The sequence below is a fragment of the Nicotiana tabacum genome, chromosome 14 (genome assembly GCF_000715075.1).
Source record: "Nicotiana tabacum cultivar K326 chromosome 14, ASM71507v2, whole genome shotgun sequence".
NCBI lineage: Eukaryota > Viridiplantae > Streptophyta > Magnoliopsida > Solanales > Solanaceae > Nicotiana > Nicotiana tabacum.
In genome coordinates this window covers 11,137,910-11,209,998 of record NC_134093.1, presented here as the reverse complement: position 1 = coordinate 11,209,998, position 72,089 = coordinate 11,137,910, and the positions used below count along the sequence as shown (strand labels likewise).

At 35.2% G+C, this 72,089-nt stretch overlaps 4 protein-coding genes and 1 non-coding gene across 14 annotated transcripts; 3 read left to right on the top strand and 2 right to left on the bottom strand.

The window, feature by feature from the left end:
* Positions 1-14,934: 14,934 nt before the first annotated feature.
* On the bottom strand, positions 14,935-20,622 carry LOC107808391 (F-box/FBD/LRR-repeat protein At1g13570). 6 transcript variants are annotated; one of them, XM_016632909.2, is made up of 8 exons: positions 20,493-20,618; positions 17,040-17,109; positions 16,915-16,947; positions 16,413-16,730; positions 16,220-16,326; positions 15,940-16,110; positions 15,372-15,673; positions 14,935-15,156 (listed from the first exon to the last, which is right to left on the bottom strand). In XM_016632909.2, the coding sequence occupies exons 4-7, from the start codon at positions 16,654-16,656 to the stop codon at positions 15,392-15,394; spliced, it is 804 nt and encodes a 267-aa protein (XP_016488395.1). In that variant the 5' UTR covers positions 16,657-16,730; positions 16,915-16,947; positions 17,040-17,109; positions 20,493-20,618; the 3' UTR covers positions 14,935-15,156; positions 15,372-15,391. The 6 variants fall into 6 exon arrangements, with proteins under 6 accessions (XP_016488395.1, XP_075085409.1, XP_075085412.1 ...); XM_075229308.1 differs by having other exon boundaries at positions 16,413-16,949; positions 17,041-17,109; XM_075229311.1 differs by lacking the exon at positions 17,040-17,109 and having other exon boundaries at positions 20,493-20,615.
* A 7,405-nt stretch (positions 20,623-28,027) lies between these two features.
* Positions 28,028-38,808, top strand: LOC107808390 (26S proteasome non-ATPase regulatory subunit 1 homolog A). Its single transcript, XM_075229312.1, has 13 exons — positions 28,028-28,410; positions 31,993-32,056; positions 32,172-32,277; positions 32,703-32,814; positions 32,932-33,100; positions 33,802-34,277; positions 34,359-34,494; positions 34,595-34,843; positions 34,934-35,154; positions 36,630-36,888; positions 37,128-37,360; positions 37,442-37,931; positions 38,104-38,808. The coding sequence occupies exons 1-13, from the start codon at positions 28,259-28,261 to the stop codon at positions 38,425-38,427; spliced, it is 2,991 nt and encodes a 996-aa protein (XP_075085413.1). The 5' UTR covers positions 28,028-28,258; the 3' UTR covers positions 38,428-38,808.
* A 739-nt stretch (positions 38,809-39,547) lies between these two features.
* LOC107808389 (transcription factor FAMA) lies at positions 39,548-41,837 on the top strand. Of its 4 annotated transcripts, none has more exons than XM_016632905.2 (5): positions 39,548-39,638; positions 39,901-40,033; positions 40,171-40,506; positions 40,874-41,275; positions 41,575-41,837. In XM_016632905.2, exons 2-5 carry the CDS (start codon positions 40,010-40,012, stop codon positions 41,662-41,664), a joined length of 852 nt encoding a protein of 283 aa, XP_016488391.1. In that variant the 5' UTR covers positions 39,548-39,638; positions 39,901-40,009; the 3' UTR covers positions 41,665-41,837. The 4 variants fall into 4 exon arrangements, with proteins under 4 accessions (XP_016488391.1, XP_016488390.1, XP_016488393.1 ...); XM_016632907.2 differs by lacking the exon at positions 39,548-39,638 and adding an exon at positions 39,680-39,827; XM_016632904.2 differs by lacking the exon at positions 39,548-39,638 and having other exon boundaries at positions 39,667-40,033.
* A 5,861-nt stretch (positions 41,838-47,698) lies between these two features.
* LOC142169235 (small nucleolar RNA R71) lies at positions 47,699-47,805 on the top strand. Its single transcript, XR_012698947.1, has one exon. It is a non-coding gene; the product is annotated as a small nucleolar RNA R71 (small nucleolar RNA).
* A 12,951-nt stretch (positions 47,806-60,756) lies between these two features.
* On the bottom strand, positions 60,757-64,695 carry LOC107775132 (cyclin-dependent kinase inhibitor 4). 2 transcript variants are annotated; one of them, XM_016594817.2, is made up of 3 exons: positions 64,137-64,695; positions 61,354-61,551; positions 60,757-61,267 (listed from the first exon to the last, which is right to left on the bottom strand). In XM_016594817.2, the coding sequence occupies exons 1-3, from the start codon at positions 64,505-64,507 to the stop codon at positions 61,198-61,200; spliced, it is 639 nt and encodes a 212-aa protein (XP_016450303.2). In that variant the 5' UTR covers positions 64,508-64,695; the 3' UTR covers positions 60,757-61,197. The 2 variants fall into 2 exon arrangements, with proteins under 2 accessions (XP_016450303.2, XP_016450304.2); XM_016594818.2 differs by having other exon boundaries at positions 61,354-61,548.
* Positions 64,696-72,089: the final 7,394 nt, after the last annotated feature.

Sequence of the window (72,089 nt, the reverse complement as noted above, 5' to 3'; positions counted from 1 at the left end):
TACGATCCTGAACCTGTGAGTAATACCAACATTGGCGTCGTAGTCAAAGCGGTCTTAAGCTTCTGAAAGCTCATCTCACACTCGTCTGATGATTAGAATGGGACACCTTTCTGGGTCAATGGGCTTGCTATAAATGAAAACCCTTCCACGAACCGACGATAATAACCTGCTAAACCTAGGAAACTCTGGATCTCTGTAACTGAAGTAGGTCTAGGCCAATTCTGAACAACCTCAATCTTCTTAGGATCCACCTTTATGCCTTCTGCCGATACAACATGCCCCAAAAAGGCAACTGAGTCTAACTAAAACTCACATTTTGAAAACTTGACATATAACTGATTATTCTTCAAGGTGTGAAGAACACTTCGAAGATGTTGCTCATGTCCTCTTGACTGCTGGAGTAAATCAAGATATCATCAATGAATACAACCACAAAAGAATCCAAATAAGGCTTGAACACCCGATTCAACAAATCCATAAATGTTGCTGGGGCATTTGTCAACCCAAATGACATCACTAGGAATTCGTAATGCCCATACCGAGTTCGAAAAGTTGTTTTAGGGACATCAGATGCCCTAATCTTCAACTGATGGTAACCAGACCTCAAATCGATCTTCGAAAATACCTTGACACCCAGAAGCTGATCAAATAAGTCATCAATTCTTGGCAGCAGATATTTATTTTTGATAATGGCCTTATTCAACTGCCGATAGTCTATACACATACACATAGAGCCATCTTTCTTCTTTTCAAATAATACTGGTGCACCCCAGGGCGAGACACTGGGTCTAATGAATTCCTGATCAAGCAAGTCTTGTACTGCTCTTTCAATTCTTTCAACTCTAGCGGGGCCATACGGTATGGTGGAATAGAAATGGGTTGAGTGCCCGGAGCCAAATCAATACAGAAGTCAATATCTCTGTTGGGTGGCATCCCCGGCAAATCTACAGGAAATACTTCTGGAAATTCATGAACAACTGGTACTGAGTCCATAGAAGGAACATCCGCACTGGGATTGCGAATAGAAGCCAAATAGGCTAGACACCCTTTCTCTACCATACGCCGAGCTTTCATATAAGAAATAACCCTGCATTGTCGACCGTAAAGTTTGTGATATTGCATTCATGGTTAGAGAAATAATATTGCTCCGAGTTTCACCTATGAAAGGTGTAATGAGGTTTGGAAAGAAGGGCAAGTTGAGCCCTAGGTATATCGGACCCTTTGAAATTCTTTAAAGGGTGGGTGAAGTAGCCTACAGGCTTGCATTACTACCTAGTTTATTATAGGTTCATCCGGTGTTCCATGTGTCTATGCTCCGGAAATATCATGGTGATCCGTCCCATGTGTTAGATTTCAGCTTAGTCCAATTGGATAGAGATTTGACTTACGAGGAGGAGCCAATGGCTATTCTAGCCCGGCAGATACGACATTTAAGGTCTAAGAGTTATCCTTCAGTTCGAGTGCAATGGAGAGGTCAGCCGGTAGAGGCATCTACCTGGCAGTCCGAGTCAGACATGCGGAGTAAATATCCACACTTATTCACCAGCTCATGTACTTTTTCTAACTCCGTTCGAGGACGAACGTTAGTTTTAGAGGTGGAGAATGTGATGACCCAAAATATCATTTTTAAATTTAATAAGTAATTTTGTGTTCTAAGTCCTCAAAAAGTACCATTTATCATTCCTCAACTGGCGTGCGCAGTCCATACAATTTTTTGAAAAGGTTTTACGTGAAAATGGATTAAAATTTGAAATAGAGCTTTAAAAACTCAACTGAGTTGACTTTAGTCAACATTTTGAGCAAACAGACTCGGATCAGTATTTTGACAATTCCGGTAGGTCTGTATCGTGATTTGGGACTTGGGCGTATGCCCGAAATCGAATTCCGAGGTCCCTAGCTCGAAATATGGAATTTTGATGAAACATTAAAAGCTTGAAAGCTTAATGATTTTTAAGAAATTACTGATGTTGAATTTATTGACCTCGGGTTCGTATTTTGGTTCCGGAGCCCGGAGTAGGTCCACTATAATATTTATGACTTGTCTGCCTAATTTGGTGAGAATCGGAGTTGATTTGACGTGATTCGGATGTCCGGTTGTAAAAATATAAGTTTTAAAGTTTTCTTGGAAATTTCCTTTGATTTGGTGTCCGATTCGTAGTTCTTTGTGTTATTTTGGTGATTTGATCGCGCGAGCAAGTTCGTATGATATTTTAGGACTTGGGTGCAAGTTTGGTTTGGATCCCCGAGGGCTCGGGTGAATTTCGGATGGGCTACGGGATGATTTCGGACTTAGGAAATCTGGTTTTCTGCAGACTTTAGGCTTCTAGTGTGTTCTTCTTCACGTTCGTGAAGGTACTCTCGCGAACACGAAGAGCAAATTGGGGCTGGCACATTTTGTACTTCGCGTTTGCGACAGAGTGACCGCGTTCGCAAAGGCTTGAGGTTCAAAGCTTCGCGTTCGCGATCAAAGCCTCGCGTTCCCAAAGGGAAAGGGACTGGCCAGGTTAATTGCCTTCGTGTTCGCGAAGGGCATCTCGCGTTCGCAAAGGCCAAGCTAGACAAGCTTCGCGTTCGCGAAGTAGCCCTCGCGTTCGCGAAGTATAAAATGGGACAGCACAAATTTGTGTTTCGCGAACGCGAGGCACTGACCGAGTTCGCGAAGGGTAAAAGTCCTAGAAACAGAACTTAAGTTCTAGAAAATGAGATTTGTCCCATTTTCAACCCTTTTCCATTTTTGAGCTCGGGTAAGGCGATTCTTGGGCGATTTTTACGGGAAAACATTGGGGGTAAGTATTCCTTATCCTATATTAATTATATTTCATGTTTCCATACTCATTTATATCATGAATCCGTGAAAGTTTGGAAGAAAAATCAGATTTTTATAAAATCTTCCAAAAACGTAAATTTAAGATTTGAAGGTCCATTTGACATCGGAATTGGATAATTTTTGAATGGTTGGACTCGTCTCATAATGGGTGTTTGGATTTCGTAATTTTTTTCGGGATTTGAGACGTGGGTCCCACTACCGAAATATTTTAATGAATTTCGGATTTTTGTCCGAAAAATTTATAAATTCATATGGAATTAATTCTTATGATTCGTATTGAGTATATCGAAATATTTGTGAATAGATTTGAAGTTTTTGGCGACAAATTTAAAAGGAAAAGTTATGGTGGAGTAATTGATTGGAATTTGCAAGCAAGGTAAGTGTCGTGGTTAACCTTGACTTGAGGGAATAGAATCCTTAAATTATTTGTTATGTCAATTGCATGTGAACGACGTATAGGCGAGGTGACGAGTGTCTATACATCGTCAAATTAATTATTTGCCTGCTTACTTGAAAAATCATAAATTATTTTAAATTATGAATTAATTATTATAATAATTATTTGTCAAATATTAATTCTTGAATTCCTGCTTTAATTGTTACATGTTATTTGAATTATGTGCCTTAATTGTTATTTGACATTTAGCATATTAAATATTAAACTGTATATTTTCTCTCTGATTTTCATAATAATTTGGTATTTGCCTTTGTTTATTTCATAATTAAATCATAATTATTGTATGCTTGTAATCTTATAATTTTATATTAATTGTTACATTTATTGGGAAAATTTCTTCTATAAGAATTGGTAAATGAATATGTTGGAGGAGCGGGTTGCACGCCGCAACAGAATTGATTATAATGAATATATTGGAGGATCGGGTTGTACGCCGCAACAGACTTATTAAAAGTCCATATTGGAGGATCGGGTTGCACGCCGCAACAAACTTATTTAAAAGTCGACATACATATATATATATTGGTGGATCGGGTTGCACGCCACAACAAACTTGATTAAAAATGAATATATTATATTGGTGGATCGGGTTGCACGCCGCAACAGACTTGATTAAAATGAATATATTGGAGGAGCGGGTTGCACGCCGCAACAGAATTGAATGTGAATATATTGTGAGAGCGGGTTGCACGCTACAACAGAATTGAATGTGAATATATTGTGAGAGCGGGTTGCACGCTGCAACAGAATTGATGGAAATGACAATTGGTTATGACTGCTGAGTTGGCTTCAATTATTATAAATGAATTACCAGATTTATTTCTATTATTGTTGTTGTTACTAATATTGCGTACAGGTAATGTAAGTGAACCGCCTTAGCCTCGTCACTGCTTCGTCGAGGTTAGGCTCAACACTTACCAGTACATGGGGTCGGTTGTACTAATACTACACTCTGCACTTCTTGTGCAGATTTTGGAGTTCGTCCCATCGGCGTACCATAGACTTGCTCGGATTTCAGCTACTCAGAGGAGACTTGAGGTATAACTGCACGGCGTTCGCAGTTCTGAAGTCCCCGTCTATTTTACTTTAGCTTTGTGTTTATTTCCAGACAGCTTTATTTTATTTTCGACCTTTATTTGTATAATTCTAGAAGCTCGTGCACTTGTGACACCAATTCTGGGATGGTATTTAGACACTGTTACTTTTATGCAGACGTTACTTCCGTAATTGTTCTCTGTTATTAATTAATTTAAAAATTATTTTAAAAATAGATAATATTATTCTAACATTGGCTTGCCTAGCAAGTGAAATGTTAGGCGCCATCACGGTCCGAAGGTGGGAATTTCGGGTCGTGACAATAAAATAATTTAAGATGCTTTAAATAATTAAGCAACCAATTAATTTGACAAAGTATAGGCATTCGTCACCTTGCCTATACATCGTTACACATGAAATTCATGTAGTAAATAATTCAAGGGTTCTATTCCCTCAAGTCAAGGCAAACCACGACACTTACCTCGCTTTGCAACCAAATTTCAAGAATCCAATAAACCTTTGCCTCGCGAATTCATGTCCGAAATCCTCAAATCTAGTCATAAATAATTCAATATACTCAATACAAATCGTAGGAATTAATTTCATATGAATTTATAAATTTTATAGATAAAAATCTGAAATTCATTTTAAAAATCAACAGTGGGACCCATATCTCGAATCCGGGAAGAACTCGCAAAATCCGAACACCTGTTCCGATACGAGTATAACCATACAAATATTATCGAATTCCGACATCGGATTGGCTTTCTAATCTTCATTTTACATTTTTGGAAGATTTTATAAAAAAATCTGATTTTTCTTCCATAAATTCACGGATTCATGATATAAATGAGTATGGAATCATGAAATATAATCAATATAGGATAAGGAACACTTACCCCAATGTTTTTCCGTGAAAATCGCCCAAAATTCGTCTTACCCGAGCATAAAATCGAAAATGGTGGAAAATGGGTCGAAATCCCATTTCCAGAACTTAAGTTATGTTTGCCCAGATTTTTACTCATCGCGATCGCGAAACTTCATTCGCGATCGCGTAGAACAACTTCTGCCCAGGTCCATTTTACTCTTCGTAATCGCGGGAATGGCTTCGCGATTGCGAAGCACAATTTGCACAGGCTGCCAATTTACATTACGCGAATGCGACATCCCATACGCAAATGCGAAGCACACAACCCCCTAGGCCTACGCGATTGCAGGCCGTTTCATGCGAACGCAAAGAACAAATTTGAGTGCCTCATTTCCTATTCACGAACGCGAGGCTTCGATTGCGAACGCAAAGCTTTGCACCTCGACCCTTCACGATAGCATGCCCTCGGTCGCAAACGCGAAGCAAAAAATGTGCCAGTCCAACTTTCTCTTCGCGATCGCGAAGCACAATGCACCAGATGACAGCAGAAGCTAAAAAACCAGATTTTTCTCAAAGTTCAAATGGTCTGTAGGCTATCCGAAACTCACCCGAGCCCTCGGGCTCCAAACCAAACATTCACACAAGTCCTAGAATATCATACGAACTCGCTCGCGCAAACAAAACACCAAAATAATACCTAGAACTACAAATCGGACGCCAAATCAAATGAAATTTTTAAGAAAACTTTAAAACTTCTATTTTCACAACAAAACGTCCGAATTATGTCAAATCAACTTCGTTTCTCACCAAATTCGACTGATAAGTCATAAATGACATAACAGGCCTATAAAAATTTTCAGAACTCGAATCCGACCCCGATATAAATAAAAGTCAATTTGTGGTCAAACTTTAAAATCTTTAAGCCTTTAGGCTTCTAGTTTTCGCCAAGTGGAGATAAGTCAAGCTAGGGACCTCCAAATTAAATTTCGAGTATACGCCCAAGTCCCAAATCATGATACGGAACTACGGAAACTATCAAAACACTAATCCGAGTCTGTTTGCTCAAAATGTTGACCAAAGTCAACTTAGTTGAGTTTTAAGGCTCTATTTTTACATTTTAATTAATTTTTCATATAAAAACTTTACAAAAAATTATACGGACTGCGCATGCAAGTCGGGGAATGATAAATAGTGCTTTTCGAGGTCTTAGAATACAAAATAAATTATTAAATTTAAAGATAACTTTTTGGGTCATCACATTCTCCACCTCTAAAACAAACGTTCGTCCTCGAACGGAATTAGAAAAAGTATCTGAGCTGGTGAAAAGGTGTGCATACTTACTCTGCATGTCCGACTCGAACTCCCAGGTAGATGCTTCTACCGGCTGACCTTTCCATTATACCTGAACTGAAGGATAACTTTTAGACCTCAATTGCCGGACCTGTCGTATTAGAATAGCTACGGGCTCCTCTTCGTAAGTCAAATTCTTGTCCAATTGGTCTGAGCTGAAATCTAACACATAGGACGGATCACCATGATATTTCCAGAGCATAGACACATGGAACACCGGATGAACCGCTGATAAACTAGGTGGTAATCCAAGCTTGTAGGCTACTTCGCCCACCCTTTCAAGAATTTCGAAGGGTCCTATATACCTAGGGATTAACTTGACCTTCTTTACGAACCTCATTACACCTTTCATAGGTGAAACCCGGAGCAATACTATTTCTCCAACCATGAATGCAATATCACGAACTTTATGGTCGGCATAACCCTTTTGCCTAGACTGAGCTGTGCAAAGTCGATCCTGAATAACCTTGACCTTATCCAAGTCATCCTGTACAAAATCGGTACCCAGCAACCAAGCCTCTCTCGGTTCAAACCAGCCAACTGGCAATCGGCATCGCCTTCCGTATAATGCCTCATATGGAGCCATCTGAATGCTCGATTGGTAGCTATTATTATAAGCAAACTCCGCAAGTGGCAAGAACTGATCCCAAGAACATCCAAGTCTATAACATAAGTGCAAAGCATATATTCCAATATCTGAATGGTGCGCTCTGACTGTCCGTCTGTCTGTGGATGAAATGATGTGCTCAACTCAACCTGCATGCCTAACTTACATTGTACAGCCCTCCAGAAGTGTGAGGTAAACTGCGTACCTTGATCTGAAATAATAAACACGGGCACACCGTGAAGGAGGACAATCTCACGAATGTAAATTTCAGCTAACCGCTCTAAAGAATAGGTAACTACCACTGGAATGAAATGTGCTGACTTGGTCAACTTGTCCACAATGACCCAAACTGCGTCAAATTTTCTCTGAGTCCGTGGGAGCCCAACAACAAAATCCATAGTGATACGCTCCCACTTCCACTCAGGAATTTCTAACTTCTGAAGCAAACCACCAGGTCTCTGATGCTCGTACTTAACTTGCTGATAATTCAGACACCGAGCTACATATGCAACTATATCAATCTTCATTCTCCTCCACAAATAATATTGCCACAAATCTTGATACATTTTGGCGGCAACTGGATGAATAGAATACCTGGAACTGTGGGCCTCTTCCAGAATTAATTCACGAAGTCCATCCATATTAGAAACACAAATACGACCCTGCATACGCAGAACTCCATCTTCCCACACAACAACCTGCTTGGCATCATCGTGTCACACCGTGTCCTTGAGGACAAGTAAATGAGGATCATTATACTACCGCCCACTGATGTGCTCATATAAAGAAGACCGAGCGAATGTGCAAGCTAAAACCCGACTGGGCTCCGAAACATCTAACCTCACGAACTGATTAGCCAAAGTTTGGACATCTACAGCTAACAGTCTCTCACCAATCGGAATATAAGCAAGGCTGCCCATACTCACATCCTTTCTACTCAAAGCATCGGCCACCACATTAGCCTTTCCGGGGTGATACAAAATGGTGATATCATAGTCTTTCAACAACTCCAACCATCTTCTCTGCCTCAAATTGAGATCCTTTTGTTTGAACATATACTGAAGGCTACGATGTTCAGTAAATACCTCACACGAGACACCATAGAGGTAATGCCTCCAAATCTTCAGCGCGTGAACAATGGCTGCCAATTCTAAGTCATGAACAGGATAATTCTTCTCGTGAACTTTCAACTGCCGTGACGCATATGCAATCACCTTGCCATCTTGCATCAATACTGTACCAAGCTCAACGTAAGATGCATCACAATACACCGTATAAGATCCTGAACCTGTGGGTAATACCAACACTGGCGCCGTAGTCAAAGCAGACTTGAGCTTCTGAAAGCTCAACACACACTCGTCTGACCATCTGAATGGGACACCTTTCTGGGTCAGTCTGGTTAATGGGCTTGATATAGATGAAAACTCTTCCACGAACCGATGATAATAACCTGCTAAACCCAGTAAACTCTGGATCTCTATAACTGAAGAAGGTCTAGGCCAATTCTGAATAGCCTCAATCTTCTTAAGATATACCTTTATGCCTTCTGCCGATACAACATGCCCCAAAAAGGCAACTGAGTTTAACCAAAACTCCCATTTTGAAAATTTAGCATATAACTAATTATTCTTCAAAGTCTGAAGCACACTCTCAAGATGCCGCTCATGCTCCTCTCGACTGCTGGAGTAAATCAAGATATCATCAATGAATACAACCACAAAAGAATCCAAATAGGGTTTGAACACCCGATTCATCAAATCCATAAATGTTGATGGGACATTTGTTAACCCAAATGACATCACTAGGAATTCGTAATATGCATACCGAGTTCGAAAAATTATCTTAGGGACATCAGATGCCCTAATCTTCAACTGATGGTAACCAGACCTCAAGTCAATCTTTGAACCTTGGCACCCTGAAGTTGATCGAATAAGTCATCAATTCTTGGCAGTGGATACTTGTTCTTGATAGTAGCCTTGTTCAACTGCCGATAATCTATACATATTCACATTGAACCATCTTTCTTCTTTACAAATAATACTGGTACACCCCAGGGTGAGACACTAGGTCTAATGAATCCCTGATCAAGCAAGTCTTGTAACTGCTCTTTCAATTCTTTCAACTCTGGCGGGGGCATACAGTATGGTGGGATAGAAATGGGCTGAGTGCCCGGAGCTAAATCAATACATAAATCAATATCTCTGTCGGGTGGCATCCTCGACAAATCTGCATGGAATACTTCTGGAAATTCACGTACAACTGGCACTGAGTCCATAGAAGGAACATCCGCATTGGGATCGCGAATATAAGGAAAATAGGCTAGACACCCTTTCTCGACCATACGTCGAGCTTTTATATAAAAAATAACCATGTTGGTAGAATGACCAGGAGTTCCTTTCCACTCTAACCGAGGTAACCACGACATGGCTAGGGTCACCATCTTGGCATGACAATCCAATATAGCGTGATAAGGTGACAGCCAATCCATACCCAATGATGACATCAAAATCTACCATATCAAGAAGTAGAAGATCCACACTAGTCTCAAGACTACCAATAGTAACCATACACGAATGATATACATGATCTACTACAACAGAGTCTCCTACCGGTGTAGATACATACACAGAAGCACTCAGAGAATCATGAGGCACAACCAAATATGAAGAAAAATAGGAGGACGCATAGGAATAAGTAGATCATGTATCAAATAGAACTGAAGCATCTCTATGGCAAACTGGAATAATACTTGTGATCACGGCATCGGATGACTCGGCCTCAGGCCTAGCTGGAAAAGCATAAAATTGGGGTTGGGCCCCACCACTCTGAACTACGTCTCTGGGACGGCCTCTAGGCCTCCACCTCTAACGGTCTAACCTCAACCTCTAATAGCCTGACGTCCACCTCTAGATGCCTGACCCCTACCTCTAGTTGGCTGAGCAGGCAGTGAAGCAACCGGTGCTAGTATGATGGCACATGAATCCTGTCGAGATCTGTTACTCGACAACCTAGGGCAATACCTCATGATGTGGCCAATGTTCCCACACTCATAACACCTATCCTGATGTCGTGGCTGCTGAAGCTGAAGTTGACCCGAATTAGCCGGATAACCGTTGTAGTGTCTCTAGAGTGGCGGTGCACTGATAGGAGCTGAATTACTAAATGTTGGCTGCCCAGAGTAAGGCATAATAGGACCGTGACTCCCTGAAGCACCCGGAGATGCCTGAAGTGCTGAATAAAACGGTCTTGGAGGATGACCTCTACCAAAATTACCCCTGCCTCTAGACGAGACACCACTGAAACCACCGAACTTATGAGGCCTCTTATCAGACCTCTGCCCTTTCTCCTGTGCAAGAACAATCTCGATCCTCCTCGCGACATTAGCAGTCGCCTGAAAGGAAACCTCACTTCCGGTCTTCTTGGTCATCTGAAGCCTAATAGGGTGAGTAAGTCCCTCAATAAACCTCCTCACTCTCTCTCCCTAGGTAGGAAGTAAAAGGAGAGCATGACGGGCTAGATCCACAAAACGGGACTCATACTGAGTAACAGTCATACTGCCCTGCTACAGACGCTCAAATTGCCTACGGTAATCCTCTCTCAATGTGATAGGGAGAAACTTCTCTAGAAATAGCCGTGAGAACTGCTCCCAGGTCAATGCAGGCGATCCAACTGGTTTGGTCAATGTATAATCTCTCCACCACCTCTTGGCGGAACCCGTCATCTGAAATACAGCAAAATCGACCCCATTGGTCTCAACTATACCCATGTTCCGCAGCACCTCATGGCAACGGTCAAGATAATCTTGTGGGTCCTCAGAAGGTGTACCACTAATTTGAACTGGAAAGAGCTTAGTAAACTTATCCAGACTCAATAAGGCCTCAGAAAATATGGTGGGCCTATCACTGGCCTGTGCCGCAACAACTGACTGAACTACCCCAACTGGCAAGGCTGCTGGAGCTTGATTCTAGGGAGCCATCTGCTCCGGAGCGGGAGTAGTGGGAGTTTGTGCTCCTCCCCCAGCCTGTGAGATGACTGGTGCCACTAGAAATGTACCATTCTGGGCCACGCCCTCCATAAGACTTACCAAACGGACTAGAGCGTCCTGAAGCACTGGAGTAGCTATGAATCCTTCCGGGACCTGAACTGGTCCAACTGGTACAGTCTGAACTGGAACGTCCTTCTGAAGATCCACCTGAGGTTCTACAATAGGTGCGGCTGCTCGAGCTCTAGACTGAGCTCTACCTCTGCCCCGGCCTCTAGCACGACCTCGGCCTCGACCTCTACCCCTGGCCATAGTTTCCACCGGGGGCTCTGGTCCCTGTTCGTCAATAGATGTATTACGTGTTCTCGCCATCTGCGAGAGAATAAGAATAGAATGGTTCAATTATCGATGATAGAATAAAATCGCACGACAGGATAAGAAAGAAGTGATATTGTTCCTAAACTGCATAGCCTCTGAGAGATAAGTACACACGTCTCTGTACGGATTCCTCATACTCTACTAAGCTTGCTCGTGACTCGTGAGACCTATGTAACCTAGTGCTTTGATACCAACTGCCACGACCCAAAATTTCTACCTTCGGGGCCATGATGGCGCCTAACATTTTACTTGCTAGGCAAGCCAACACTAGAATAATATTAGCCATTTTAAATTAATTTTAAATTAATTAATAACAAAGAAACAAATGCAGAAGTAAAGTCTGAAATGTAATGAATAATCCATAATAATAGCGATGTCTAAATACCATCCCAGAACTGGAGTCACAAGTGCACGAGCTTCTAGAATGATACAAATAAGGGTCTGAATAAAATAAAGTTGTCTGAAAGCAAACACACAGCTAAAGTAAAGTAGACGGGGACTTTAGAACTGCGGACGCTGTGCAGTTATACCTCAAGTTTCCTCTGGGTAGCTGAAATCTGAACAAGTTTATGGTACGCCGCTGGGACCAACTCCGAAATCTGCACAAGAAGTGCAGAGTGTAGTATGAGTACAACCGACCCCATGTACTCTGTAAGTGCCGAGCCTAACCTCGACGAAGTAGTGACGAGGCTAAGGCAGGTCGCTTACATTAACCTGTACGCAATAATAATAATAATAATAATAATAATAATAATAATAATAATAATAATAATAATAATAATAATAATAATAATAATAATAATAATAATAATAATAATAATAATAATAATAATAATAATAATAGTAATAATAATAATAATAATAATAATAATAATAATAGTAATAATAATAATAATAATAATAATAATAATAATAATAATAATAATAATAATAATAATAATAATAATAATAATAATAATAATAATAATAATAATAATAATAATAATAATAATAACGGGAATAGTAGTAAGACCAGTAAATAATTTTAATAATTGAAATCAATTCAGCAGTCACAATCCCTCAACTTGTTTCCATTGCGGCGTGCAACCCATTGTGTGTGTGTGTGTGTGTGTGTGTGTATATATATATATATATATATATATATATATATATATATATATATATATATATATATATATATATATATACACACACACACAACTATTAAATGTAATAGAAATACTCCAATAAATACCACGTTCAATAAGAAACTATTAAGCATCAAGGCATACAATAATTATAATTTATTTATGAAACAAACAATGACAAGTAGCAATTAATTATGAAAATTATGGAGAAAATAGGCAGTTTAATATTTAATATGCTAAAGGTCAAGTAGCAATTAAGACACATAAATCAAATAAGCATGTAACAATAATTGCAGGAATTCAAGAATTAATATATGACAAGAAATATGAGAGAAACAGTTATTATAACAATTAATTCGTGTCTTAAATAATTTAAGATATTTTAAATAATTAAGCAACCAATTAATTTGATAAAGTATAGGCACTCGTCACATTGCCTATACATCGTTACACATAAAATTCACGTAGTAAATAATTTAAGGGTTTTATTCCCTCAAGTCAAGGTTAACCACGACACTTACCTCGCTTTGTAACCAAATTTCAAGAATCCAACAAACCTTTGCCTCGCGAATTCGTGTCCGAAATTCTCAAATCTAGTCATAAAGAATTAAATATACTCAATACAAATCGTAGAAATTAATTCCATATGAATTTCCAAATTTTTCAGATAAAAATCCGAAATTTATTTTAAAATTCAACAGTGGGACCTACATCTTGAATCCTGGAAGAACTCGCGAAATCCAAACACTTGTTCCGATACGAGTTCAACTATATAAAAATTACCGAATTCCGACATCGGATTGGCTTTCAAATCTTCATTTTACATTTTTGGAAGATTTTATAAAAAATCTAATTTTTCTTCCATAAATTCACGGATTCATGATATAAATGAGTATGAAATCATGAAATATAATCAATATAGGATAAGGAACACTTACTCCAATGTTTTTCCGTGAAAATCGCCCAAAACTCATCTTACCCGAGCTCAAAATCGAAAATGGTGAAAAATGAGTCGAAATCCCATTTCCAGAACTTAAGTTCTGTTTGCCCATATTTTTACTCATCGCGATCGCGGAACTTCGTTCGCGATCGCGTAGAACAACTTTTGCCCAGGTCCATTTTACTCTTCGCGATCGCGAACGCAAAGCTTTGCACAGGCTGCGAATTTGCACTACGCGAATGCGACATCCCATACGCGAAGCATAACCCCGTAGGCCTACACGATCGCGGGCCGTTTCATGCGCACGCGAAGAACAAATTTGAGTGCCCTAGCTTCTGCCTCATTTCCTCTTCACGAGCGCGAGGCCTTGATCGCGAACGCAAAGCTTTGCACTTCGACCATTCGCGAACGCGTGCTCTCGATCACGATCACGAAGCACAAAATGTGTCAGTCCAACTTTCCTCTTCGCGATCGCAGGAATGGCTTCGCGATCGCGAAGCACAATGCACCAGATGACAGCAGAAGCTAAAAAACAGATTTTTCTCAAAGTTTAAATGGTCCGTAGGCTATCCGAAACTCACTCGAGCCCTCGGAGCTCCAAACCAAACATGCACACAAGTCCTAGAACATCATACGAATTCGCTCGCGAGAACATAACACCAAAATAACGCCTAAAACTACGAATCAGATACCAAATCAAATGAAATTTTCAAGAAAATTTTAAAACTTCTATTTTCACAACCGAATGTCCGAATCATATCAAATCAACTCTGTTTCTCACCAAATTCGACAGACAAGTCATAAATGACATAACAGACCTATAAAAATTTTCAGAACTCGAATCCGACCCCCATAACAATAAAAGTCAATTTGTGGTCAAACTTTGAAATCTTTAAGCCTTTAGGCTTCTAGTTTTTGCCAACTGGCGATAATTCAAGTTAGAGACCTCCAAATTAAATTCCGAGCATATACTCAAGTTCTAAATCACGATACAGACCTACCGGAACTGTCAAAATACTAATCCGAGTCAGTTTGCTCAAAATGTTAACCAAAGTCAACTCAGTTGAGCTTTAAGGCTCCAATTCACATTTTAATCAATTTTTCATATAAAAACTTTACAAAAAATTATACGGACTACGCACGCAAGTCGAGGAATGATAAATAGTGCTTTTCGAGGTCTTAGAACACAAAATTAATTATTAAATTTAAAGATAACTTTTTGGGTCATCACAAAAAATTAACTAAACAATACTAAAAGCTAAAACCAAACTAACATATATTGTGAAAAAATAATGGCAATAATTCTTTAAATTGAAAGGATAAAAGCTCCTTAGACTATTAAACTTAGAGCAACATACAAAAACCACCAAAGAAATAACATGACTTAATTAGATAAACAACTAAAAAGCAATAATATTTTTCTCTAAAGCCTAATAAACAAAGCGATTACAAAAGTAGGAGGGGATGTGAAAATCTTTAAGCTCCCAAAAATATTCAAATTGCATCCTTCCTTTGCGTCCGCTACTCCGTTAGCTTCCCTACGACATGTTTCAGAAGTGAATCCCTGGCTTTAAGCATCAGTAAACTGCAATCGTCAATCAAATTTTAGTAACACTTTGATGCTATGTTGCTCGCACTCTCCAAAGATGTTGCCGGGTGCGTGTCGGATCCTTCAAAAGTAGTGTATTTTCAAAAAATCTGACACGGGTGCGGCAATATTTTGGAGAGTCCGTGCAACATAGCTTTGATGAATATTGTTTAGCATATTGATAACATTCAAATAACTGAACGTTGTTATACCTTGATTGAAGGGAATCAGACTATAAATACTTAATTACTGCTTTGGTTGACGCTCGAGGAAAGCTGATCAGTTCCTTCAGATGTTCAATACATTCACCAGAATTAAAGTTCTTGAACTGTTCAACGATCATCTTCTCTAGTTTTGGAGAATGAGCGAGGAGGAGTTTTATTAAGTACATTTCAGCTCTTGATCCCTTGAATTCCTTTACTCTCATCTTCTGAATCATACTCAAAGCTTCATTCACATGGCTTTCTGCCTTCGACAAGTAAGAAGACAGTTCCCTTATGTCACTCTCCTCAACCTAAAGAAGCATCATATTGCACCAAGCAAGTCAACCTTTGCAACATTCACAAAGTGTTGTATATGAACACAAACACAACATCAACAAACACAGTGTAATCCCACAAGTGGGGTCTGGGGAGGGCAGTGTGTACACAGACCTTGCCCCTACCTTGAGACAGAGGCGAATGCAAGATTTAAGCTCTATAGGTTCAACCCCGAAGGTTAAATGTCCGGACACACAGAAAGAAAAACTAATTGTCCGTAGTCAGGGTAATTAAGTCTTACCTGCACAGCTACACTCAAGTCAAGTTCATAAAGGTTAGATGAACCACGAAGCAGGATAAGTGCACAAGGAAACTGTTCAACAGAAATCTTCAAGTCACATATTTTCAGTGTTTGCAGGTTTTGTGGTAGAACAAGCCTATCTGCTGGCACATGAAACAACTCAGCTAAAGTCTGAAAAAAGCAATTCGAGTGAGAGATAAAACATTAGTTCTAGTTATAACTTTGTTTTGCAAAAATAACAACTGCAAATCATAGACTACAAAGCAAGGTATTTTCTGACCTTTAGGGATGACCCGTCCAAGCTGAGGTGCTTAATGCTTGTAACGATTGGGTTCAGGTTTTCAATATCGATGTCATCGATAGTTAAGTTCTCAAGTTTTGGAGCAACTAAACGCATACGAAAAAAACACGACAATATATCAACTTCAAAGTCTCGAGCATTGGCAAAATAAGAGTATCTTCTAATAGCTTACATTCAATTTGAGTGTCTTCTAACTCAAGGCTAACAAGATTGGGGAATTTGACACAATCGGACGGCTTAAAGACAGCGGACGCAAAAACCTCCAAATGTGTCAATGATGAGCAAGTCAGTATGCCATAAGGCAATTCATATTCACGACTATCGGGCAAATGTATGGTGAGCTTCTGTATACCATGCTTCGAGACAAAGATGATCCATGGATCCAAATACTTTCCCATATAATCATCATTTGACATAAGATGGAAACCGAGAATAGGTCCAGTATGCTGCAAGAGAATTTTATTGATTATCCTTGCAGCATTACCCACTCCTGCGTCAAATTCATAGTCAAATGAATAGTTAAATGCAAAGTCAAGAAATTGGCTATCAAACACAAGGTGTGGTAGTGTGGTGCTAGTTATTGCAGCATCTCGGATAGGCATGCGCTCTAGTATTTTATGTATTATCTCAGTTGGTAGGTCACAGATGAAAGACTTCCTCGCATCAGTAGATACCTTGCTTTTCACCAATCAAGTCATAGTTTTTCTCTGAAATAATTCACAAATATGTTAGCTTGAACACGAATTGAGGATCTATAAAATAACAGCGAGCAATGGATATTAGTGCAGATATTCTTAACTTGGAAAAAACCAAGACAATAGGCACTTCTCTTGGGTTCTCAAAAGGACTTTCTGTTGAACTTCAAATATCTGTTCATTCCCATAGGATTTATTTAACAAATCAAACTGGAGTTAATCGTTTTACACTTAAACCAAGCAGAGACAACTCGGGCATTGAAGGAAAAGGAAGAGAACAGATAGTGAAATTGTAAGTTAACGTAACAATCAGAAGAATATGAGGCTTCCAAGAATTAAAGCACGTGAACCATTGCTTATAGCCTTAAACACTCATCTAACTAACGTATTTATAAGAACTGCACTTTCACAATTGTCACATGGCACTCCATTTCTATATATGAACAGAAACTCTAAATTACAAAATTAAACTTAGCAAATTCTTTATAACATAACAAAATGGAGTTTCATCAAAGCAGGAAAAAGAAAAACACAAAAGATTCCTTTAAATAAAGAGAGAATCCTCCTCCTAATTATTCGTGCTACATATATCTATTAGTCTTTCCCAAAGTTGAAGTTTATTCAAATTGGGGGAACTCATAATTAGGTTAGAGCATAAGAAACTTGACCCAGCCCACCAAAAAGTCTACACTAAACATTAGGAATGTGATTCTTGTAGAAGTGGCAAAAAGGGGATATGGATGTGAATTTGAGGTTTCAAGCTTTCTGCTTTCAAGAAAATATTTTAAATTAAGATATGCTTATAAGAAACAAATATGTTAAACTTTCTACAGACTTAATAATTCTTATGGAATTGCGTCTTTGACCTCCCTAAACTTTTCTTCCCATGTTCCTCTAACCAGGGTAGAAAACAGTGAGTTCAGCTTCAGTAACTACCATTTGTCGCCAACATTTGATCAAGGTCAGAGAATTTCCAAATTCTGATTCTTATGTTCTTATTTAAATATTTAACTTACTACTCCTACTGGCTTATTTAAGGATATCGATTATTGTAGAACTGAAGCTCAATTTTTAGAAACCAAAGAGGACCAGTGAACCCCCTAGTACTAACCTAGCATTTAGTGTATAAACTTAAGTTGCAGCAAACCGAGCAAGAAAGCCAAAAATGACATTTGTCATTTGATCTTAGATGATTCCAGAACCGAGCAAGAAAGCCAAAAAATGACAGAGAAAATGAGAACTCTAGGTTTGAACTACAAAATCATAGGAGAAATTGAGGTTAACTTCTTTCTTACTATTTATACCACCAAGTATGTTCTTTTATCTTTCCTTTTCAACCTTTAAATTTTGTGATAATATTTTTGTTGTCTGAAAAGCAGAGAAAGGAGTAGTAAAGCTTTAAGATACAGTTCCGAGCTTTGACGTCATATCCGAAAAGAGGAATCCATGTGCTGGGAAGTGAGAAATATTATTGCCAGATGGAGAGGCTTCTCAAGTTAGATCCAGTCTCCTATTTTATTTAATCATCTTTGACAGAAAAGCTACTCCTCCGTAAAGAGAGCGGGACTCATCTTTATGTTTTTTTCTTTTTACGTTATTGATGGTTTTATCTCTTGTTTGAAGATTCAGATTCTACAATTGTTGCTTCCATCTCTTTTTACTTGTACTTAGATCCTCGTTTGGTGAAAGCATATATGACAGAATGTCAAATTACATTGAATGAAGTGGAAAGAAAGAGCTTTGAATCAAGAGAGAAAACTGAAGAGATCAAAACACATGATAGAATGACAGAGAAAAATTACATAAGAGTTGTGCAGCAAGGAAAGGAAGGGATTTTGCATATTTTTCACAAGCTAGCTGTTGAAAAAGATCATATTCTAACTACATAAGAACCCCTCTACTTTCAGCAGGAGTCAAAGCTATCATTTAGAATCCTACTTATTAACCATAGGAGGAGAAGTCCAACCTACCAAAACACATAATTTCTTAAAACGCACTTGATTCCACACCTAATTTTCTATCAAATCCCAGAAATACAGTAGAATGAACTTCTATTGTTATTACCATACTTCAAGTTTCGTAAGTTCTTATATATCACTCAATGTGCCTCTGAAAGGAAGACTCTACTCAAAAGTCCTCTATGATCTGTTAACCGGAATTTTCAGTGTGATGAAACCTGCTATCTTAAAAAAAGTTCAACTTCTACTCACCTCAATTGTCCTTTTTATTGATTTTTTGGTTTCATCATAGGAGCTAAGATTGACATGCAAACGAAACTACAAAATCAGTTTATTCTTTCAATCACAATCCAGTCCAAAGCCGAGGCATATGTAGCCTTTTGGCATGGGTTCATCTGAACACAACTTTTATCACGGAATATAAATATATATATGTAAAAGCCTACTATAATCTCAACAAATATTAGATCTTAACTCATAATTTTAATAGTACAATGAGTTCAATGCAAAGTTGAATCCATTAAGTTTAAATCCTGGATCCGCCTCCGGTCCCAAAGGCAAACGGTAAGTAAAAAAAAGAAACGGTAAACACATTCATTAAAATGGATCAATAACCCAGCATACTAACACTCTTTTGTTGGCTCCCAAAGCAACTAAAAGTTTAAATTAAAACCTAATGTGATTCTCTAAACCTAGAACCACCCAAAGAATCAATGTCTCGTCATTTGACTCTAGATTCTCTTATTATGCTCTTTAGTCTTTAGGGAGTTGGGGTTTCAGCCAAAAGAAAAAAAAACATCATGAACATTTACTGTCGTATAGCAACAGTAATAACAGAGAAAGGAAAACACACACACACACACACACACACACACACACACACACACAAAAAAAAAGAAAACAATTTTGATTTTTTTTTTATTTTTTATTTTTTGAGTTCCATTTCCACTTCCAATAGTCTCCTGGAAGGAGCTCAATTCACCTTTAAATTACTTATCTTAAGCAGTCAAAATCATGAAACATATATATATTCTAAACATGCACCTATTTATGTACGCTATTTTCATATATGCATATTCAATTTTAATAGCACATTTGGTCAAGCTTCTAAAATGTTTATTTTGCAAAATGCTTTTTGTGCTTTTAGGAAAAATACTCTTTAAAAGTAGAATTTAGTGTTTGGCTAATCAATTTGAAAAATATATTTGCCATTATTAGAACAATGATTTGTGCTTCTTTTCCTAAAGTTTGGCCAAATATCTCACTCTCTAAAATAAGTATTTTTTTAAAAAAAAATTAAAAAGGCCTTTTTGGCTTCCCAAGCTTGATCAAACATGTTAATAGACATGGATGTACAAAACCCAGCAAGAAAAACCATCCAAGCAACAGTAATAACCACAGGATACTCACCAAATTCCCATTACCAACAAACAGGTGGGAACAAACGAAGAAGGAATGAGCATTTCATAAAATTAAAAAACGAAAGAATGGAGAGAAAACTCACCAGAACTCAAAAATACAGCAACGAAAACTCACTAAAACTCAGAAATACAGCAAAGAAATTTCACTAAAACTCAGAATACAGCAAAGAAAACTCACCAGAACTCAGAAATACAGCAAAGAGTAGAGAAAACTGAAATCAAAATGGAGAGAAGCTTTGAAAGTTGAAACGTCAGTTTTGAGAGAGAATAGCATTATGGTTACCTCTTTGTTTTAAAAGGCAGAATATTAGTTCAGTGACAGGCCTACGCCTAATAAAATTTTATACAATTGTGTCTAACTAACATGTAAATTTTCAAATTTTCTTAATAAATCATGCTATTTAAAATTCTTTTTTTTAATTGTAAATTATTAAGTTAAAAGTATTTTATATCATAATTAAAATAAAAATTATTGTACGTTATCCACTAAGACTACTATAATAGTAAATTTTAAATAAATCTTTCATTTAAAAGTATTTATTTATTAACTTTTGTTATGTCTTTATTATATAATAGTCCGTAATTTTTTTTATAATTATTTTCCTAAATATTATTTTTTCACGTTTACGAGATACAATACTTATTAATTTAATAGCTCGGTATTAGCTAGTAACTACTTACAAATAATTAGTTATCATAGTATAGTATGGTAAATTATGTGTCGCTTTATTAACTTGTTGAAACTTAAAAATAAATGATGCTAGAGAATCATATTTATTTGTGAATAATATTTTTATATAAATTTTCTTTTAAATAGAAAGCATATTCAATAAAAGGAGTATTTTAAAAAAAGTTAAATTATAATATCAAAATTCTTTCAAGATTCATTACTGCTTAAGAGATATATATAAGATTTCGCATCGAATACATTACTTGTGATGTTTGAGTTGTAACGACGTTGCAGCTAATTTGCATACTATGATATATGTCATACTTTTCATATTATTCATAGTTAAATTATAATTTATAAATATTTTAAATAGATTATTTGTTATAATTTTGTGCTTTTAATGTAATTTTTGTAATATTTTTTATTTTATACTGTCTTAAAATTCTTGAAATTAGTAAAATTTAAAGATCTGTGGGACTTACGCCCCATGTCTCAGGCTTACGTCTCACCTCGTCATAGGTAAATCGTCGCCTTACGTCCCCGCATTTTAAAATACTAATATCTATGAACGTGCGTTGCACGTTAATAATGGCACGTGAGGATTTAAACATTTATTTATATGAAGAACAATAAAAATTAATTAATGAGAGAAATTTTATATATAATATTACAACAATCATCTAAATGCCGAAAATATTATTACATTAGCATAATATATGAATTTAAAATAAAAGGACGTCATCAAAACTTACACAAATGATCAATTTGTCATGTTAGTTAGATAATTATATATTATAGTTCAAAAGTATTTAATGTGATGGTATCTTAATGAACACTTCTTTGTTGACAATATTTTTTTTTGTATGTTTCCTCCTAATGCGTTGGTTGCTCTACTTTAACCAGAACTCTTGTTGTCGATCTTTATATCCCTCTTGAAAGTGCAACATACAGTTGTTCGTGCAAAAAAATATATTGTGGTAAATATAGTTCAATATTTAGAATGTTTGTCCTTATGCTATTTATTATATTTACAAAACATAAACATACTAAAAACTATTTTTCACACAAATTTAAAAGGATATTCCTTAGTTTCGGAAGATGAAAGTTGAATTCAGGGATAAGAATATACTTAGAAGCATATTAACCAGTATCATAATTTTTGCATGTATGACGTTATTGTCAAAACTTCTATATACCATATGTGTGCTATTACATAAGCTATTCGGTGTATCTAAGTTTTTCAGTAGCATGACAGACATATTTTTCTTCAAAATTAACCTATATACAATGGAAGATCAACTTTAACTTAGTCTACTATATATACGGTGACACTAACATAAGTAAGAAATAAGAAACTTGACAACAAAAATATATGGTAGAAGGCCATTTGGTATTAAAGTATTTAAGTATTCTTCTTGGTACTAATTATTAGTATCATTTTCTGCTGAGTCAAAAACTTGAAAATATTTTATTCTTACTATAAAAATTTGCAATCAACATTTTATTTCGTTGATCAACATATTCATTTTTGTTAGTTAATATATCTTTTTAATTCTATCATGCTATTTGCACAAATTGTGTTTTAATCTAATGATAGAAATATTTCTCTTATTAAATGCACTACTATTACCATTGGGATTGACAACCAAGTGTTCAGGGGGAACCAAATCATCTTTTATTGGATGCTCTTCTTCGTTTCCGACACGAAGCAAGAAGACACTGAATATTGGATCTGTTCTTACTTTATATTTTTTGTCAGTTGAATCTTTTTCGTTGAGGCCAGAAGTATAACTTTGGTAAGCTAGCTTTTATAGTCTCTGCTTTTGTCGATTTTGGAACTACTTGTAGTACTTGACAAAATCACCTCCCAAACTATTAATTTTTCACCAAACGGTTCATTAATATCCAAAAAATCTCTAGAACTCCAGACAATTATTTCGATCGTTTGACACTTAACTATAAATGCTTCATCCCATATTATCAATTTTGCTTTCCTTATAAATTTAGCACAATTGCGCTGCTTTGATATATTTGTGACGGTTATTTAAGTTGTTTGAAGAGGTATATCAACTCTAAAGTGGGTGGTCTCACAATAAAATCGTTATTTGTACACCATTTGTTATTATTGCTAACAATTTCATGCATGTTAATATGATATTTGCAAGTAATGCATGACATAGAAATATTATTTCGATTCCGCCGGAAGCATCTACAAAGAATAATCCCGTTATACCAGAATCGAATATTTATAAAATAGTCTTGAAAACTTGTTCTTGTTTAAGATTTAGCTTTGATTGTGCTTCCTCAGATACTTGTATAACATTTTGATTCTTAATAATATATTAACATTTTTACTTTGTGTTCTAGCGCTCTTTTTATGGAATAAATTTATGTACCCGGAGATTTTTTTTAACTTGAATAAGAATTTTACTCATATGATGAATTCAAAATAATTGAATTGGATTCTCTTGCTAAATAATTAATTCAACGATTTAATTATTTGAGTTTAACATAAAAAATAATTTATTATATGTTGATTCAGATCTTAATATTAGTTTCATCTCTTGTTTTGAATATTTAATCTTAATTATAATATTATCCACCATAAATTTTATTTTCAAGGAGTAAAAAATTGATATGATATTTCACTTTTAGATCTTTATGTTTATAGAATCATTAGTGGTATTGACTCTTACCAACCATTTTTTTCTTTTTCTCACAAATTTATATTCGTAAATATTTTCTTAATTGTTGTTTAATAATTGGGTATTTTTTAATATTACACAACAAATTGATAAAAAAAATATTATTTGAGTAGGAAAATAGTTCAAATATAATATAAAAATATATTATCGTGGGGGTCTTTTTTTTCCTCTCAATTTTAACTCTTTATATATTCAATTTAATATTACTTTTATTTTTTCTTCGTATTGGACATTATGTAGTGATAATGTATTGTCAATACGGGGGATTCTTATGAAATTGATTTTATTAAACCTACCTACATATTTTTAATAAGAATTTAATAGATAAATTTTTATTAATTTTAAATATTAAAAATTAGCATAGAAGATATTGTAGTCCAAAAAATAGGTTATTGCAGTTATGTCCTTTCCCTATGAGTTCTTCCGTTTAATATTTTAGGGCAATTTGATATATTAATATTGTATTTATGCTTTTATAATAATATATGCTCTCATTTTTCTTAATGAATTTGGACAATATAATACATTCTCAAATTAAATTAGTAATAGGACATTATAATACGTTTTTAAATTAAATTGGTAATAGGAATTTTATATAGATTAGACAACCCGAAAATAATTATACTAATACGATTCCTAAAGCTAGTCATGTAGGATTCCTAACATGTAGTATTATGTCCTAAAACTAATATGATTATAAGGCTAATATCTAGAATTTCGGTTATATCCTTTTATTATGAGTTATTATGTTTAAAATTATAAGGTTATTTTTGTAAACCGACATTGTATTCATACTTTTATAATAATATAGATATAGATTATTGGTTACTTAAGTAGCAACGCATTTTTCTATGGAACATTGATTAAGATCACTATAATTACCAATGTACCCCGCAATAGGCCACCTATTATATAAGAGAAAGAACATCATTTCTGTAATAAAGAGGGCACAAATGTCGAATTAGATGCTAAGCCTAGCATCTGATAAATTATCTGGTTACCTGCCACTACGGGTGTTCAACCGAAAAATCGAGCCAAACCGAAAATCGAATCAACCCGACCAAATTTTTATTTTTTTTTTTTGGTTTGGTTTGGTTATGATTTTGAATTGCAAAAATCGATCAAATTTGATTTGGTTTTGATTTTAATCAAAAAATAACCGAATACAATCGGACTATGGAAATAGCTACTTAAAAATATTATTACACACATATATATGTATCTTTTTATACAGAATTTTCAAAAATTTACGGTACATGTTAATTGTTTGCACTTTTAGTCTAGTTCTTTACTATTATAATAATCTAGTTCTTTGCCGTTACATTTCTAGTTTGATTGGTAGATTTTTTTTGCTAAGTACAAGATTCTATTTCATGTTAAAAATAATATATTTTTAATTGAGTCCTTAAATTATTGATCATTTGATTCAATTATCATCAATATATCTTCATCAATGATATATTTTCTCAATGAGCAATTGATTTGATAGTGTTACATTAAAAATATAGTCATCGAAAATATGTTTGGTAGTGTATATCTCATATTTAAGAAAAATCGATAAATAACAATAAAAATCGAAAATCAGACAAAAATCGAATCGATAAAAAAATCAACTTTTGGTTTGGTTTGGTTCCAATATTTGAAAAAATGACTTACTTGGTTTGATTTCTTTTTAGAAAAAACCCGATTCAAACCGAACCATGAACATCTCTACTTGCCAATACTGGTATGAATAATTACTGATATTCTTTTTTTATAGCTTGTTTGGATGATTGTTACCAATTTTATTGTATCGTATTATTACTTTAAATACAGTATTTGTTTTGATTGTTACTTGAATTTTAATGTATCGTATCGTTAAATCCATCGTTACGTAACGACGAAAAGTGCGACTTTGTGGAACGACGCATTTGGTGTGGTCGCATCGTTTACTTGCTTTTTCTCTCATATTGCCCTTCCTTATTATTAAGTAGTCGTATTTTATCTTTTACCCTACCTTTTCATATAGTAATTCTACTATGTATCCTATTTTTCTTAGTAATATTGCAAATTTATTCTTCATATGGTTGGCGCGTGACATCATAAAACGACGATAAACAATACAATCTATCCAAGCGTTGTATTCATCGAGCAATTCAATCCAAACAAGTTGTTAGTCGGCTAAAAAAACACATATATAATAATAATAATTTAATTTTAAATTTTGTTTTTACTTTTAATAAGATAATTTATAGCCACATAAATATATATGACTCATTTTAAATTACAAATTCATAATTTCTTTTTATTTTTATTTTTTTAATTTCGTACCAATCAAGCATTATCATATAATTGGGACGGAGGGAGTAACATTTCTTTTAAAAATATAAATTCCATCGATGAGAGCGGAGTAGCATATATTCTATCCCATATTAGACCAGAAGAGGAGTGCATTCATTAGTTATGTTCGAATTAGGGACGCAATTTAGTGATTTACAAGTTATTCTTTTCTCTCTAAAATATGGTCGGTGGAAAATAATATGTTAAAAAAATTGTTCTCAATCCTAGTACTACGATCGTAATGCGTAATAAACCTGACAAATGAGCTGGGTTGGCCGATTTGAACTCGGTGACGATTTTAAGCCCACAAACCGGCCCACCAATTATCGAAGCGGGCGTGACTAGTCAGGCCCGAGAGAAATGGGCAAATAGCCCCTTTTTACACCGCTAATAAAAAGGGCAAAATACTTTGCTAGCCAAATATATATATATATATAAGCTTTTATTATTAGGAGCGGCTAAAAATATATATTTCTCAATAAAAATTAAGTACCATCTCAAAACTAATCAATATTTAGTCAAAGTTATTATTAAATACCCCATCAAAAACACGAAAAACTTTAAATCTTTTACAAGTAAGATCAAAACTAATCAATATTTAGTCTGCAAAGAAAAAAGTTATTATTAAATACCCTACCAAAAACACAAAAAACTTTAAATCTTTTACAAGTGACATTTCAACAAATTCACTATAAGTGAAACTCCAACACAACATGTAAAAGATCAAACTTTCACAAGTAAAAGGCCAATGGAAAGTAATTTCTGTTTTTAATCATTTATTGTCCTTTTCCCCAATGTCTTCTTTACGTATTTAGTTTGCTTGGGTTGGGTGGGAGTATAAGATATGCTTGGATCAAAGCCATAGTAGTGATGAGGGAGTGTTCAGGAATTTGGAGAAGAAAAGAGATTGAAGAATACATGATAAAAAGGTCTTTTGAATATTTTCTTTAACATTAAGTTTTTTACACTAAATTTAAAAAATTGGCTAAACTTTAAATAGAATGATATAAAATGGCCACCCATGCCATTTCTACTTGAAAGTTGACATAATAATACCATTCTAAGTCAGAAGGAACACCAAGAGATTTTTCCAATTTGAATATTATCCTTCTATTTCAAATAACCAAGCTAGTTAACAAGCCAAAGTTTTTAACAAAAATATTTATGGACTTGTTATCTAATTGAAAGGAATTAATTTCCATAGCTTATAACTAAGATTTCCGTTAAAATTATCTAAACTAATGTTTTATTTTAATAACTAGGACATTATTTTAATTTTACTTAAATAAAATAAGATTTTATGGGTCGTTCGGTACAATGGTGGAATAAACTAGGATATCTCATCCCTTTAGATTAGCTATCTTACCTTTTATATGGGATAGCAATTTACCATTTTAGTGTAAACTTATCCGGGAGTTAGCTAATATTTGTGACCAACTATGAGATAATATAATTTCAACTTTTATCTTGTACGACGCCTTATAATTTAACTGAACATACACTACCACCAAAGATTGTGGTGGGTAAGCATCATTCTAATCTCAGTTTGAGCCATGAGAATTAAGTCACCTTTGACAATGAGCATTTTAAATCCTAAAATTGGACTTTCCATCTTAAAATTGGTAAAATAAAGCCCCGAAGTGTATAGTGACACCAGATAAGAAAAAATGGGCATTTTTTTTTTTTTTACTTTTAGCCCGTAGCATAAATTATTTATATTCGGTAGGCGAAAAAGTATATTAAATTTATATAATTCTTATATATAACATACATAATATATATATACAAAAAAAATATATTTTTTCGACTATTATTTTGAGAGCGGCTATACAAAAAAGTTTTTTAAACTGAAAAGGCTCTATGTAAACTAATTCGGATTTAAATAAAAATTCGAATTAATCAAGACCCAAATTAGATTTTTCATGCTAAAAGTACTAAAACAAAATTAAAATTTTTAAAACACAACATTTTTTTCTCATTATTATTATTAAACCCCCCCCCCCCCCCCCCAAAAAAAAAAAGAAAAAAGGAATCCAAAATGAACTAGGAGTGAGCTAAAATATAAAGAACCTTTTTCTTTACTCCATGAACAAGAAATCCCAAACCTTTCAAATCTCTTCTTCAGTCTTCTCCTCTTCTTCTTCTCCACCTATTCCTTAGGTTTCCGGTTGCTCTCTTCATCTCAAAACCCTAGCTTTCTCCTCTCTTGTTACAGATCCAAACCCTAAGAGTTAAACGGCGGCGGCGGCAATGGCGACGGCTGCGACGATGGTGAGTTCGGCGGGTGGTTTATTGGCGATGCTGAACGAATCCCACCCACAGTTGAAACTCCACGCGCTCTCAAATCTCAACGCCTTTGTTGATTACTTTTGGCCTGAGATCTCTACCTCTGTCCCTGTCATGTAATTCATTCTTCTGCTACTTATTTCTCTTATAATCTCAGTTTCAATTATGTTTTTCCCCATTATAAAAATATACTTTAATTCTTAGTTGTAGTAATTGAAATTCTATGGGATTGGACTTATAATTAATTTATTTTTCTTTAATTGTGGTAAAAAGAATATTTTTTAAGTTGTAGTGATTCAAATTTTGTGGAATTGGACTTATAATTACGTGTTTTCACTTTAGTTGTGGCAAAAAATAGCTTTTTTTGTTAGTTGTAGTGATTGAAATTATGTGGAATTGAAATTTCTGCTGTAGAAAGAGGAAATTGGTTTTTTTTTTAATTTTTTTTTCCTATTTCTTTGGTGAATTCTTTTGTTTTTGGTTTGTTCTTTTAATGATGGAAAGTATGGAATTTTAATTTCCAAGCAGCAGAGGAGGCTTTTTTTTTTCTTCATTTGGGTGAATTGAGTTCTTGAAGGTTTGTGTCTTTATGGGAAAGATTGTGTGTTTGTTACTTTCAATTTGAATTATAGTTTGTAGTGCGGTAAAATACTTGTGTATTTGTTCATTGCTTGGACATAATTGTGTGGATTTGGGACTTGTCAGCATTAGTATGAAAGGTTTTGAGGTCCCTTTTTCCTGTTTTATGTTCTAGAAGTATTTGAACTTTGTGGGATTTTTGAGGAAAGTAGGAAGTGGATGGTAAATTGGATGTTTTAGACAAAAAGGAAGTTGGCGCTAAAGAAGATAACTTGGAAAATTCGGCGAGGAGAACATTAATCTGAGAAATGTTGAATTCTTTTAGTCGATTTCGTGCTGGGGTTCCCCCATTAGTATGAAAGGTTTTGAGGTCCCTTTTTCCTGTTTTATGTTCTAGAAATATTTGAACTTTGTGGGATTTTTGAGGAAAGTAAGAAGTGGATGGTAAGGTCTGCGTACCCTCCTGAGACTGGGTATGTTGTTGTTGTTGTCGTAAGAAGTGGATGGTAAATTGGATGTTTTAGACAAAAAGGATCTTGGCGCTAAAGAAGATAACTTGTGGAAAATTTGGCGAGGAGAACATTAAGCTGAGAAATGTTGAATTCAGTGTTATAAATAGCGCTCGCCTCAGCGCTAATAGCGTGAGGCGAGGCGATGCGAACAGCCTGCGCTATTTTGGCTCTGTTGCGTTGCGATTGTAAAAGGCGAGTGCCTCTGCCTGTGTAGCGAGAGGCGAGCTGTGGCGTCGCTTTTTGAAAAAAAAAAGAAAGAAAAAGGCGCAGACATTAAAAAAAAGACCAGCGACTTAAAACATTAGGGCTTGCACCAATTTCATGTTTCTTTCTTCTTCAACCTTCAAACAACAGAGCAGCCAAGTCCACCCAAGATGATTTCAACCTGAAAGTTTCAAGTTTCTGCCATCCTCTTCTTCATCCAAGTCGATCCAGCCCAGGTTTCTTCTTCTTCTTTCTTCTTTCTTCTTTCTTCTTTCTTCTTTCTTCTTTCTCCTTTCTCCTTTCTTTCTTTCTTCCTTTTCCTTCTTCTCTTCTTCTTTCTATTTTTTTGCTCTGTTTTTTGTCGAGCAACAGTGCAGAACAGAGAGTCTGCTGCTCTGTTTTTTTTTCTCGTTTTTCTTCTTCTTCTTCTTCTTCTTCTTCTTCTGGTCTTCTCTTTTTTTTTTTTGGCTCTATTTTTGATTGAGCAGCAGTACTGCACCCTGTTTTTGCTATTGTTTTTGCTCTGTTTTTTCAATTCTTTCACTGCTGGGAAGAGGCAGAGAACTTCAAAACTTCAAACCTGAAATTTCCTCCTTTTTCAGTTATAGAGTAGAATTAATTGCATATTGTGATATGAATCTACTATGACTATCTATTGAGTTTTTAATTTTTGAATTGATATATTTATTAATATATTATTGTTATTGAGTTTTTAGTTATATATATAATATTTTATTTTTTTTGTATAAATTGTCGCTTCACATCAAAAAGGCGAGCGCTTCGCTGCGCGCATCTCGCCTCAGTGAAGCGGGCCCTTGGCTGTTTGGGCATGACTCGAATTATTGGATTTTGAATGATTCAAGATTAGGTTGTAGGGATAACTTCTGTAAGTGGTGCTTAAATGGAATTGGAATTTCTAAGTATTAGGATTAGTGGACTTGTTATATTGGGCGGTCGGGTGTGAATTGGAAATTTTGAGCGACTCACCGTATGGTTTTTGAATAGTGCAAGTGTAGGTTGCAGGGATACATTGCCTGCATTTGAGTGCCTTGTCACCATGGAAGTGTGGATGGTAGGTGTGGGGGATGTCGAAAGCTTTTTTAGTGCTGGTCCTGGAAGGTTTTTGTAGTCAATATTATCTTAGTTGGAAAAAATTCAACGCCTAATTTGTTTTTCGCCTTTCTTCTTTTGGACTTTGAATTGAATGATCGATGACAATCTTAAGTCGAAAAGGTGGTACAGGTAAAGGAGGGTTAAGGTGAATTCATTATGGGTTCCATGGCAATGAAAGGCATTGCACATGCAAGAAGTTCATTTGTTCATAAGTGGATCTGGAAGTCAGTACCTTCTTTTAAATAGTGTTTCAATCTTGTATGAGCTTCATTTCATCATGACTGTTGTGGATTGAAACTCATTGATTTTGATGCTATTGTTTTGGCTGGGGTACTTTTTAGAAGTATTTTGGATGAGTTTTTCGCACCTAAGGATTCCTATCCTTTCAAATATTGTGCCTAAAACTTATTCACCTCCTTTATGCAAAATATTAGCCCTCATATTACTTACTTTGTGTACTATGATGTCTTTGACCCTCTCAGTCTATGCAGGGGTGTAATTATACTGTGTGGAGTTAAAACTTTGTTTTCGAGCTTGGTTGATAAGCCCAATGTGTTGAGATTGCACAAAAGAGAAGAAAAAAAAATATGTTTAGATACATTATGTTGTTTGTTCGATTATTTTAAACACCAAACACTCACACGTTTTAATTTAGCTAACCACAAGCTTAACTTATGACCGTAGAACTTTTATAATCGAGAAAACCTCGAGAGCCAGTTGGCCCCTGGTGCACGATTCAAAACACGGTGGATAATAAGCCTCTCTATTCTTCTCTACTTAAATACCACGTTTTTGTTTGCGACAAGGTTTGAACTCATGTCATGCGCCTAGTCCAGACATCCCCTTATGAGCTCTTACCCCACTGGACCAAAGCCCCGGTGGCCTCAAGGACCCGAGAACTTTCTTTATAAGCCACCAAATTGCTTGCCAAACATAGTTCTCTTGAATAGCAGATATTCAACCTTGTCCGCCAGTTTAGTTATGCATCAACTAATTAATATAGCTATCATCTAAACAGTCTGTCATTGTCATTGAAAGCTGAGCTTCACTTTATGTTAGAATGTGCATATGTAGAATGCTGTATAGTTTGCTTGGCTTTGTATCTAGTTTGCTGGGCTTTGTATCTAGTTGTGATATTGGGTAATTTCATGCCCTGCACTTCATGTATATATATTAATTTATTTTATGCAATTTCTGAAACCTAAGCTCAAGTCTTAATTTCTATCAACTGAGTATTCATGATATGTGCTTTGAGATCTCATGGACTTTTTAAACTTCCTGTTCGTGCAGTGAAAGCTTATACGAGGATGAAGAGTTTGACCAAAGACAACTAGCTGCATTAGTTGCTTCAAAGGTTACATTTTTGTTTACCAACCAATTCATTCCCATCTCATGTGGGAGACAGTTTATTATGGCAGGAACTAATTTTCTTATCAGCAGTCCTTTCTAACTTTTGTTTCTTTCCTCAGGTTTTCTATCATTTGGGTGAACATAATGACTCATTATCCTATGCCCTTGGAGCTGGCCCACTCTTTGATGTTTCTGAGGATACTGACTATGTTCATACAGTTCTCGGTATAAATTTCATATCATATTGTTACTGTTCAGATCTTATAAATACAAAAAATCATGTTGTTCTGATGAATTTGTATCTTCCAAATTTTCTTTCTCAACTTTCATATATTGCTTTTGATTTGCATCTTTCAACACTTCTTCCTCAAGATCCATATTTTTGCAATTGCTATTGCAGATGATTTTTGTTGCATCCCCTTCTAGCCTATATTGTGTTCTTTCTGCAGCGTCTTGGTCCATAGTAGTGAATTGTTGTGTCATACCTGACATCACTGGGTTGACACAACAATGCCTTGTCAAACTTTGAAGTAGAGGCTCATTCTCGCTTAGTTGTTTTAAGTACTATAATATGTCAATTGTTTTAGCTGTCCGTTTTGTTTGTCAACTTTTGACTCGTATTGTTGAATTGGCAATATCTTTCCTTTCAGCTAAAGCCCTGGATGAGTATGCAAGCCATAAAACTAAGGCAGCTGAGTCAAATGATGAAGCCACAAAGGTGGACCCCAGGCTGGAGGCTATTGTGGAGAGAATGCTTGATAAGTACGTATATAATATTTCATCTTCTGTTGTGGACGAATAAGAATGTGGACGTCTAATCCTCGCATTATTTTTCTGGGGTTTCCATTCTGGTTAACAGTTGCCTTGTTTCTTACTTAGGTGTATAGTGGATGGCAAATATCAGCAAGCCATTGGCATGGCCATTGAATGCCGAAGGCTGGATAAGGTTGCCGAAGCAATTGTTTGCAGTGATAACGTTGATGCCACTCTAGCATATTGCAGTAATGTTTCCCATAACTTCGTCAATCGTAGAGAATATCGAAGTGAGGTAGTCTTACTCTGTCTTCACCCTATGTAACATACTTGATTTCAAGTGCCCCCCACTCCCCACCCCACCCCACCCCAAACCCCCACCCCAAATCCGTGTGCTCTATATAATTTATGTTATCTTCCTGCTAGGTTTAGTTATTGCGTTGATTGCTTGTATTCTCCTCATAGAAATATAAGTCTCTGTCTGTCACCAAGGTTTTTTTTAATTTTTTTTTAAAAAAAATTGTTCATTGAGGTAAGGCATATACTGTGAGCTCCCCTAGAAAATTAATCATATTCCACCAAAAATGTCCCTTTGAGTGTTACCTTCTTCCAGTGTCTCCTCATCAGCGTCATCCCAATATCCCCTGGGGAAAATAGAAACAGAGATAGAAAAAAGGAATCGGTTTGAACATTATGAGTTTGAGTTTGGAATTCTACCACAACCCATTCGATTTAATTTGTTCAAAATCTACTGTTCGCACTTATTTAGTGAATTTGTTGACACATATACAAGGTCTGAGCCAAATTTGCTGGGTTTGGGTAAACCCATATCTTATGCACTGCATCCGCCTGTGATATTATCCTTATTTGTTTCGCTTTCTTGCTTTCTTGATAGGTGTAGGACGACTTCTTTAATACATTTTGTTACTTCTTTAGATATTCTTTAAGCATATTCGGAGAAAATTTTCATTTAAATCTTCCTACTTTCTCTTACAGGTGCTTCGTCTTCTTGTGGATGTGTATGAGAAGTCACCATCTCCAAACTATTTGAGCATGTGCCAGTGGCTTATGTTTTTGGATAAACCAGAGTCTGTAGCAAGCATATTGGAGAAGCTATTAAGATCAGAAAATAAAGATGATGCTCTATTGGCATTACAAATAGCTTTTGACCTTGTAGAGAACGAGCACCAAGCTTTTCTTTTGAGGGTTAGAGACCGGCTTTCCAGCCCCAACCTACAACCTTCAGAGCCGGCACAGTTGTTACCTGCGGATTCTGATCGAGCACCGACTGAAGATGCAGAAGCTTCAGAGGATGTTCCATTGTTAGAAGAAAGTAGACCTTCAGGTGGGACGTTAACAACTGCAGATCCAAAAGAAGCTATATATGCTGAAAGGTTGGGAAAACTAAAAGGGATTCTATCAGGGGAGACCTCAATACAGTTGACCTTGCAATTCTTATACAGCCATAACAAGTAAGACGAATGTATTTTACTTTTTGTTCAATTGATTGATGGAAAATGTGTATTCTTAGTTGTGTTAATCTTTGCGTACAGGTCAGATCTCCTTATTCTTAAAACAATAAAGCAGTCTGTTGAGATGAGAAATAGCGTGTGTCACAGTGCAACAATATATGCGAATGCGATCATGCATGCTGGAACGACTGTGGATACATTCCTTAGGGAGAACCTGGTGATTTTATATTTTTCCTTTTACCAGATTACCTTCTCAATTGGATTATATCTACAGCCTAACATAATTTCTAATGGGAATCTTTTGTTTACAATATCAGGACTGGCTAAGCCGTGCAACAAATTGGGCTAAATTCAGTGCGACAGCTGGACTGGGTGTTATCCACAGTGGCCATTTGCAGCAGGGGAGATCACTTATGGCACCTTACTTGCCGCAAGGTGGCGCTGGTGGAGGTGGTAGTCCATATTCAGAAGGTGGTGCCTTGTATGCTCTTGGTTTAATTCATGCAAATCATGGGGAGGGCATCAAACAGTTTCTTCGTGATAGTCTACGTAGTACAAATGTCGAGGTACTTGTATTAGTGAACTTTATCTTTCTCATAGGCGCCTTTATTTTTTCCGGCTACTGTTTTCATACTTTCAACTTTCTGTTGCTACAGGTTATTCAGCATGGTGCCTGCTTAGGACTTGGGTTGGCTGCTCTAGGAACCGCTGATGAAGAGATTTATGATGACATTAAAAACGTGCTATATACTGACAGTGCCGTTGCTGGAGAGGCTGCTGGTATTGGTATGGGTTTATTGATGGTTGGAACTGCAAGTGAGAAGGCAGGTGAGATGCTTGCTTATGCTCATGAGACGCAACATGAGAAGATAATCAGGTAGGTTGACAGCTTTAAGCCAATAGCCGAAATACAATTACTTGTATTAGCTTAGATCCTATTGTTGTCTCTTAATACCTTTGTACTTGAGAAGTTCTTTTTCCTGTTCTTTTTCAAGTTTTGCTTTTGTATTTTTGAAGAAGAATGATATTGTGATTAAAAGTTAAACCAATCCAAAAAAATAAAAATAAAAATAATTAAACATTGATGAACTATAGAAAATATTTTGCTTGAACTATAATAAGGAAATTAATTATTTGAATAGTGTCAAAAATGATTGCAGTACCTAGAAATGAACAACTGTTATCGTGTGAATAGATAGTTGGTATTTTGGATTGATTTTACTTGATAAACTACAGATAAAATGATTTTATACTGTTTGAATAAATGTCACCAAGTGATATAAGGAAACGAATAGGTATAATTATTATACATTTGATAGACTGAAAATTGCAATAAATATTTAAGAGCTAATTACTGAAATGTCCTTTACTGCTTGGCTCCGATACTCTCACTTCCATATTTTATTTTCTTTGCAACAAATCCTGTTAATAACAATATAAGAAAATAATGGACAGATTTTGTCCTTGTTTTAGAACTCACTGTTCCATATCCTCGTGTTGGATCTTTCAACTTAAAAGTTAAAACCTGTGTTGCATCCGTTTTCTTGTGAATGTCACATTTACTTTTAAAAAGAAAAAAACTGTGAATGTCACAGAATTAGAAATGTCCATTGCAAATTAAGGCCATCTGAATTTCTGTTTCAAAAGAATGGCTGGAATGTCCATTGCAAGTTAATGGTGTTTGAATTTCTGTTTTGAAAGAAGACAGGACATGTTGATTTCTTTGTCCGTTTTCAATTCTGAATATTTGATAGATATTGCCTTTGATCATATGTAGTAAAATCACATTTTAGGTACTATCACTTGTTTCAGTCCCCATGTATACATCCTCCTTTTTTTGTTTTGAACTTTTAAATTGTGTATATCAATTCCAAGAACGGCCATAATTTTTTCAATTTCAAGGTGAAAATTCTTCAGTGTAATTTTTGTGCACTGGGAAGTTTTCATCCTTCCCCTGTTTTTGTGCTATTTTCCTTTCATGAAGGTTTATTAGCAAAAAGTAAAATTTTCAAACTAAAGGGGACATGAATATGTAATTAGTCTTTAGGCATAATTACAGGATCAATAATGGGGCATAAAATAGGGATGACAATTTCTCCATCTTACTACATGTGTAGGCTGCCTGGAACACATTTTTCTTTTAACTAGTACAAAATAATATTCCATAGAGTACCTGGAGTTGAACATTCCTTCTGATGCTACATGCAGGGGTTTGGCACTAGGTATAGCTCTCACATGCAGGGGTTTGGCACTAGGTGTAGGCTGCCTGGAACACATTTTTCTTTTAACTAGTACAAAATAATATTCCATAGAGTACCTGGAGTTGAACATTCCTTCTGATGCTACATGCAGGGGTTTGGCACTAGGTATAGCTCTCACAGTCTACGGAAGGGAGGAAGAAGCCGATACACTGATTGAACAAATGACTAGGGATCAAGACCCTATATTGCGTTATGGTGGAATGTATGCTTTAGCATTGGCTTACAGAGGAACTGCAAATAATAAGGCTATCCGTCAGTTGCTGCATTTTGCTGTATCAGATGTTAGTGATGATGTCCGCCGGACAGCAGTTTTGGCACTTGGATTTGTTATGTATTCTGAGCCAGAGCAGGTTGGTGCTTTTTCTTGTCATATTTGAGACTGTTATGCTCTGGTTAATCATGTGCTTCTTATCAATCTCTTATTATTTGTGGTCTCATTTCAGCGGAATTACTATGTTTGACTTGTGTCTGCAGATCCACATTTAATGCTACTGTTATCCTATTTCCTCTCCTCTGCCCTATCTCCCCCTCCCCCAAGTCTTCTTCTTTCTGATGTGTTAATAATGTTTCCTTTTCAATGAATTTGCAGATGCCTCGTATTGTATCGTTGTTATCGGAGTCGTACAATCCACATGTTCGATATGGTGCGGCTATGGCAGTAGGCATTTCTTGTGCAGGTACTGGTCTGAGTGAGGCCATCTCATTGTTGGAGCCTTTGACATCAGATGTGGTTGATTTTGTACGTCAAGGTGCTCTCATAGCGATGGCCATGGTGATGGTCCAGATAAGTGAAGCCAGTGATTCCCGCGTGGGTGCCTTCAGGTATTTCATCTGAAAATGCATGTCACATCTCTCCTTATTTTTTCATCTTTTCCTGAGCTTGCTATACTTTCTTCTGTTCAGGCGACAACTGGAGAAAATTGTCCTTGATAAGCATGAAGATACCATGAGTAAAATGGGTGCAATTTTGGCCTCTGGTATTCTTGATGCTGGTGGAAGAAACGTGACAATCAAATTACTTTCAAAGACTAAACATGACAAAATTACAGCAGTCGTTGGACTAGCTGTTTTTAGTCAGTTTTGGTATTGGTATCCACTTATATATTTCGTTAGCTTAGCATTCTCACCAACAGCCTTGATTGGTCTCAATTATGACCTAAAAGTGCCAAAGTTCGAGTTTGTATCACACGCCAAGCCCTCGCTATTTGAGTATCCTAAGCCAACCACTGTAGCCACCACAACTTCTGCTGTCAAACTCCCCACAGCTGTTTTATCAACATCAGCTAGGGCTAAGGCAAGGGCTAGCAAGAAAGAGGCTGAGAAAGCCATTGCCGAGAAGGCAGCTGGAACAGAGTCATCTTCTGGTGCACCAAGTTCTGGGGAGTCCATGCAGGTTCGTATACGTTTCTATCATTTTTGTTTTGGATCAATGGTTTCCTTTAGTTAAGGATCAGGCAGACAGTCTGTTCCTATAATATTGTAGGCAAATTTGTATGGATGATCTTGCATAATTTTCTGCTTTTGTTGTGTAGTGCAAATAAAATGTATCTCTCTTTTAATGGCAGGTGGATACTCCAGCGGAGAAGAAAAATGAACCAGAGCCATCATTTGAGATGTTGACCAACCCTGCTAGGGTGGTTCCAGCTCAGGAGAAATACATAAAGTTTTTGGAAGAAAGCAGATATGTGCCAGTTAAATCATCACCTTCTGGATTTGTGCTTCTGAGAGATCTACGTCCTGATGAACCTGAAATATTGTCCCTCACTGATGCACCCTCGTCAACTGCATCCAGCACTGGTGGTGGATCAACTGGACAACAGGCCCCGGCATCAGCAATGGCTGTTGATGAGGAGCCTCAGCCACCACCGGCTTTTGAGTACACATCTTGATTTATTTGTATTTTAAAAGCTTCATCAATACTTTGGTTTTCATTCCATGTTGGAAGATGATGTTGAATGGGCAGAGGTGGAAACCTATGGATCAAATAGCACTTCCTATGATCAGAGTTGAATTGTGGGGTACATTGAAAAGAGCCCCCGTGGATTCTGTTATTCTGCCTCTTGATTTCCAGACTTGTGCTTGTGCTTGTCATTGTATTTCCTACGCAAGAGGGACTCGAAAATTGGGGACTGGAAACTGCCATTGCGCGTTATTTTTGTCAGAATCTGTCTTGTCACCTCTGTCCTAGACTGTTAGATTTTTACTTTGTGTTCTAATTAAGATTTTATATTGCTTGGATCTACAAAAAGAGTTCCACTGTTCTCTCTCGAGTATTTATTAGTTACCACAACTTGATCTTTGCCAGTCCTAGTTTAAGCCTTTTGCAATTTGTTTGGTTTGATGCCGGACTGAATGTCAAATGTTTTCTGCAACCAATCGGCTAAGAATTGTTTGTTGCAAAGTTTTTATTATTCTGTCTGCCGCTCAACCAATTTTCATCAAACACAATTGAGTTTCACAGCTTTACATATGAGGATGTTTGATTGAAGCAGGCTGAATTTCTAGTTAATTGCAGTAGTAGGGCTATGTTGCTTGGACTTTCCGAAAATGTCGCCAATAGTGTATTTTTTGGAGGATACGACACGGGTACAACAATATTTTTTTTTGAAGAGTCCTGGCATAAAGTTTCCACTTTATAATGAAATGACAAGTTGCAAAATTTTCATACAAGGTCCGTGGATATATATATATTCATTATTTATTAGAAAGTCCTAGTAGAGCGTGTAAAGTTAAAATGGAACGGTATCACATGTAAAGAAATTTTTAGTTAAATAAAGGTGTCTAGGCTGCAAAGGCGCTTGCGTGTATGATATATGATCAAAACCAATCTCATTCATTCAATCCATAGAAAGGTTCAAACTTGAAAATTTTCACTCAATTTAATTCATAAAATCATATAACAAAGTTAAGTATTTATTAAAGCCTCGTGCAAAGAGGTGGTAAAGTTAGTTCTGCTTGTGATTCACATCAATTAATAGGTGGGAGGTGAAAGAAAAGGGAAGTGAAAGTGAGTAAATTCGTGAGGTGGAAAATTAATCCACAGGCTCTTCTCTTCTCCAAACCCCCTCTCCCTCTCTCATGAATATGGCAGATATATAATGTACTAAAATATTTACATTTATTAGTGTAATTTAACATATTATAAAAAAGAATATTTGTTTTATTTTTTAGATTATTAATTCCACTTATTATGAATAATTAAGTGCTATTACTTATATATATACACACACTTGTGTTATATCCTCTTCTCCAATAGTAACCCCGCAAATTCCCATCTTCTTATCCACAAGTAAATTCATCATCTTATTTTTTTTGTTTTAAATTTCCAATTGTCAAGATAGTTTGTTGCTGAATTTTGTCAGGTTTCTGGAGGTGGACCCAAGGATTGATAATTCACCAATGGATTGATTTTGCATGAATTTATGTACTATTAGAGTTTTCGAGTCTCTTTTTCTTTCTTTCTAAAATACAATGGAGGAAAAAGAAAACAACCAGGTATGTCCACACACATCTATATATTTTGGTACTTTTTCAATGTCAACATTTTTCATAACTTGTGTCTCTTCCTTTGACATATCAATACACTTCAACTCACCATGTTGTTTCACTTTGAACATGAAATATTTCTGCAGCCTTATTTGCCTACAATTTCCCCAAGTCTTAACCATCAAAATCCAGAGATGGTTAATGAAGAAGCTATGATGGTGTCACAAATTGAAGAGAAGTTTATAGAGTTTAGTGATAAAGTAGAGAATGCTACACAACTTAAGTTTCTTATTGGTGAAAATCTTGAAAATAGCCAAGCAAATGAAAGCAAGAAGAAGAGGAAAAGAACAAGAATCAAGAGTAGTGAGGAAGTTGAGAATCAAAGAATGACACATATTGAAGTGGAGAGGAATAGAAGGAAGCAAATGAATGAGCATCTTCTTGTCTTGAGGTCTCTCATGCCAAGTTCCTATGTACAAAGGGTATTAAAACTCGCTCTGTTTCATTTTTTATGATACCGTCTGTCCAAAAATGAATGATACCTTTCTATATTAGATTTTTTTAATTTCACGTTAAACTTTTCGTTTACTCTTAATGACATGTAATTATAGCCATATAAACGTGCATGTTTAATTGAAAAAGCACTATCTCGTTGAAAGGTTCTATACATCTGCCATTTCTCAACGCATTACTTTAGACAAAGAGACCACAATTTTAAGGGTATTTTTGATGTTTCAAAAATTAGTATTTTTCTTAAATTCCGTGCACAGTGCAAACACAACTATATTATGTAGATATGAGAAGAAAGATGGAAATGTTGATATTTTCTTTTTTGTGGAAATTTTCTAGGGAGATCAAGCTTCAATTATTGGTGGAGCAATAGAATTTGTGAGAGAATTGGAGCAACTTTTACAATGCCTTGAATCACAAAAGAGAAGGAAACTATATGGAGATGATTCATTATTAATGGAAATTCAAAATCCTTCACATCCACCATTCTTTGATCCTTTGCCACTTGCAAATGAATTATATGAAGGTGGAATTCAAGAAGAAATAGCAGAGAGCAAATCATGTTTGGCTGATGTTGAAGTGAAGCTTCTAGGTTTTAATGCAATGATCAAGATATTGTCAAAAAGAAGGCCAGGCCAACTCATTACCACCATTTCTGCTTTAGAAGATTTGCAGCTTAATATTATTCATACAAATATTACCACCATTGAACAAACTGTTCTATATTCTTTCAATGTTAAGGTACGTAGTTACATAGAACTATATGACCACCTCATCTAAAAGTTTGAACGGTTAAAGAGGGCACACATTTTATTTACTTAAAAGTAATTAAGTTTTGTGAACTAACGGTATATAGACAAAATGACACTATACCATATATAATAGGTAACTCTTAATTGCAAGCTTGATATGGTAATCTTAAAAATAAAACAATAACCTATTGTAGTCGATTAAATTAATAATAATAGTGATAGTATAAAATTTTATAGAATGTCACTATATTATATTTCCTGATATTGTTCTGATTTTTGTTTGTGCAGATTGCTGGTGAAACAAAGTTTACAGCTGATGGTATAGCAAATTTGGTCCAGCAAATATTCAGTTTTATTCATGCAAACAATGCCATATGAAATATACCCTAATTTACCCTGTACTCTTGTATCATAGCAATTCTAGTTTAATCTTGGATGTGAGCTGTTAATTAGTGACTTCATACATATTCTTGATCATTCAAATAAAAAATCAGCATAAATTCATGTGTATTTAATTTGCGATAAACTATATATTTACTGATTTTTTTTTATCTTTATGAGCTCATAATTGTTTTCTTTGTCAAATACTGTCTTTAGTAACTAATGGGAAACGATTTGACTGCAATTGTCACCATGTGTTCTTTGTTTCTCTATCATACATGCTCTCTGTTGCGTCTAACGACCATTCATTATAGCGTAAGATACAAAAAGGCAGAATACATCGAAAACCTGTTAAAGTTGTGACACTCTGTCTTTAGTTTGTTCCATTTGAACATTTTAATCATGTTTGTTTGGATAACAAGTTATCTCATGATTAATTATTCCGGAATTAGTTATTCCATCCTCCCGTAGGATTAAAAAATACTACAATTCCGAGATAACTAATCCCGGAATTAGTTATACCACGATTTTATCCAACTAAACATGGGATAAACTCATCTCAAATTTAATTCCGGGATTAATTATCCCTTATCCGTCATCAGTGGCGGAGCCACATACACTAAAGGGATGTCAACCAACACCCCTTCGCCGGAAAATTACACTGTATAGCTAGGTAATTTTTTTAAAATATGTATATTTACTATATAATGACACCCCTTTACTTCTTGAAGAGTTTATTTCTTTATGTTTTGACTCCTCTTAATGAAAATCCCGACTCCGCCACTGTCCCTCATACCAAATGAGTCCTTAGTGTATTATTTAGACACAAAATGCTGACATACTAAGGGGAGCCATGGCACGGCACTAGGTGTTTCTGTCGTGTAATTAAGAGGTCACAAGTAAGTCGGGAAAACGAATCTCTTGTAGAAATATAAGGGAAGATTGTGCACAATTGTCTCAAGGGATCAATTCTTCCTCAAATCTTGCGCCTATGGTGTGAGCTTAGTGCACCAAAATGCCCTTTTGTGTGTTAATATACAGTGGCAAGTGTGATATACTAAAAGACTAGAAAAGCAAAGGTTCTTTCCCACGAGAAGATTTTATAGTCACACAAATATTATAAAATATTTTAGACTACAAATTTTAAATATCTTATAGCTATACAAATACTATGATATGGTTAAAATCACAAGCTTTAAAAGTCTTCATTTTTTTTCTTAAACTTCATATCGAATCAAACTACGTAACATAAATTAAAACGGATGAAATATAAAAAAGTGGTTAAGGTGACAATACCTACCTAGTTGTGGTGTTTATTAGATAAATGGATTGAAATTGTAAGTTTTTTTTTCTTTTTCCGGGGGACGAAAATCAAAATCAAAAGGAATCGCTTAACCAAAGACAGTTCAATTCGATCTTAGCCGAGTGCAATTATGTGACATAGGGAAAGTCAACGTGCATGCACTGCCAAATTGTACCTTTGTTTTCAGATGGGATTGACTTTGTCAGGTCTAAATCTTGGAAGTATTAGGCTGTCATTGGATGCTAGCAAATTCTCTTTAATTTTAGTAGGGTCACTTGTCCTAAGAGTTTGGGATAAATATGGTCTTTTATTATGCACCATTTATTTATTTATTTATTTATTTATTTTTGTTTCTTTTAGGGTTTTCAGTCATTTATCTAATTTAGTCATGTTTGCAGTTTTGATTCATGCGCGCATGCTAAAGAATGGCATGTGGGGTTTGGATTTTGACTCGTATTGTTGTCTATAAATGCATCAAAAAGATCCAGAACTGTCCAATCATTTACTTTTAAAATGCAAAAGTAAATGTAATTTTTATTGGTTAGAAATAGAAAAAGATTTATAAATTATAATAATTTTGAATAGCATATGTTTACCAAATTTACTGCAACTTAGAGTACTTTTGTGTAGTTTTTAATAAATGATCTTTAATTTTAAAATTTGAATTGATCTAGTCTAATTTAAATTCGATAATTGATTAATTCACATCGATAAACTGTGTATCCGGATTTTGATTTTAACTTCATGTATATAAGAAACCAACATAGTTAGTCAAAATTAGACTAAAGCTTGAACATACTAATTATGTAAATATTGTATAGGCTATCATTCTATCAAATAAATCAAGACGGATGAAATTTATATCTGTTCCATTCTACTGTAAAATAAATTAGAGCCACCAACCCCTTCCCTTTCTCCCTACACCACCCCACCAACCCCCCCCCCCCCCCAAAAAAAAAAAAAGAGAAAAATTGTTAGTTAATTAGAAAAATACAAAAGATATGAAAAGGTCGTTCTTTATTTTTTATTTTTAATTTAACTCCGCCTTGAAGTGGGAGGGGGGAGGGGGCAATGAACCCCTACCTTGTCTGTTATTGAATAACCATTGTACAAAAAGGAGGGGGACATGTACCAAAACCTCTTCGGACAAAGGACCTAGATAACAAAAATTAATTTACAGAAGACCTTGATTGAGCACTACTTAAAGCAATAGAGTTCCCACAAAGAACTATATAGATCCCAGCCGAATAACTAGTAAATTTTGCTGCTATGATGCAGTTTTGATATCTTGGAAGGATATGATAGTAGGTTCTTTCTGTTGAAATTGTCAAAAGTCCCACATCGGTGGATGATAATTTTGAATGGGAATTTCACCCTATAAAAGGAGGCCTAATGTTTAGGATTTAAACACACCTCTCATTTACCTTTTTATCTTCTTAAGGTATTTGTATCTTCTCTCTTTAGTATTATTTCACTTGTAATTTTGGAGTGGAATAAAATATTGATTGTGTCCGAGGAAGTAGGCAAAATTGGCCGAACCTCATAAATTCTGGTGTTCTTTTATTGTTGTCTTATTGTCTTGTTTATTATTTAATGGCTGTCATAATTTTTGGTATAGTAGTTGTGACTCATTCACACTATATACATTTGATTTCCGCAACAATTGGTATCAGAGCCAAGGTACTGTTTAAGTATGCTCTGTGGTTGCAACATAGTCTGATCTTCCACATCAGAAAAGATCTATCTTGGTAACTGAGTCAAGGTTCTGTCTGAGTATGCTTTGTGGTTGCAGCTTAGTCTGATCTTCCACACCAGAAAGGAAATAATCTTGATTTGTGTCGTCAGCTACTAAATAATATTTATGTCAAAATGGGAGACAGTAAACAAGAAGAATCTACATCAAGTGTCAATAATACGTCATCGTTGGCATCTTCGCTTATGACAAGAATTGTGTCAAATGCGAAATTTGCGGTAGAAATTTTTGACGGGTCAGGACATTTTGAGATGTGGCAAGGCGAGGTTCTAGATGTTCTTTTTCAACAAGGGCTAGATCTTGCCATTGAAGAAAAGAAGCCAGATATTATTGGAGAAGAAGATTAAAAAATTATCAATCGTGTTGCTTGCGGGACCATTCGATCCTACCTTGCTAGAGAGCATAAATATCCATACACAAAGGAAACTTCTGCAAGTAAATTATGGAAAGCACTGGAGGATAAATTTTTGAAGAAAAATAGTCAAAATAAATTGTACATGAAGAAGAGACTGTTTCGCTTCACCTATGTTCCTGCCAATGAATGAACATATTATCAGTTTCAATAAGTTGGTTACAGATTTGCAAAATATGGATGCAACTTTTGATGATGATAACTTGGCCTTGATGTTGTTGGGGTCACTTCCTGATGAGTACGAGCACCTTGAAACTACTCTACTCCATGGAAATGACGAAATTTCTCTCAGAGAAGTTTGTTCGGCTTTGTACAGCTATGAACAAAGAAAGGGAGAAAAACAGAAGGGCGGAGAAGGAGAAGCACTAATTGTGAGGGGTTGTCCTCAAAATCAAACGAGGACTAAGAAGGGAAGATCCAAGTCGAGATCTAGACCCAACAAAGATGAATGTGCCTTTTGTCGAGAAAAGGGGCACTGGAAGAAAGACTGTCCGAAGTTGAAGAATAAGGCCAGACATAACAATGGAAAGGCCATTATGGATTCAAATGTAGCTGATTGTGATGATTCAGACTTCTCATTAGTTACAACAGAGTTATCAACATCATCAGACATATGGTTGATAGACTCGGCTTGTAGCTATCATATGTGTCCCAACAAGGACTGGTTCGTGAATTTTCAAGAAGGAGAATATGGAGTCATCCACACAGCGGATAACAGCCCTCTTACCTCATATGGCATTGGTTCAATAATATTAAGGAGCCATGATGGAATGATCAGAATATTAACAGATGTTCGATATGTACCGGGTTTGAAGAAGAATCTCATCTCTGTGGGAGCCCTAGAATCAAAAGGGTTCAAAATCATTGCAGAAAATGGAGTGATGAGAATATTCTCCGGTGCACTAGTGGTAATGAAGGCCAATCGAAAGAACAATAACATGTACCGCTATCGTGGTAGTACAGTTATTGGGACAGCGACAGTGACATCTAGTGATGACAAAGAGGCAGAAGCAACCAGGCTATGGCACATGTGCTTGGGACATGCTAGAGGGAAATCTTTGAAAGCTCTATCTGATCAAGGATTGTTAAAAGGCGTAAAGACTTGCAACATAGAATTTTGCGGGCATTGTGTCAAAGGAAAACAGACAAGGGTTAAATTTGGTACAACGATCCATAATACTAAAGGAATTTTGGATTATGTACACTCTGATGTTTGGGGTTCTTCCAAAACACCTTCATTGGGTGGGAAGCACTATTTTGTAACCTTTGTTGATGATTTTTCCCGAAGAGTGTGGGTGTATACAATGAAGAGGAAAGATAAAGTGTTGGAAATTTTTCTCAAATGGAAGATGATGGTGGAGAATCAAACAGGCAGGAGGATCAAGTGTATTCGCACAGACAATGGAGGTGAATACAAAAATGATCATTTCAGTAATGTCTGTGAAAATGATGGTATCGTCCGACACTTCACTGTCAGACATACACCACAACAGAATGGAGTGGCAGAATGTATGAACCGGACTTTACTAGAGAAGGTACGGTGTATGTTGTCCAATGCTGGCTTGGGCAAAGAATTTTGGGCTGAGGCAATTACATATGCATGCCACCTCATTAATCGTTTACCATCTGCTGCTATTGATGGCAAGACACCATTTGAAAAATGGTATGAAAAACCTGTTGTAGATTATGACTCTTTGCACGTGTTTGGCTCAGTTGCATATTATCATGTGAAAGAATCAAAATTGGATCCGAGAGCAAAGAAGGCTATATTTATGGGGATTACTTCTGGAGTCAAAGGATACCGCTTATGGTGTCCAGAGACAAGGAATATTATGCTTCAGCAGAGATGTTACCTTTGATGAATCTGCCATAACAGATAAGGTGACAGTTGAAGATGTCAAACAAACTGGTGGTGCATCAAAGCAGGTGGAGTTTGAGGGAAAATTTATTTTTCCTACGCAAGAAGCATAGGAAGAAACAAATGAAGATTACCCTCTGGAAGAAGAGCCAGTAGAGAGGGAGATTCTAACTCAGGAACCTCGACAACAACTTGAATCAATAGCAACCAACAGGACAAAAAGGACAATAACGAAACATGTTCGTCTCATAGAGACGGTTGCTTGTACCCATTGCAGTACCCCCAGGTGAACTCCATGAAAAGTCGGGGTGCCTCTGACCCATTGCATTATAGTTTTCTACAACATTCACTTCCTCAGTTGAGGCTTGACACTCATGGGTAGGGTGTCCTCTTCCACATATATCACAAGCTGCATGGTGTATATTTTGCATCGAAGCTACAGTTAGCTTCCGTATTTCTTTAGCCATAGAATCAAGTTGTACTTACGCAGATGTAGTAGCATCAACTTGGTGAACACCAGTTGATTTTCTTCTTTCCATACTCTCAGAGGGCCACTGATTAGCATCTTCGGATAATTCATCAAGAATTGTAACTATATCCTCTAGAGTCTTCTTCATAAAAGGGCTTCCAACTGCATTGCTCAAAGTTCTATGCGAGGCCGATGTCAATCCATCCCAAAAATCCTGGAGTTGCATCCAGAGTTCAATTCCGCTATGTTGACACCTTCTAACTATCTCCTTAAACCTCTCCCATGCTTCAAAAAAAGTTTCATTATCTTTCTGGTAGAAGTTATGGATTTCTCTTCTAAACTTTCCCGTCTTGGCTGAGGAGAAATATTTATCAAAAAATTTTCTGATTATTTCCTCCCATGTTCTAATTGATCTATTTGGCAAGCTTCGAAACTACTGCTTCGTATCATCTTTAAGTGAAAAGGGGAATGCCTTTAAATACACTGCATCTTGTGACACCCCATTATATTAAAAACTGTTCATAATCTCCTCGAAATCCATCACATGCATGTTTGGATCTTCGTTCATCTTCCCTCTGAAAATGCAACTGCTTTGAATGGTTTGAAGCAAACCTTGCTTCAACTCGAAATTATTGGCTGCAATTGGAGGTGGTCTAACACTTGATAATCCTTGATTGTAGACTGATCTAACATAGTCACCCAATGCTCTACCAGGCCTTGGTAGCGCATTCTCGAACTGGTCTTCAATCAAGGGCCGATTTAGATTGAATCTTTGACCCCTATTATCTTCGACACTTTCCTCAGCAGCTCTATAGGCTGCCTCAAGCTGCTATCCTGGTAGCTGCCTCTACCTTATTGTCATCGTTATTAGCCATGTGTTCTTAGGTTGAGGGTTGCCCCAAGAACCATATGGTAAACTCTTTCTCCTTCCTTAGTTGCCGTAGGTGTTTTTCCAATTCCGGTTTGCAGGGTATTACTTCTCTACAAGAAGATCGTGTCATACACCACGGATTTTACATGTTGCCTGCACACGGAGGAGAAACCCGTGAAGAACAAAAATAAAAGTAAAAATAAAAATAAATTCCTGAATTAGCACCGAAAACTATTTCCAACACTATTAATTGCCAATCCCGGCAACGAAGTCAAAATTTGACGAGCGCAAACATATACTTAAATTATACTCGCTAGTCAAAGATAGTATAATATAATTATCGTGTCTACAGGGATTGGATTTAAAAAGTATTATTGTAGTTTGTAGCTAGATTGTTATCCAGGAGGATCAACAGTTGAGATATATATGAATTCTAACTACAAACAACTAAGAATCTAAAGCTATTGACTAATGACAATCGCAACAAAGGTAAGCAAAGAAGTTATCAATGGGAGAAAATATGGGTTGATAGGATAGGTGCAAGATAATTGTTCGGGATCTAACTCTAGATAATTCACTTCTAATGTTCAAGTGAGTCTCTCGAATTTACTTAATTATCAGCACAAATATTTAGTAGAAACTTCTCTCTCGATTAAGTCTCAACCTCACAATATGAACCAATTTAAGTTCGGTGAAGATATACAAGAATTCGTAATGGATTGGTCTTTAGGAGAACCTCTTTCGATTATCTTCCTAACTAGGTTTAATCAAGAATTAAACTAGCCTCTTTCGATACTTAGAAGAATCTATGAACTCAACCAATAATATAATGCAAATACATCACAAGTTATACCTCTCTCGATTACAAGAACAAGTGAATATAGATGTACAATTAAATCTTCCAAAAATGATTCAAATACATAAAACTAGAGTTATAATCCACAAACAACCATCAATACACAAAATCCATCAAAACCCAAAAGGTTCTATTCCATAGACATGGAGAAGTTCTTCACAAATGAAATAAAAGTATAGGAAAATATAAATACAATCCAAATCCGGATCTTGAGTGAGGAAGGAAGGATAAAAACCTTGTGCTCTAGCTTTTCCCTCTTCTCCTTAGCTTTCTTAGGTTTTGGTATGTCAAAAGTGTGTCAAAAATGGTATTTTGGGGTATTTATTCCGCCCCCAAAATAAATCCCAGACAAAACTACCCTTTCTTAGCAAAATAGGACTTTTCCCGGACAGGATATGCACAATCTTGCACCTGCTCGCGCACTTGGTCGCGCATTTTGTACATTGTTCTACCCTAAGTGCACGCCCAGGTGCGCGATCGCGTACTTGGTCACTCACCTGGGTGGTAAGTTATGATTTTGGAAAAACGTAAAACATGAAAGTTGTATCCCTTTTAAATAGCTTTCCAACTATATATTGTGGAGCCCAAACAGAGTTCTGAAAAAAACTTTATATGTATTTTACTGGACACTGCGCAATATGCCTGCTCGATTCTTCGTTTAGTTCCGCTATCATCCGTTGATCTCCGAACTCGATCCCGACTTAATACTTCGGCTTTTACTCAGACTTCAAAGCTCCAGAATAGCTTGAATTCATTCCATAATATCTACATAGATCGGAATCACTCCTACAAGGCATAAAACACATAATTAGTGCAAAACACTAGTGATTAAAGCTTCAACTCAATTAAAGTGTAGTAAATTAGAGTGTGATAAGCGACTAAAACATAAAATTATAGCCTACCATCACATAACTGAGGTGATTGATCTGTGGACCTCTTTTGTGCATAGTGAAACCAATGAAGTTAATTGAGTTCCCATCAACAATAATAAAGAGGGGGGGGGGGGGAGATAGAACAACCCCTTGTTTAAGGCCCCTGGAAGACTTAAAAGTCCATGAAGACATCTCCAATACTATCTTTAGACCACTTGCTAAGCACTTTGGATAACTTTTTCAATTTGTATTGAAGGATCCAAGTTGCATTATCCTAAAATCTTCTGCCCAAGCATTTTTCACAATTGTTAAGTAGTCAGGTTCAGAAGACCAGAAGTTAAGGAACCTGAAATACTTGATAGTATCATCATTCTGATTATAACAGCTCATGAGAAGGAGGTTGTGGTCAGAACCTGTCTTTGGAAAATAATCAACCCTAGTAACTTCGAAAGAATTATACCAAGCTTCATTATCCATCACCCTATCTAGCCTTTTGCTAATCATGTTCCCTCTTCTTCTACCATTGCACCATGTGTAAGGATGTCATGTCAAGCCATTGTCAGAGAGTTCACAATCTTCCATACAGTTAATAAAGTCCAAACTTTTGCTAGCAAGTAGGGGACCCCTCCAAGTTTCTCTTCAACAGATAAGATGGATTTGAAATCCCCTAGAACTGTCCAAGGACCATCGACCTATGAGTGGATATTTCTGAGCTTCCTCCATAATTTTCTTCTTTTAGCACTTGTGGACTTGGCATAGACCACTGTGATCCAGTGAATATGGTTGTACCCTTTGGCTTAATTTGAAGGGTGATTTATTGGTTGCTTCTGGAAAAAATATTGCAGTCGAAATCATCATTCCAGAAAAATTAAACTTTGCTATTGGAATTAGACATGACATGATCATAGCTCAACCCTCTTCTATATATGTCAATGTGAGGAGATGGTAAGAAATGTTCTTGTAGAGTAATGAAATTAACATGGTTTATCTTAACCAGATATTTGAGTCTTGCGAAGAATTTTTTTGATTTCATTCCTCTAATATTCCATGAGATGAGCTTAATCATGGGAAATATTTGAGGAGGAAGTGACATGCTTTCCTTTGTTGATAGGTTTTTGAGATCCTTGTAGGCCATTCTTCTTTTCTTTCTTTTTTGTTTTGAGCATTAGACACCTTGGGGATAAGCCCTGTTTGTTAATGACTTCTTCTGTTTCTTTGGTGACTGGATCCATAGGATCCTCTGGAAGAGGTGATGGTGGTTCATATAAGCTATCAGCTACCTGTTCCCCTTCATCTTCGCTAGATTGTATTAAACTTTCTTCTACCTTTTCCATAGAGTTTTCATCTTCAATGTGTTCCTCCAAATCTTCAAAAAACTCCTCCTCGGATCTATCACCTGATTCATCCTCAGTTTTGGTCTAAGTCAGGTCCAAGTTTTTTAGGGTGGTCGTGTGGGAGAAAGTCTAAACATCCCAAGTCAATCACCAGTTGGCCTCCCTTTGCTTGGACACATGCAGTATCATCAGTAAGAGGGTGCTTAGTGGAGTTATTTGAGCTCCCTTCTGTGCTTTGACTTATATTATTATCAGCCTTTTCTAGTAAAGGGACTTCCCTGTGTTGCATATCTTCCTGTTGATGCTTTTCTTGACTGATAGGTGAGTAGATTTTCCCCTTATTTTTTGTCTCCTCTTCAATGTTAATGATGTCTTTGATCTTGATTTCCATGATCTGCTTATGTTTTTGTTTGGCCCACACCATGTTTGTCACTCTAAGATAATTGGTGGCCATGCCCTTTTGCTCTCTCTTTTTGCTTCTGTTTTTTCTCTTTTTCTTTTGTTGGAATCCTTCTAGTTGTGGCTCTGCATTAAACGATATCTCAACTGGTAGTTGAGTCTCAATAAGTGAAGTGCTTTTAGTAAAATTTTGAGGCTCATTAATAAAGGTAGTTGTGGTAGGGAGTTAAGGCTCATTAATAACAAGGGTCTTGGTTTGTACTACTTCCTCCTTTTTATTGTTAAAGTTGGAAGCATTGGCATTTTCTTTTTTGTTTGCAGGCTTCTTGTTACTTTTCCTTGTGACTTGGGTAAAGCCATCATCTTCCTTGTTTTTCTCAGTAACTTGTGTTGCAACTTCTCTGGCCTTTGAGGTTTCAGTTGTGTTATCGGAGTTCTTTGTTCCTTCCTCTCTTTTGCTTTGAAACATGGTAATAATACTTTCACAGAAAGGCAGGCCAAAAGATTATACTGTCCTTACTGATTGTAACTGTTGTATATGAGACCCTCCTCTTTTGACAGATTGTGTGTATAAAAGGTCAACTGGACAAAATTCTGGTACTCAGTCCTAATAACTCATGATTTTGGCTTTTACTATGTTCCTATTACTTGAGCATTTGACTTGTAAAAAATTTCAGACATTGTAATCTTTGTTTCTTTTACGCTTACTTCTTTTCCTTCTGGTTTTGTGTTATTGTTGTAATTATCTAACTTCATTATCAGTTCTGAGAGTCAACGTGAATAAAATTTGGTCTCAAGTCAGAAATGCATCAAATAATATGTTAGAAGTTCTCTTTTATTTGGAAATGACATAAACGATATGATGATTCAATTTTTTCTTAAATTCTAAATGTGAATTGAAGTCTTAAACAATATTAGGCAAATTATATCAAGATGGGCCAGATTGGGCTAAATTTAGGTTGTCCAACTGTCGAAGTTTGACAAAATGTCATATTGAGCCCATGTAATATACCTCTAATGTTTTGTGGTGAAAATAGTACGGGTTAGCCAGTTTTCGAACTGATAATTAAAAAATAGTCAGCATTTGCAAAGTCATTGAAAAATAGTCACTATTTTGCTGCAACACAGAAAGTTCCACCATAATATACTGGAGATTGGTGCACTTGTGTATGAACTTCCAACATATTATGCTGGAACTCCAACACACGGAAAGTTCCAGCATAATATACTGGAGATTGGAGCACCTGTGTATGAACTTTTAGCATATTATGTTGAACCAGTATATTATGCTGGAAGTCCAGTATATTATGCTGGAAGTTCAGTATATTATGCTGAAATATTTTTCGGATTTTGAACAGTATTTTCGTTCAGATTTATCTTTACATGAAAAGTGGTTAAATTTCGATTACTTTTGAAACTGTGGCTATTTTTCAATTACACTTATAAATCTGATTATTTTTTAATTTCACCCTATTTTGCGTTCAAAGTCAAAGGTCAGACCCAACAATGAGAAATACCGAAAAATTTCAAGGCAACATGTTTCTAAAAAGTTGCCAATTTTGTTAAATTAATTTACAAAAGTTTACACACGATATACAAATTCATGGTGCATACGAGGTTGAAATCGAATCTTCTACACTATATATATGGCCATGGGTGTAAAACAGAGGATAAAAACAAAATAGATCTCAAAATTGATCTCTTAAAATGAAATTATTAAGTGGAAAAGAGATTTTTCTCATCCATAGACTATACCAATGAGTTGGATTGTTTTTTATTTATTTATTTATTTAATTAGTTGGGTGTGCTAGTCCGCAATGGCTACTCATGATCCTATAACTCAGCAAAGTACACTGGGAGAAGTAAATAAACAGTCATTTTTAGAGCTGTTATTTAAGGATTAGCTAGTACTTATTTTGTCCTTAAATTTTGAACTAAAAATATTAATTTAATGATAATTCAAGATATTTGTGTCCAAAAAAATTAAACTAAAAAACTGAAATTCATGATATATAGCCTAATTCCTAAATAGCAGTCTTTTAGAGTGGCTACCTAGTGTCATTTCTACAGGTACATTGCTTATACAAGTCATGAGTCCATTTTTGTAGTTATTAACTTGTTTTACTAAAAAGGAAAATTTTCGTAACTACAACTTCTATTAGAGTTCTACATCTATTATTTGATTTACGCTTTGTGCAATATTTTATACAACTAATAATTATTCAGTTTAAAAATCTCTTCTCTCTCTACAAAAATCATTTAGTAAGAATCCCAAAATTTTAGCAAATTTAATGAGATCCTCGTAATTTCCTAAATTTAAGCCTAACTGAATTGACTGCAACCAATTATTTTTTAAAAAAATCTGTAAATCCTAAAGTTTAGCCTAACCAAATTGACTACAACTTAAATACAATGAATCATCTCTTAAAAGATGTCCTTTGTCTTTCATTAAAAATAGGTGAGAAATTACACCATATGTAATCTATGTTCATCGAGTAATAATATATCTTTTTGCACTATTGCATGTAACTGATAGTATATTGTATATTATTTACATAGTGGTATAGATATATTATAATATATTGTATAAGGTATATATTTAAATGTATTAAAATAATATATATATATATATATATATATATATATATATATATATATATATATATATATATATATATATATACTAAATGTATAGAAATATTGCACCAATATTTGATTTTTCTTGGTATACTGTAAGCATATAAAAAATATCTACATATATTACACCAAATTCGTAAATAAATATTTTAGTATTTTGCCTTTAATCCTTGTTACAACATGATTCAACATTATCACTTTCAAATAAAAAAGTTGAACCACGGTAACTTCTCAGAAACATAAATTAAAAAATGTCAACTTTTATATTTAACAATTGATTGAATTTATTAGAAAACAAAAGGGGGAAAAGATGAAGAAAAAGAACACCATGGGTGTGAAAGACAAAAGATCAATTTTTCTTTACAGATTCATCTTCGGTGTATTTTTCTCTAGATGCAACTTGTTAATATTTAGAATGAGGGTGATGGCTGGCATGCGATGTTGGTGCACCACAACTGCTGGATATTGACAAAAAATTGGTTATTTCAACAGATGATTCTGAAATTTCTTCAATCCGAATATTGTCTCTACCATCACTGTCCATGATTTTCTGAGCAATGTGTTTTTATGCATTTTGACTTGCACAAAATATATGGGACGAAAAAAAGAGGGATAGACGCTTGTGATATATTGGAATATCTTTCAGTGGAGAAATTGGGGGGAAAATTGATGGTGATAGATACATTATGTGAGAGAAAATCAGAAAGAGATATCTTTTAAGTGAGATGAAATCTCAAGGAAGAGATTTTAGAGTATGAAAAGTTGTACATAATTTAATTTAAAATGTAAGATTTTAAAGTAAATTATAATAAAAGTAATTTTATAAAAGCAGTTGTTGGGAATATAAATAAGTTTTTAAAAGGTTGTATTCTATGTAAATTGGACTATCAGTCAGGAACCATTCAAAGGCCCAAGTTTCATGGCCTATTATTTTCTCGGCCTGTGAAAAAACCAAGTTTCAGCCCATGCGATGGGGCCCAGGGTCCGGCCCACTTAGAAATTGTGTTGAAGATTCATTACATATAGGAGTGACTTTATGAGTTTAAATTCTATATAGTGACAACGTAGCCTAATTTAAGTATATTTCAAATTAATCTTTTCAGTTATCCTATATTCATATTTAATTAAGTCACACCTTGGCATTTTTTACACTATTGAAACCAAATAAGACCAATTATTCTCTCAACCTTCCTCCAAACCACAGTTTATATTTACTCATGCCAATTTTGGTACTGTGTTTTACTGATTAGGATTAAGATTGACAATTGACAATTCTGTTTTACCTCCTCCAAATGTTACTATGGTAGATCAAAGACAAACTCAAATTACAAAGTCAATGAAACTAGGAGCATTACTTTACAATAATTTTTTTATTTTTTTAACTCAAATAAAAGCTTTTATTAGGCTGTATCAGCAACTAACAAGTTTACAATAAAACTAGGAGTATACTCCCAATAAAAAGGACTAGCATAATTTCTAAACTCTCTTGCCAAGCAACAGCCAAATTCAATGTTTACCTTTTCTAGCCGGTATACATAGGTTATATATTAACTATACATAATTATACATATATTATACATGAATTATAAATGTATTATATATCCGACGGTTATTTTTAGTTTAAGAGAGTATGTAGACGGCTATTTGGGTCAATTGTTTATTGAATTTGCTTGTCTCTTAACCCAAACAAGAGATATATTAGGATTTCTCCTTAACAAGAAACGATATTAGGATTGCCTCTTACAATCTTCACTTGAGGAGTTACAAGAAAGCATAATTTTCTGGACATCACATTCAACTATACCCGAGCTATTAAAATATCAAATCAACCAGACGAGAGCAAAATGTATACAGTTCGAAACAATAAATATATACATATATACTATTTGTATTTTCTGGATACACGTTTCAGCCACCTTTCAAATTTATTGAAATGTCCAAATTCGTTACAGACTAAGATCAATTAAATGTAATTTTCATCACAATGTATCATAGGTGTAGGCCATGGCTAAAAAACATTTGGCATCAAATTGGCCAGAGGCAATTTTGGAAGCAATCATTTTTCTGATAGATACGTATTCAAAAGGGAAACTTGAATCAGTTGGATGTTATCCTCAATTAGGAAAAAAATAAAAACATTGGTATAGGACCACACAACAAAACAAACTGTACATATTAATGGCAGCAATATTTCTAAAGGCACATGTAACTTGTGCGTTATAACCATGTGTGGGTACTAGGAGTGTACATAGGTCGGGTTTGTTCAGATTTTTCAATTATCAAATTCAATGGTGTCGAACTTTTAAATTTATAAACCAAACTAAATCAACAAAGTCGAGTTTTTCAATCTCGATTTTTCTCGGGTTTTTTAGGTTTTCATTTTTTTTTTTGGTAAAGTCTTTATAGCATAAAATATATAACTTGTGCTCCAAATATTTCTTAAGTCCTAGTAAAATACAACTATATAATATATTTTCTAAGAAACTAACACAATAATATGAGATAATTAAGTCATAGCATTATACTAAAATATTCAATAACAAAGATAAAATAATAAAATTACATAAAATAAATATTGCTAATTAATAAGCCATAATAAAAATTAACATAATCTAAAAATACTATATAGGTCATGCTAAAATAAGTATAGCTAATAAGTACTAATATTAATTACATAACTAAGCACTAAAGAAAAAGATAAACTAAGTTATGCATTTTCATTATAAACCAATATAAAACTAAAATAATTATCCAACACTATCGCCATTCCTAGTATTGAATTGAATTTCTTTTGTTAGCATTACTATTGATTTGAACTTTGTTTGAGTTACTACATTTATGGGCTTTAAAATTTATTTACCATTCAAGAATGTTAAGTCTAAACTTGAAATAATACGTTAAAAGATAAAACTGTGAAAAAGTTTAAGAAATATTTATAAATTACATTACAATAAATATTTATATGTATAAAATATTTTTAAAAATTATATAAATGTACTATCGGGTTGGTTTGGTTTCAGTTTGACTTTTTTAGTTAAAACCAAACCAAACTAATTATGGTCGGGTTTTATTTTCCAATACCAAACCAAATCAAACCAAATCACATCGGATTTTTTTTTTCCGATTTGACTCAATTTATCGGTTTCGTGCGATTTATCGGTTTTCTTTGTACACCCCTCGTAGCTACTATGGCAAACTTCAATGAGGCAATAGTGAAATATGTCTTTATATAAGAAATTGAGATCTCAAAAAAGAGAGGGTGGGGAGATCATATGGGGACAGAGCGAATTATGTGGTAAATTTAACTCATTGCTTTCGGTTCGGTTATGTATACATATGTAAAAATCATTTAGAATATATATATATTATCATTTGAACCATATATATAAAAGATTAACGTACAATTAGGAGTGTTCAAGTAAAATAGAGAAACTGAATCAAACTCGTCGAAAATTTTGATAAGAACAAACAATCAACATTGTGAATTTATCTTCTAGTATCAATCTATCATCAACAATTACCTTCAAAAGCCTCTTGTTCTTGCATATATATATGGGGTCTACCTACCTTCCAATTTTTGTTCGATCTTGCCAATAGTTTGAAACTTACCCTTATAACTTTGTTACCCTTTTATGTAACACTTTGAAAATTACCCAAAAAACAAGTTGAGAACATGTCACTTAGGGGTCGTTTAGTTGGAAACAAGTTATCCAAGAATTAAGTATCCTTGCATTAGTTATCTTGGGATTATTTCTTATCATATGGATAAAATTAACACTACAACGAGTCCTTATACCGTAATTTTATCCGGTTAAACTTATTTTAAATTTAATTCCGAGATTAATTATCCCTTATCTCTCGTACCAAACGAGCCCTTAGGGTGTGGTCTCCTGGTCGTTAGAGGAAAATCATGAGGTTTCAGGTTCAAATTTTAGCTGAGCCAAAAAATATTAAGTAATTTTTTCTCATCTGTCTAAGTCTTAGTGGACAGAGTTACCCAATTTATATATCAATGGGAAATAGCAGATACCCAATAAAATAGTCGAGATGCACATAAATTGAACCGAACACCACTAAAAAAAAGAATATTAAACAATTTGACGACATGTCGTTTCAAAATTTACGAACACTGCGTCTGAGTACTAGATAATATTTTCGTCTCTTTTGATATGCAATGGTTTATAGGCATAAAACATTGGTGATAGAAGATATTAAAAAGGAAAATAATGGAACTAAATTTTCATGGAAGGAAGCTATCTTAATTTACCTATAATCTCGCAAATTTTTTCTAAAGCAAAATACAACCAAAGCAAAAACTTCATATGCACAATTGACGCTAAATACTGAAAAAGATGTAGTAAAAAGAGACAAGAAGGGAGAAGTAAAACAGACAAGGACTGGTCTTTTATTGTAATTACTTAGCAAAATGAGAGTGAGTGACTAAAAAAACTTTCATTAAAAATGTAAGATCCTCAACAAATTAATTCCTCATTTTTTAACCTCCCAACCCTCCCATTCCATCACCTTTCACCAAGAATTGTGATAGAATTGACGAGATCTCTTTACTCTTAATTAGAGTTCTCGGGTTTGCATCTTGTGAGTACAAAAAATTTTAACAGCGAGCACTTATTAACATATCGAACACAAAAACTTTAATGCGAGTAGTGAACATAGAGCAGAAAAAAGAAACACGAAAACTTTAATACGAGTACTAAACATCGAGCAAACAAAAAAAGAAAAAGAAATTCTATGTATCATTTTTCAATCTTAGAAAAATAGGCGAGCATTGTAATATTGTATATAGTATACTAGCTACAGTATTACTTGGCACAAAATGGACAAGTACACCAGATAAATGACACGATACACACACATGTTGAAAGGTAAAGACAACCAGATCCATTCAGAATTTAATGACCAAATGTCGTCAATTGATCAGATAAAATGAAATTAATTAGAGGGTGGAGCAGTCAAAAGCAAATTAATTGTGGGAGGCAAAATTTCAAACAAGATTTAACCATTGGTCAGCAAATTAAACAATGCTCACTTAAAAAATCAGAGAAGACAATTATTATGTCTAATGTTTGAATGCTAACAAGAGATAATTATTGGGAATTGAATATTCCCAAATTTTACATAATAAATAATAGAATTAAAAAAGTAACAAACTTCACCAAATAGCATATTCCAAGATTATGAAATGATATTTTCTCTCCATTTAACTTTACCAAATACCTTAGAAAATGAGGAGTACAAAAGAAAATGCTTGTCCACCAAACTCAATATCTTTCACGATCTAACATCTCTTTATTCATCAAATACCAAACTGGGATTAGAAAACAAGATTAATCTGAATCCAACGTGTTATAGTCATGCTTAAATCGCTTAATGATAACATAGACTGTTGTGGAAGCACAAGTAGAATAGAATGACTGTTATATTATTGCTTAAATCTATTTTAAATTGTTTTAATAATCAAACAATCCACCAGCTTAAATCTATTTTAAATTGTTTTAATAATCAAACAATCCACCAGAACAATGACACAATATACGAAACTCGGTAAATAAAATCATTTCTTTATCCTTTTCCAATAGGGCTCGAACCCATGACGGTTTCACTTAAATAAGAAGCTTTTACTTGGTTCGAACTCATGACATACACCTTGGTCACGCGCATTAAACCAAAGCGCGCGCACCCGCTAAAAAAAAAAAAAAAAACCGCTAACCCTATAACCATCCCTCTTTCAACATTTCCGAATCTAAACAAAAATTTGCAAACCAATCATAACTACTTTTGTTCAGGCATATAATAAGTACAAAAGAAAGACATGATAGTTATCCATTTTCAAAAAGGAATCTTTTGAATACATGCCCACTAACCAAAGCAACCCCACAATACAACTCCTAAAAGCCAATAGTAGTGAACATAGCCCCAACCATTTTCACAAGCTGCTAAAAAATGGCAGGTCTATAGTGCAATAAGAGCCTCATCTCTACAGTGAAAGCCAGCAGCAAGTTGTGGTTTATGAACAGTATGTCTCACATTTTAGAGGAACAAGCCAAAATCCAACCATACATTTTAAGCAGAACATGATAGAATAAGATGATAAATAACAACGAGAGTAATTCCACGGGTTTTGGGAGGGTAGTGTGTAAGCAGACCTTACCCCACCCAGAAGATAGAAACGTTGTTTCCGATAGACCCTCGACAAGTGAGATCTGAGAGGGTAGTGTGTACGCAGACCTTACCCCACCCCGAAGGTAGAGAGGCTGTTTCTGATAGAAACTTGGCTCACGAGAGAAAGATTATAAAGACAATATGGTAAAGGGGGGAAAAACTTTGAGGGTCATTTTATTCAGAATATGTCTAAAAACAAGTTCACATCAGTACAATTATGAACAAAAAAACTACTGAAAACAAACATTAGTAGACCTACCTTCTGTACCACTTAAGACACTAATCAAGACGACTACTACTACTACTACTACTAATACCCTTTCTTCTTTCCCTTCCCTTTTCATGATCTGTTAGTCAAAGGATATCTCCTTGTATTTGGTTGTTTAATGTCACAAGCTTTGTTATGTTACAGATCATTAGCCTACCCTTCTAAACACTTACTGCCCCTAGTTTCTTTACAAAGTCAAAGAGTGATTGGAAATAGAAATTTGACAATCACCATTGTAGAACATTAAAACTTACCTGCTGCTATTTTCCTACACCTTTATCTAAACCTAAAGATGAAACAAGAAAATGCGGGACATATCTAGCAATCTACTTTCACCCATTCGTAACGTCCGGGAAGGGGCTTCTCATTCACTGGATCAAAGTTGTACCTGCAAAATTGTTCCAAAACAAGCTCGATTAGACGTGAGGGTGCATCTGCCGGTGTAATTACAAGAAGTGTCAAGTGAATTCTTACTTCTCGATGAATCGTCTCCGCTGCTGCTCTTCTGCACGGGTAAAAAACTCATCCACTTCATGAGCTATCGGGATATTCGTTCGTAGCAAATTTGGTACTCTGCCGGTTGCATTAATACGCCTCGTACTGGAACCAGGGGTTTGAATGTTGTCTGAATCCCTTATCAAACTGCAAGGTGTGCTTTCCCTGGTGGTCCTGCTGTAAGAAAGAGCAAAAGAACTCTATAGTGCCCCATTTAAATGAATTAAATCTAAATCTTTGCAAATCACTAGTAGAAAAACAACAACCACCCAGTATAATCCCACAAGTGAGGTCTAGGGAGGGTAGTGTGTACACAGATATTACCCCTACCCTTAGAGAGGCTGTTTCCTAGGAGGGTAGTGTATACGCAGACCTTACCCCTATCCGGGGTAGAGAGGCTGTTTCCGATAGACCCTCGATTCAAGAGGATGAAAAGAACACTAGTAGAAAACCAGAGTAACGTATATTCAGATTTGCAACACATACAGCTCATGGCAGCAAAGATACTAGTAATATGCATGCACTGAATAAAGGTGAATCATTTAGTGGCTGTCAAAAAAGCTTTCTTGCCTTTATTGTCATATCCATCTATTACTTCAATCATAGAGGGACCCCCACGTTCATTTTCAACGGTAAATTGTTCTCAACAATGATTGTAACTTTGCAAATTAAGGCAGCAAAGATACTAGTAATATGCATGCATCCTGCAGTTAACAGACAACAACTTTTTCTCACGACGAAAGTTTCAACGACCATAGATGTACTATGGGACGGCAAATCTAGAGGGGTAGTACATCCATCCATCGTTTTTGTTGTTCTTTTTTTTTGGAGGGGTAGACGCATAGAAGGAACGAGTTCATCCACTTAGTTTTACTTTGCTCAACAAGTCAAACGCCAAAAAAATAAAATTGCAATTTATATTCATTCACCACATTGGAACAAAATCGGCCATTTATCTAATGCAACAACAATGTGGTGTCCGATAACTACGGTGCCAAAATGTGCAAGATAACCAATTAAGTGTTGCAAATAAAGCTGACTACAAAAACTGAACGACAAAACAATAGAGAAATGGTTATTTAACTATTTAACTTCTACCACATGGAGAGCAAACTATAACAGATAACATAAATAAAAGGAGGGTCCAACAGATATACACAAGTAAAAGAAGGCATAAAAGAAGGCTAGATATAAGACAAATATTACGACATTTACTTTTTCAAATAAAGACCAGCAACACACTTTGGGTCAAAAAGGTAATGATTTTTCAATTGAAATCACATCTAGAAAAATCTAAACCAAGACTAGGAATTTTAAACAAACGGGATCAAGAATCATTAATCTTTCGTTTCAACACAAGAAAAAATGATTTTTGTACACCCCTTTCTTGTGCCGAAAACTAGGAAGACAAAATAATCACTCCGAGAATTCTTTTGTTCCCTGTATTTATTCCCCCAACAATGTTTCTGCTGATTTACAATTCCTCCAAGTTAAAGGTTCAATTATAAATCTAATACATTAGAAAAACTGTCATCAATGAAGCAATCTCAAGAGAAAAAAAGGACATCCCGATGCACTAAGCTCCCGCTATGCACGGGGTCCGGGAAGAACCGGACCACAAGGGTATATATTGTATGCAACCTTACCTTGCATTTATTCAAGAGGTTGTTTCCACGGCTCGAACCCGTAACCTCATGGTTACATGGTGAGGTCACATGGCAACAACTTTACCGGTTACGCCAAGGCTCGTCTCGAAGCAATCTCAAGAAAACAACCATAATATTCTTATTCCATAATCTAATGGTGATTCAGTAACCAAATGAAGCACATTTAAGCAACGCTATTAAAAGGGATAAATCAGTATACCAGACTTTGCATGTTTAAAGTTTTTCTTTTTTGTAGTTGGTTGTGTGGGGGGCCTTAATAAATCCTACACTTTCTCAATAAAAATTACATCATAAATCTACTTTTCATATATTTGCACCAAATGTCCACAGTACAAAAAAAGGGACTTTAAAGGGGAGGAACGAGGAATAAAAAGCCGTGTGGAAAGTGACTACTATAAGAAAAGCAGGCACCAAATTCAAGAAATGAAAAAACCTTAAACTTGAATAATATCAAGAACACAAATTTTCATTTGTCTGCATTTTCCCCTTTCAATTAAAATCGACAAAGAAAAGGATAAAGAGCAACAAAGACAAATCTACACTCAAATAAGGCAAATAACCCTTAAACAACACCCTTATCCAGACTTAAAAAATTATAAAAATAAATAATATAAAAAAAGGAGGAGCAAGCAGAAAGATTCAGTAAATCAGCCACAGAAAATTTTTCTGTTCTAAAAAAGAATTTTATTTCCTAGTCTAAAGAAGCAAAATAAACCCTTCCGGTCAAGAAAAATCTGAACTTTTCAAAACCAAACACCAAATTCATTACCAAAATTACATTTCTTAGCAATCCATAAACCAAATACAGTAAAAATCACTAATTTTAATACTATTTTTTGCAACAAATAGTAAAAATTAGTCAGCACAGAGTAATAAAGTAAAAACCCAGAGCAGAAACAGTAAAAATGGGGGAATTGTTTTCTAGAATATTTAACACTGTCTCAAACCTTGCTCTATATAAACCACAAAACTCTAATCTTCACATAAGAGTAAGAAACATAAACATGCAAACTAGTAAACCCTCACATAAGATTTTCAGCAAAGGGAAAATGAAAAAATAAATTAATTTTTCAAAAAAACAAAAAAAACACCCACCTTTTTCTACCTTCAAATTCCAACAAATTCTCTCCAAAAGAAGCTTCAACACCCACATCACCACCACAGCAGCTATTCCCCTTTACCTCTTCAGAACTTGTTCTTAAAACATTAGGGATTTTAGGGTTTAACAAATTAGGATCTTTTGAAACACCATTTTTCTGCCTCCTCCCTTCAAAAACCGAAAAGGGTTTGATTAACTTTCTACTACGAAGCTCTAGGTAGGACCCACCATCACCGCCGGAGCCGGATTCTGTAGCCGCCGGTGAAACCAATTTTGAAAGAGCTAGGGTTTTAGCCCTTGTTAAAACACCAAGAGGTGATACTGATACTTCCCCTGATTTTTTTGACTTCCTCATATACTTCCCCATTTTGTCACTAACAGTTAAAATAGAATCTTGAACTTTTTTCTGCTTTTTAAAATTTTTTTGCTAAGCTCTTTTCATGGAGGTTTTTTCCAGTGTGTGTGTGTGTGAGGAGAGAGAGAAGGAATCAGTTGTTGGTTAGAGAAGGGGAGTATGCAGTTGTTTGTTAGAGAAAGAGAAAGAGGAGAAAAGAAAGGGAGAGATGAATATATAGTAGTGAACTTTTTAGAGCAGAGGAAGAAGGGGAAAAAACAGAGTAGGGTGGGGACTTTATGTGTACTTTTCTTAATTACTATATCTCATGACATATTGAGTTTATCACCTTCTTTTCTTTATTTAATTTTTAGTATTCTTTTTTTTTCGACCCTCACTTTCTTTTGTTTTCTTGTACGAAGGATTAGTTTTAATTTAATACAACATTTGATTTTTAGAATAGAACTCTATATTTATAAAACAACTACTATTTCACCTTATCACCAAACTAGGTAAATCTTTACTATCCATTACACCTTATTTGGATTCATTTCCTTTTAATATTAAATCATTTTAATATTATAATTTTTTTTAACTTTTCATTAACATATAAATCTCTAATAAGATTAAAAAAATCCAACCAATAATTAAACATAATGTGAGTGTGTCAACATGGCTAAGACTTAATCTTAACCAGTTGGTACAACTTATATGATTTTTTTTCTTTTATCATATTTTGTCATTTGTTAAATCTGAATTTCAAAAGATTATATGTCTTTCAAGATAATTTTTATTTTATGTGATTTTCTATCTGATTAACAACTTTTAACGCATTCTATCATGATTTTACATCTATATACCGATGCATTTGCAAGTTTACATTAGACAAGATTGAACTATCTCAATCATCATTTTCTCATTTTACATATCCTATAGATTATGTTACTTGCATCTTTTGACTAATGTATTCTTCAAGTTCTTATTTAGTTTTCTATGTCCACGCATTTATCTTAATATCAAGGTTAATTATATGTATTACATCTTTATTAATCATACTATTCTTCTGGAACATCGAATTTAGATTTATGAATTATTTGGCTAGTTGCAATGGTATATATATATATATATATATATATATATATATATATATATATATATATATATTTTAACTCATTCTCTTAGAGCGTTTCTCAGTAATTTAAACTTTTTGTTGATACTTTCCTCTAATTTTTTCAATTAATACAATATTGTTAGCAAATAGCATATTTTATGGAATAATATGTTGTAGACTATAGTTATCTATTACTTAGATAACAACTAAGGCTGAATATAGCTTTTTCTCCATGATTAAGGGAGCAACCGCTCGCCACTATTTCCATCACTATGATTACTAGAAGAAAAAGATAAGTGAAACATCTTCTTAATAAAAGTAATTTACACTTTAAATACAAAAATTTCTATAATGGTAGATAATCAATTTCGCTTCTTGTAAATAGAAATTCAGTTAGCTCTATAGTTGAGCGGTTGTCTCTTACAAACAAGAGAGAGATCAGTCTTTTTGAAATAAAAAATATTTTTCTTCAACAAATGTTGTCTAATATAATTTTCCGGAAAAATATTTCAAACAGTCAGCGTACATATTTCATTCTCAATTCTTAATCGGAATTGAGGCAAGAATTGAAAAGTTCTTGGTAGGAAATATGTTATCCTTTAGTGAGCCTAATTCGGCACGAATTCGGATTAACTGAGCAAGCTTGAGGCATTAGATTTTATCTACTAGGAGTCGTTTGGTATGTGGGATAATGAATAACAATTCCAAAATTAGATTCAGATTAGTATTTTATCCCGGGTTTGATTAAATTTTTAAATTCAAAATTAATAATTTCAGAATTAATTAATTCAATAATTAAGTATTATTTTATACTACACTGATGGTAGAATAATTGTAATTCTTCTAATTGTAGAATTAAAATAATCCATAAACCAGATAATTTTATTTCAACGATAACCATAAATCAGATATGAATCTATGCATACTCACAGCCTTAAATGGAAAGGACTTTAAAGGGACACCTGGTTAAATTATGGTGAATAACTCATGAGACGATATGAGTTGTAGCCGACATTTAAAGACTCGCAAAACAGTGAAACATTGGATTCCTTCTTCTACTGACCACGTGGAAATGCATTTTCTAATATTTTTCTTTTAAACATAATTTCATTTCCACACGCTATCGTACGGAGTATCCACGCGCCTTTTTCCTTACGTAAGAAGCGATAATATGCATTTCACACCCCCAAAGTGTTTTATTTTCTTTTTACCCACCCTCTCTTTTTATATTCTCTTATATGCTAAAACAAAAAAAGAAGTTATTCACAAAAAAAAAAAAAAAAAAGTTAAAAGCTAAGTGCTATAGTTGCGTACTTGTGTTCGATGGAGTATTCCGGCCGGGGAGGGGCTTGCTATCGTAACCTTTTCTCCCGGTGTATGTGAAAAAGAGTGACGAACTCATTTTTATTCGGTCATAGGTTGGTCCAAAGAACGAGAGTCGGCTTCCAACATTAAGTCCGTTGTTCCTCAGTAGCTCGTTCAAACAAGCATGTTATATCACTTATTATGCACGAACAATATTTACACAATCAAATCATTTTAAGATAATTACAGATAGATTTTTATAATACATATTAGTAATAGATAATCTGTAAAAATAATTATTAATCTACTGTCACATGTTATAATTTACTGATAACAAGTTACATTGTCAATATACTAACAACAATAACCCAGTACAATCTTACTAATGGGGTATGGGGAGGGTAGTGTGTACGCAGACCTTACCCCTACCCCAAAGGAGTAGAGAGGCTGTTTCTGAAAGACTCTCGGCTCAAAAAGACAAAAGGACAAAAAGGGAGACAATATTAGTATCACAACAACAATCATAGGATAAATAGGAACACCATGAAATCCAGAAGAAAGATGCAAAGCAAAGGGAGACAATATTAGTAAATATTAGTATCACCACAACAGTCATAAGAAAAATAGGAACACCATGAAATCTAGAAGAAAGATGCAAAGCAAAAGCGATAGCTAGTAAATAGGACATGCACTGAAAAGCGAAATACTAAGCCACACTATTCCCACTAGCTATCTTAGACAAAAATCCTACATGGCTAGTCCCACCATGGTACGAAATAAGTCACGACTCAACTACCTCCTAACCTACAACCCTAATACTCTACCTCCACATCTTCCTATCAATTGTCAATATACGATATAACTTAAATCCTAAACTAAATGTGAGTTAGGTAAGTGTAGATTTGCATAAGCTAGAATATTAGGTTTATTGGTAGACAACTTATTAGGTTTGAATAAAATATTTATATATATTCAATAAATTTCTTATCACATATACAAAATCTTTGTAAAACTCAAAACTATTGTATCCTATTGAATTTGTACGTTATATTATAAATCTGTCCTGATTTACGTTAAAAGTTCAATAACTACAACAATAACAAACCCAAGGTACAACAATAACAACAAATTCAACACAATCTCATATGAGGGGTACATGGAGAATAGTGTGTATGCAGTCTTACCCTACCCTATATAAATCCCAGGGAAGCATGTATATCGGGCTAGGAGAGACGTTTAAATATTTAGAACAACCAATAAATTGCTTCTAAGCAACATTTTACGTATGATTAAAAAAAAACTTTTTTTTGTTAATTATGACGCTTAAATACTCAATTTGGAAGAACCAAGTGCCTCCTAATTATACGTCAGAAGCAATAGTAAGAATATAAAAGGCTTTTTTTTTAATGCTAATCATAGTAATTAACTTAAATCAGAATCCAATGCAACATTTCCATTTGTAGGAAGTGAATAATAAGATAAAATTATTTCCATATATGTAGGCAGTGAATAGAACTTTCTGCCACAGTTAAGTCATTAAATAGAAGTATCTAACTTTTGAAGAAACAGTAGAGTATAAAAGAAGGCTGCAGTTCTATAAATATCTTGATCAACTGAAGCAGAAATGGTCCCTTATTGTATTATGCTTGGTTCCCAAGTCATTCTCCTAATTTACCTATGTTTAAGATTTTCTGGATTCTCCTGCCATTCATCAGTTTGTTTTACTTTATAATGTGCAAAAGAGCGGTCCGATGCACAAGGCAATTCTTGTTATTGAAGGGTCCAGAGAAGAGCGACAGTGTGACACATCATGGGGTATGATGTAGACAGTCTACCCTAATGCAAGCACTAGTGATTACTATATTAAGTGCAAGTGCCTGATTTAATCATGAGCTTGTAATTTTGGTAGGACTCATTATTTCGACATATAATTAGAATTAAAAATACATAAAATTAATATATTCATATATCATGTTTATGCAGGCATAAGAGTTTTCCCTTTATGTTAAGTGGAAATCACATGTCCATCCTGTTGCTCCTTATTCATCAAGGATGAGGAATAAAATTAGAACAACCTAATTGATCGATGGATGTTTCTGGAACACCTCTATTATAAGGACAAATTGGAGTATTCCAAAAAATTGGAGATCCAATTACAAAAAGAAATTAGTTTGACTTTGATGATAAATAAAGGACAGAGGTCTTTGCTGTCCGCTCTGGTTAAGAGTTGTAGCATTCTATCTTTTTTTATTCTTTACATTTCTTTTTTCTCTGCTTTAACATGCGAGATAGGAAAAACTTCTCATGACTATTTAAGAATTTCAATGTTTGAATCGATGTTGGATTCATATTCGGTACATCAACTAATCCCCAAATATATTCCTCGAATGGTATGATAACGAAATGTCATTAGAATGAGAATCCAAATTACAAAGGATTTCCTACGATTACACTAGTTATTCTTTCAACTTAAAATTTATAGCGTCTAAATTATGAACTCGTTACTAATTAATGATAGCAAAAAGTCAAGTGAGAATTTGATTTTGCAAGGAAGTAAATCATCATATGTTGAAACAAATGCAAGAATTAAACAAAGTCATTATTTACCCGTAAAATGATACAGTCGAATTTGTAACGTGGTTTATAGACAAGCGAATCGATTTGACCCAAAAAAAGAATAAATAAATAAGACTGAAATTAAGATTTAGCGATTGAAATTAAAGAAAATGACAAGCTTGGTTTCAGACTCGGCCTTTCCGAGAGTAAAAGCGAAAATCAAGATACAACAATGATGAAGCTCACAAATTGAAAGATAGCTTTTTCGTGCAGAGTGTTTCCTGTCCCCACATTGATCAAGATCCTCTTTAAATGAGAATAAAAGTGTTATTGATGAAGATGTAACGACAACTCTTGAATACAAATATTCTCTATAACGACTGCTCATTTAACACTAGAAAATATTCCCTCATTGAATGCAGTCTGATGGCAAATCTTGGAACTTCTACCGCCGACTACGTCCCCTTCGAAATTCATCTGTTGCCGGTCACACACATCGCATTCGGTACTAATTATTTCCCAACTCTTCCTTTGTCTATCTTCGACTTCACGTGTCATCTTACTATTTGACCACATGTTATCAACCATTTTTACGTCATACAGTCATAATCACAGCCCAAATAATGGTTAACATATTAGAGTTTATCTTTGACTATTATTTCCTATAGAGTCAACTCTGTGTTAGAATTAAATTTTTTATTTTGTTTCTAAAAGTTCCTTGGTTAAGTCAAAAAACGAACCTTTCTAATTAATCTATATCTATATCACTATCTATCCATCTATCTATCCATCCATCCATCCATCTGAAGGGGGGAGAGAGCTGGCACCCAGTGCCGTGCTGACCCGAGCGAACTACTCTGTAACTCATGATCGTTCGACTAAAACTAGAACATACATAGATTGAGTTGACTGAACTTATTCTTTCTATAACTATCATGGGCCAACATGGCTACAACTCATAATATACAGCTGTAAGTGGACAAACTTTGTATCAGTGATCCATAGTACTTAAAATATGAATACACACGGGCTGTCAATGCCTCTGATATATTGTACATAATGAACCTGTGTCTACAAAGCCTATAAGAGTATTCGACATCAAATGGGACAGGGCCCCGACTTACCCATAAGTTTATAGCAAAATTCTGATACGATGACTAATAGACTCGGTTGCACTCCGAATAAAGTGGAGGCTTACCGATCCTTTGCTGACTGCTAACCTCGTCTACTATGAGGGCTCGTCAAACTGATTACCTATACATGTAGGCAGGAATGCAACGTCCACAACAAAAAGGACGTCAGTACGAATAATGTACCAAGTATGTAAGGCGGAACTGAAACATAACAATAAGTCAACATTAATTAAAGATATATAAGAATCAACTTGAATCTCTGAGGTGCTATTATCCATATAGTAACATGTCTGCCCAACAGATCAGTGGTAACTGCCCGAACGACTGTAGCTATGTGATAAATGTATGACTGCCCGACCGGCTATAGCTCGGTGGTAAATGAATGATTGCACAATCGGTCGTAGCTCGACGGTAAATGCATGACTACTTGACCGGCCGTAGCTCAGTGGTAAATGTATGAATGTCCGATCGGCCGTAACTTAGTGGTAAATGAATGACTGCCCGACCGGCCGTAGCTCGGCGGTAAATGCATGACTACCCAACCGGCCGTAGCTCGGTGGTAAATGTATGACTGCCCAACCGGCCGTAGCACGGTGGTAAATGAAGATGCATGATTGCCCAACCGGTCGTAGCTTGATGGTAAATGAATGACTGCGCAACCGGTCGCAGCTCCATGGTAAATGCATGACTGCCCAACCGGCTGTAGCTTGGTAGTAAATGAATATGCATGACTGCAACCGGTCGTAGATCGGTGGTAAATAAAGATGTATGACTGCCCAACCGGCCGTAGTTCAGTGGTAAATGCATGACTGCCCAATCGGCCGCAGCACGGTGGTAAATGAAGATGCATATAACACTACATTATGAATATTAACATCTTTATTGCATGCCTCAATAGGGACTTAGAAACATACTTAGACATGCTTTGAATTATATTTTACAGGAATGAATAACGTAGACATCCTTAACTACTAAGAGTAGAACCATTTATGAAATATCATTACGTTTACGTATCATTACTTGGATTATGCCAACAGAAGGAAGGATTAGCCTTAACATACATGGTCTTAACCCACTAGCTCAAGAGCTCAACTTGTATCCGCTTCATGATCTATACGATAACAAGAATAATACTATTTTTAACCATACGAACAATCCTCTTAATCGCATAAACGGAAGATAACCTATCCTAAAATGAAATGGACAGTATTTTCTATGTTCTTATTATTACTGTAATGACCCGACCGATCATTTTGAGCCCTAGCGTATCGTTCAGTGGTTTGAGTCCATCAGTAGTTTCACTTCATGTATTACGACTTGTACGTGTGGTCGGAATTGGATTTTGGAAAGTTTGGAGTTGATTCGGAAGAAAATTTCTCAATTCGAAACTTTAAGTTGGAAGAGTTAACCAGGGTTGACTTTTGAGTAAACGACCTCAGAATTGGGATTTGGAGGTTCCAATAGGTTTGTATGATGATTTTGAACTTGGGCGTGTATTCGGGTTGAGTAT

What these genes read in the sequence shown, in the direction of transcription:
- LOC107808391 (XM_075229307.1), bottom strand. Translation starts at nt 16,842, where the DNA reads ATGCCTATCCGAGATGCTGCAATAACTAGCACCACACTACCACACCTT. An exon ending in AGAAGACACTCAAATTGAAT is followed by an intron (nt 16,327 to 16,412) that starts GTAAGCTATTAG and finishes GTATGCGTTTAG; the next exon opens with TTGCTCCAAAACTTGAGAAC. An exon ending in TGGACGGGTCATCCCTAAAG is followed by an intron (nt 16,111 to 16,219) that starts GTCAGAAAATAC and finishes TGCTTTTTTCAG; the next exon opens with ACTTTAGCTGAGTTGTTTCA.
- LOC107808390 (XM_075229312.1), top strand. Translation starts at nt 28,259, where the DNA reads ATGGCGACGGCTGCGACGATGGTGAGTTCGGCGGGTGGTTTATTGGCG. An exon ending in CTGCATTAGTTGCTTCAAAG is followed by an intron (nt 32,057 to 32,171) that starts GTTACATTTTTG and finishes TTCTTTCCTCAG; the next exon opens with GTTTTCTATCATTTGGGTGA. An exon ending in TACGTAGTACAAATGTCGAG is followed by an intron (nt 34,844 to 34,933) that starts GTACTTGTATTA and finishes CTGTTGCTACAG; the next exon opens with GTTATTCAGCATGGTGCCTG.
- LOC107808389 (XM_016632903.2), top strand. Translation starts at nt 40,135, where the DNA reads ATGTTGTTTCACTTTGAACATGAAATATTTCTGCAGCCTTATTTGCCT. An exon ending in CAAGTTCCTATGTACAAAGG is followed by an intron (nt 40,507 to 40,873) that starts GTATTAAAACTC and finishes GAAATTTTCTAG; the next exon opens with GGAGATCAAGCTTCAATTAT. An exon ending in TATATTCTTTCAATGTTAAG is followed by an intron (nt 41,276 to 41,574) that starts GTACGTAGTTAC and finishes TTGTTTGTGCAG; the next exon opens with ATTGCTGGTGAAACAAAGTT.
- LOC107775132 (XM_016594817.2), bottom strand. Translation starts at nt 64,507, where the DNA reads ATGGGGAAGTATATGAGGAAGTCAAAAAAATCAGGGGAAGTATCAGTA. An exon ending in GAATTTGAAGGTAGAAAAAG is followed by an intron (nt 61,552 to 64,136) that starts GTGGGTGTTTTT and finishes TCTTTCTTACAG; the next exon opens with CAGGACCACCAGGGAAAGCA. An exon ending in CGGAGACGATTCATCGAGAA is followed by an intron (nt 61,268 to 61,353) that starts GTAAGAATTCAC and finishes ACAATTTTGCAG; the next exon opens with GTACAACTTTGATCCAGTGA.